The 72,089-nt window shown below is 29.8% G+C and overlaps 1 protein-coding gene across 3 annotated transcripts; it reads right to left on the bottom strand.

Moving 5' to 3' along the window:
* Nucleotides 1-23,689: 23,689 nt before the first annotated feature.
* Nucleotides 23,690-65,212, bottom strand: LOC129977481 (cytokine-like nuclear factor N-PAC). 3 transcript variants are annotated; one of them, XM_056090565.1, is made up of 4 exons: nt 65,117-65,212; nt 58,291-58,347; nt 46,558-46,620; nt 42,345-46,020 (listed from the first exon to the last, which is right to left on the bottom strand). In XM_056090565.1, exon 4 carries the CDS (start codon nt 45,989-45,991, stop codon nt 44,384-44,386), a length of 1,608 nt encoding a protein of 535 aa, XP_055946540.1. In that variant the 5' UTR covers nt 45,992-46,020; nt 46,558-46,620; nt 58,291-58,347; nt 65,117-65,212; the 3' UTR covers nt 42,345-44,383. The 3 variants fall into 3 exon arrangements, with proteins under 3 accessions (XP_055946556.1, XP_055946540.1, XP_055946547.1); XM_056090581.1 differs by lacking the exons at nt 42,345-46,020; nt 46,558-46,620 and adding an exon at nt 23,690-25,420; XM_056090572.1 differs by lacking the exon at nt 46,558-46,620.
* Nucleotides 65,213-72,089: the final 6,877 nt, after the last annotated feature.

The raw sequence follows: 72,089 nt of genomic DNA, 5'->3' as shown, positions 1-72,089 counted from the left end.
ATTAATCAAAGAGTTATAATATATGATTATTATAAAAATCGTTATCGAGTAAAAAACATTATTCCGAATAGTTTATTTTAAATTATCTTATATCACTGATGAATAAAAAATTAATCTATTAAAATCCGTAAATATTCTTAAATCTATTTGATAACAAATGCTTTATTATATTTTCAGATGTAAAATAACTAATATAACCAAACCAAATAAATGTAAAATAACCAATTATACTCCAGAAATATTTGGATTCATTATTATAAATTTATATAATATGAATCTGCTGAAAACTCCCTAGCGATCTAGCTTTTTGTTCTCTAAGACATTTCAGATTATTTTAAAGAAATGGATTATGAAATTTGATAATGAAAAAATAAATAAATAAAAGGCAAAAGTTAAATAATGCCTTAATGGGTGAATGTTTAATCACTACATTATAACAGAATTTTTTTTAAAAAAGTGTAAACTTTATTTTAAGATTCTATATAGAATTTTTCCAACGACAGAATCATCGCCTATTTTTTCCGTTTTGGGGAAATCTGATTATGAACAAACTTTGTGATCGAGAGAGTATGGGGCAAAGTTATTTATTCAAATCAAAATAATTATGAGCCTGATTTTTAAATACAGTTTTCCTTATCAATTATTTTGGATTTTCTCAGTAATTTTAAGACAAGATAATGAAAAAAAAATCTGTATAAATGTATAACATTAATATAAGTAGCACAGAAATCACTTTTATTATTTACTGCCGAATAGCAACAATTAAATGTAAACAAAGCTATACGAATGTTTCTTGAATGCTTTTACAGTTGCCCTTAATTTAGCTAATTAATGAAGCTCTAAAATATTATTAGAAATGTTTGGAAGAGAGCTCGCCGAAACCTCCATTCAGTTAGAAAAAAGATGTATAATAAATTTAGACAGTAAAAATAAGCAACAGACAAGGTCCAATTAAACGTAGAAATAGGTTTAACATGTAGTTTGCCGTGTGACTCACTTTGGTTCATGCCTGCTATCTAAGTGTACGGTACCATGCATCTAATTAGATTACATTTTCTCTATTTTAGTTAAGAGATAGTGAAGAAGATCTCATCCTATTCGATGGCCAGATTATCAGGCTTGAGTTGTGACAATGAACGTGTTTAATGTCACTAGATAGGCAATCGCTATGATTTGCTTATGGGAATTAATGGTCATATCTTCAAAAATATTTCTCACAAAAATAATTTTTGCGTTGTTTTAAAATTTTAAAAAATAAATTTTTAATCATAATCAATTTCATTTCCACGAAATTTCTTTCTCCATTTTCGGTATTTTTTTAAAAATTTATTTACAATTTGAAACAATGTTTTTAATTCTATGATGAAATTCAGACTCATCCATTAAAAGTCCAAACTTGCGCTTTTGACAGTGTTAAAATTAGGATATAAAAAGAATTATTTTTTTCAGACATTAATTCAACGCAAGCAGAATTCCACTTTTAATTTGTACTACATACACTTTTCATTTGCGCGCCTATAATTTGTAATAGACTGATTCATTTAAAATCACGTTTTTCAATCTCATTAATTAACAAGTTGAAATTTTAAAAAATGCATTCCATATTAAAAGTTTAAAAACCTAAAAATTCATTAAACTAGGCAACATGCTAGTTCGCTAAATGCAGTTAGTAAAGTATAAAACATCATTGTTTTATAATGCAGTTAAAATTCATTGATTTAAAATTCTAGATTTAAAAAAAATGTTTAAAAAAAAACTGAGAAAATAAAACACAAAAAGGAAAAAATCGTTTTTCTATTTCAGACAAATTTTTGTCAGTGTCTGAGCTTTAAAGGGATGAATTAGGTAGGGGAAAAAAATGGCTGTTTTAATGGGTAGGATATAATACATACACACATAAAAAAAATTCTTCGTGAACATTTCCTTAGGTACAAATTATTTTTAACCTCACTATGTATAATTTAAATAAAATTTGTTCTTCAGATGTGAAAAAAGTAAAAGTTCTGAAAATATACATTTATATAATTAAACAAAATCTAATTTCGAAACACAGAATTCGTAAACAATCACTAGCTTTCATAAAATAATTTCTATGAACAAAAAGGAAATCGTATTTGAAACGAACGAGTAACAAAGGAGGAACGTAATGAGCTAGGAACGAATGGTTGCCATGGAAATGCTTTATTGATTGGTTCCAAACATAGAAGTGATCCAGGGTAGACTACGTGGAAAAAGTAAGACAGTCATATTTTCTGAACTACGCTTTGTATTTTGATCCTGTTGATCTAAATTTCGTTTTTACGTTGTTTGACTATTTTTTCTTTTGTTTTAATTAAATAAATTTTATCAACCATTAATAAAAATTAAGAAAGAAATGCTTAACAAGTTTTGGTGTGTGAAAAAAAATGAAAGGCTATATATATATATATACTGAAACAACTGTTTTGGAAGCTATTGTAAACCTTAAAAGTGAATGCTTCATTCCTTTTAACTGGTCTTGTTAAGAAAAATATTATATTGTAATGAAAACAATCATTTTTATCTTTTTTAGAATACCTAGGAAAAAAACCTTTAAATGACTTTATAAAAGGGTAAATTGTTTCTAATAAAAATGATGGCAAAGATGTGAGAGAGATTGACACTATCTATATATATATATATCAATCCATGTATTGTTTTGAACGTCATAAGAAATTCTAGTAGTCAGGCGACCAAAAAAAGAAGACTGGTAGACCTAAAAAACTAATATAACTCGAACTAAAAAAATCATTCGGAGACTAATAAAAAAAAAGATAGAAGTGTTTCAAAAACATAAAATAATTTCAAAAACTATATGCAACTATATAAAAAGCTTCAAAAGTTCGTATTCAGAAAAAGAAAGCATCAACCTAAATGGACTGAAAGGTATATTGAATACTGATTGCAGTGGCCTAAAAACCACATGTCCTGGAATTCAGAATGATCCTTTATTTTATTTTCTGATTAGAAAAAAAAAATTATTTAAATGGCCCTGATAGTTATCAATGCTATTGTCATTGTCTCAGTAACAAAAAAAAAAAAAAAAAAAAAAAAATACTTATTCTACCAGACAAAATGTTTGAGGTGGGTTAATAATTTGGTTGGCAGCCGGGTATAGAAAAAGAACACGCCTAGTGTTCCTGAATGACAGCCAGAAACACACAGACTAAATCCAAGTCTTGAATTTATATCTCCTTCCCTATGGATTTGAAGAGGCAGAAATGACTTTTTCAAGATGGCGGAGCATCAATCCACACAACTTAATGCGAGTAAAAATTGATTTGCTGCAAATAATGTTCGAATTCTGCCCTGGCTTACTAAAAGCCCGGCCCTCAACAATGTAGAGAGAATATAGGTAAGGATTGTTCATCGCATTTATGGACAAGATAATCAGTTTAAATCTATAGCTGAGCTTCGAAAAGCTTTGAATGGTATATGGGAAAATTTTTGCCAAACACAAATTCAAATTTTATATGATTCGATGCCAAACCGAATCTGTAATTATCAAAGATAATTATGTTAGAATTCCCTATTGAATAATAATTTTATTTGCACTATTTAGAAACATTCCTCTACTTTTTTCACAGAGTATGAACTAATAAAACCTAATTTTTTTATTGTAATTAACTTGTATTTTTTTTTTCAAGTTTCGGATATTTGTTTATTTGTAAATGAGCTTTTAAAATGCTGCCCTTTAAATTGTTCTGAAAAATTCAGTATTATTCATTTATATATAAAAAAAAAATCTTTCTACTTTTTTTTTTCAGGCAGTGTAATATAATAATTATGATGTTGAAAGAAAATTTTTAATACTTGATTTGGAGTAGCCCGTAATATTTACGAAAACACATAAAAATGTCAAGAATCCCCAGCTTGAGTTTTCAAAGAAGCTCTTCTACTTTTTTTTTTTCTTATTGGTACTTTTAACTAACTATCCTCCAAACAACATACGGATCTTCCTCATAAATCAGGCAGCACTCGCTAAAAGATGAACTTCCTCCCTGCGATCTCACCGCCTTCCCCCCTTCCTATTTCTAAACTGTTGGAGGTCATTGAAATGTTTGGGAGCCACTCGGAGATATCGGCTTTCGTCACGGTCGAATAACCCTAATGGAACCCCACGAACTGCGCGAATAACAACTGAAGCCGGTATGGAGGATACGTTCCCATGTTGTACATAAACGTTTGGTACGGTGCCAGATTTATTTTGAGGTCATGAGGGAACTTAGGGGATTGAGATTCGCAGGTGGGTTTAGTTGCAGCTTTAATTTGTCGCTCGAATTTATTTGTGTCGTTAGAGCTACTGAGTTCTGGCAAGCAAGCATACGTAACCAGCTTTAAAGTGATTTGAAAATAATGAAATGAAAAATTAGAGATAATAATATAATTAATAATTAAAAAAATTAGAAAAAGCAGGAAGGTTTTAAAAAGTTAAATAATATATTTTGATGTTATTGTTCGTATCGAAAGCCCGATGCTATCACTTTCGGACGATTTCATTCCCGCTGAGGGTGGGTGATACGCAGTGAATAGGATGAGCACGTTTCCAGAATATTTTGTTAGTTTCGAATTTCGCCTCGTTGTAAGCCTTGTCTTTTATTTTTTCACCCCATTTTTTTTTGTTACTTTGAACCATTTTATTTTAATTTAAATTCAAAACGTGTATTTATTCTTCATATCGCTAGTCCAATTTTATAGACTATCCGCAACTGCAACGCCCTCTTCCGCTGCTAATTTTTGTAGGAATTTACTTTATTTCCAAACAAATGCAAATATTTCCTCCTCCTTCTTTCATCTCACCCCCATTTCGGTGAAATGAACCTCTCCCAAAGCGTCTATCCAACAGCGCTGATATTCCATTCCGTATCTGAACGTAGAATGTATCATTGCTATTTCTCTTTCAACCTGTTGCATGTATATTAATCATATATGAGTGATTATATCCTGTGTGTTCTAAAAGTTGAGAAAGAGGATTTTTCAAAAGCTAACAAAAAAATTGAATTAATTTATTTGGAAAGGGAAATAGAAACTGAACAAATTAATTCAAAATGTCTGGTCACTTTAGGCCTATAATCGATGTATCCAGCTTAAAATTTCAGTAAATGTTGGATTAAATAGCTGCTTATTTCTCATAAAGTATTTAATTTCTAAAAGTAATAATTAAAATGAGGAGCCAGAGGTACTATAAAATATTTCAGTGCGTTGAGAAAGAAACAAAAACGGGAAGGAATAATTTTAAAATACTCGAAAACCGTTAGAGAATAAAATGTGCTTGGAAAAGACTAATACATTTCTCATCACACAAAAATGTTAGGAATGTTATTACTTACAAAGTGAAAATTTTAGTGAAACATTTTTCAATTAAAATGAGATTTAAAAAAATTCCAGCGCAATTTCAATCAAAAATTTAATCACAAATAATTCTAAAGAAAACATTTCATTAATTTTTACAATACATAGCTAATATATTTAACTGTGCAATGTACTAAAAGATCTACAGTATCTCAAAAAACAGCAAAGTTTATTATTAAATTATCGTAAGTTTTGCAAAATTTGGAATTATTTCAAGCTAGAAAGAAAAATTAATATATTTACTTTTTTCATCAAAAAGTTGTTCAAATAAACAAATATATGCAAAAGTTATAGTAGAAATTTAATTAATAATATAGATAAAAACAAATAATACATTCTTGAAAATTTCATCTGATTATTTTCACAATTATATGAATTATCTGAATGCACATTCATACATACAGGTATAAATTTATAATTTCTCAAAAAAAAAAAAAACATATTTAAAGAAATTCTAATACAGCACAAAACAAAATTATAATCACACACTTTAAAATTTGAAAACTCATCATATTTTTAAGTCAAGCTCTGTTTAGCTTGATTTTAAACTAATTCTTTCTTTCCACATTTTTTTAAAATAATTTTGTTGTAGTTAGTGACTGACATCTTAAATATTTGAATTTGTTCATTCTCAATGCTCATGTAATTTTTAAAGAATCAGAACATCATATGGTTTCTAAATACTTGGGAGCTGGCAATAATTTTAAGTAGCCAGAACTAAATAATAACACTTCCAATACTTGAATTTAAAAACACATTTTTTTTTCAATAGAACAAATTTCTTTTGGCAAAATAATACTGCAATGTTGGCTAATACTTTCGTTAATGCTTTATCAAATCATGTAAACACTTTAAAAAAAAAAATAGAATGTAGTTTTTTTTTTTTTTTTTTTTTTTTAACTTTTATAACTGAAAGGAATTTTTAGAAATTGTTTTCAGCTCGCCTTACTCCAGCTGTTTTAACTTGACAGGTGAGATTTCGATTGCAAGGTCAACAACGGAAATTTTTATTATAACAAACTGTATACTTTCTAGACTTCGAAAATTATTATGGTTAGCTATCCCATAATAATTCCGCAACTTGTTTGTAAATTATCGCTGAGGGTGCAATATCTCTTCAAGTATTCTTAATTATTTTTTATAACTTTATGTTTACTTTCTTTGTTTTCTTTTTCTATTATATCCTACAATACATTGTAACCTTGCGATTGTGGTTTCCATATAAACATCTTTCACATTCATAATAATATTCTCCGATATACTGCATTGCAGTTCTTTTATAACTGATCTTCCGATGCTCGATAGTGCAATCGAATTGTACTTAGACAAATACATAACAAGTTTAATAGTTTATGTTGTTGAGTTGGCGATTCAAAAATCTTTCTAAATTTGCCCAGGATGTATTGCAGGATAATGGAAAGGGAAGGAACAACAACAGTTTTTCTTTTAAACAATTATAGATGTTTAAAAACTTGTGAAACGAGATCCCAAACGTTATGATGTTTTAATTAGGTCATGAGTAAATTTTAAAAATGCAAATTTGAAAAATATTATTGATTTTTTTAAAAATCTGACCGAAATGTTTGGAATTTAATTTAAGTAAGTGTTTCATAGAATGAATTAGCAGGTAAAAATTTCCATTCGATATATGCCTTATTTTTGAAATTTTCGATTTTATCGAAAAAAGGGACTAAGGGAGATAAGTCGTCAAAAAATACCTCTAAGTACTGTTCCATCAATCAGAACTACCGAGACAAAAAAAAAAAAAAAAAAAAAAAAAGTTTTATTCCAAGAGCGTTATCCTACAATTTTACATCATATTATAATAGTCGAATCTCAGGGGGGGGGGGGTAGCAGAAGAAAATTAAATTTACAGCTGATAAAATACTAAATCATTTGCTTTTATATACTTTTTCCATACATTTTGATACTTTTTATGATAATTCAATTGGCCTACAATAGCTTTCCTGATTATCGATTATTTTGTAGTTTAAATATAAATTAGCTCTTTTTTTTCCACGCATTTTGCAGCATCGTATAGTTTCTCAATTTAAATTTTTTGTAGTATCAATTGAAACAACACGAGGCAGCTACTTAGTGACTATTTAATTAATTAAAACAATAAAAACACTAACAAACAAATAAAGCAATAAAAAATAAGTGAAACTTGAAACTATATATTTAAACATATTGCTTACGAATACAAATATAGTTTGCTAAAATTATTGCGTTTTTCGGCGCTGTAAATGCCACCTCCGGTTAATTTATATTACAATTTCGATTCTAATTATCATAAAAAAAGAAAGTGCATGCTTAATAAAATGAACAAATAAGAACAAATCATGAAAATTTTTACCAAAACCAGTATTTTCAGATAATCGCATTACCTTAACGACCAAGATTGCATTAATTTGAAAATTTTTACCGAAACCAGGATTTTTAGATAACTGCATTACTTAACGCCTAAGACTGCATAGATTTGAAAAACGCTGTTGATAAATTTTTTTAAAAAAATTATAAGTTAATTGGGTTATTTTTCGCTAAAATTACGCACCCGATGCCATTTCAATAAATTTATAAACTGAAATTTTCTTTGCATAAATCTTGTCCCCAAATTGTGGATTCAATACAATTCTTACAAAAATTAAGAACGTTATTTTGGGGTCTATTATGGTTGGCTTTCGTCACCAGGAGACCGAAAACGTCTGCTGGGAAATCGATTTGTCTGATTATCTACTTCCACCGCTCAATGAAAATCGAGCCACTGACAGGCGCTTCAATTTTGCGTCGGCTTTAAATGAATAATAGGAATAGTGGGCGTTTGCAGTTAAAGGGAATAAATACATCATTCCTCCTACAACACTTTTATGCTTTGATTATCTATATATTTATATAAAACGCTGACGTCGCTCGCCAATCGTTTTACTATTATTACCAAATGGGAATAATGAAATGTAAACAAATAAATATATGAACATCTCAGTGAACGTTTTTACAGCTGCACTGAATCCAACGTTTCGGTAATGAATACAAAATGTTATTAGAAATGCTCTAGGAGGGGCTCGCAGTGCCATGAAAAATTTCATTCAGTCGAGGAGAGAGAAGATGTAAAAGAATTTAAGAAATATGCGTTCAAACAGGAAATTCAATCAAGGGCCAAAATAGGCTTAATTGTCCCCAGATAGATAAGCGCTATGACTTATCAATTAAGTTGATGACCATATATTTCACACTTTCTCAAAAAAATGTTTTTTACAGTATCTTAATATATATAAAAAAATCACTGTTTTAATGATATTTTCATTTTTGAAAAATATTTCTTTATTTTTAATATATTTTTAAAATTTAATTTAAACACTATTTGTAATAATGGTTTTAATTTATGTTTAAATTTAAACACATTCATCGCGTGCAGTTTTTCACGTTCATTAACCCGCAAATAGCTTGAGTTGCTTCAGAATTTAGGAGAAATAACAATTCGGTGTGTGTGTCAAACTTCATTTCTTTTTACTTTTATTTTCCCTTTAAGATTTTTTTTAAAAAAAATCTTTTTAGATCTTACTCTTTTCTCCCTTATCCATTTTTTATTATATCGCCATGTTCTTTTTCCATTGCTCTTTTTTCAAGTGATAAGTTAGTAAAGGATATTTTTAAAAATTATTCTCATTAAATGAACCTTTATTAGACTCATTCCGAGGTAAATCCTTAGTGAGGAATTTGATCTTTTGACGGCACTGATAGATTACAGATTAAAGCATATAGTCGAACTACGTTATTCAAACATAAACCAAAATAAATCTCTCAATTGTAATATACTACAACTTTTCCCAAAGCATAATGTCGGACATTTTTGCTGATTAATAATAATAAAAAACATATTATAATAAAAAAATAAAGCAGTTTTTAAAACTTAATAAATAAGCAAAACAAATACATAAATAAAAATATATTTTTTTAAAAATCATTTAATTTGCCTTAAAAGTTAGGATTTTTTTCTCTCTCTCCCCATAGCTAATTAAAGTACAGCACGTGTTCACAACCCATTTCGGTTGGGCAAGAACGGTGCTGATGCAATACGTTCTTTCATATGCAGAGATGATGTCAGTAGGGGGCAACTGCCCCCCTGCTGATAACAGCTTGCCCTCCCCCCCGTTGGTTGGATTGAAGGTTTCGTCTTCTCTGCTTTGGAATGTTTATGGGCAACTCGGCATTAACGAATATGGTAATTTAAAAACCATCTTAAAGTATATATTATAAACAGTCGAAATATGCAAGTAACGCTTTAAATCAGCAGAATGACTGCAAATGGCAAAATGATCGACAAGGTACAAAGTCAATACAGTGTAATATTTTGCCGATAATTCTTGGTTCGCCGATTTAGAAATCAATGCGATGGATGTCAATGATGTTATGTCCCCAAATCATTCGACATCTGTTAGAAATGTCGTCCATGCAGCTAATAATGTGTATTATTTTTGGTAGAAAAACGGACAAGGTGGCAAGTGAATTAAATGTCGAATACATGAATAAGACGATAGGGTTGCTGGGCTAGATTAAGAATTCTATAATAATTGGCAAAGAATCGTCATTTTATTCATTTAATTGTTACTTACTCAGTAATGAATGCAAGTTTTTAAATCTATTATGCTTATTTTATTATGATAATTTTCGGTTTAAATCTGGCTAATGGTTAAATAAAATTAGACAATTATTGTCGACACTCTTTTGAGATATGCATGCTAAAGAGAGTTTCTTTGCTGTTGCCACATTATGTATATTCACATAAGTAAATTGTGTAAATGAAAATTACATTTATTTAACAATAAAATATTTTTCTTGTAATTTAATTTATTAGGCTACAATTATTTCATTAATGAAATAATACAGTTTGCAAATGGAGATAAAAGATAAACTTAATGTGATATGGTAGATTTTTTTAGTTGCACTAAAACAGCTTTTCCAATTATTTGCACTAAACTTGTTAAATAAATTTATACCTAAATTTTCAGATACTATATTCAATATTATAACAATGCAATTAGGGACCGTACTTTTTTTCTTCTTCAATTTTTCTTACAATTACCGTTCATGATAAAAATTATATAATACAAAGTGTTTTTTAATTTTTAATAGACTTTGGATGAAGGTGTTTTTACAAAACGGTGATTAAAATAGTTATTCATGGAATATTTATATGTAACAGAAATAACGATAAGAACATGTATCCAAAATTGAATTAAGCTCAAGGAAGTTCAAATTCCAGATTTAATTGCTTTTCAATAAATTGGTTTTTAAGTCTACGTATACGCATACACATATATAAATTTAGGCATAATATGGGGAATCTAATGTCAGTCGTAAAATTTTAATTCTATTACTAAGCATTACATAAAAGAATAAGTTTATATGTATATTTACAAAATTTTTATTCTAATCTTTAAAAAACAAACAAATGCATCATCGTATCTTTTCCGCATAATTCTATTATTACATATATCGCTATATTATTCGAGCCCGAACACAGTAAATTGTTGCTTGTGCACATAAACTTATTCGCCTCAGACTCGAAACACATTTGAATTACCATTAATTGTTGCAATTCTTATTAAAAAAAGTTAAATAAATAACTATACTGGAAAATTGATTATTAACGAAAAAAGTGAATTTTTTAAATTAATTATTCTGGATTTCTCAGAAGATTCTTTTACAAAACTGTTTGATTTGACTTCTACATTAATTCCTCAATTATGAGAACATACATTCGTTTATTTAGCATGAAGGGTGCAATCGATACAAAGTTGATAACATTCTTTATCAAGAATGCTTTGATACTGATTACGCTAAAAGACACACGAGTGTTAAATATGGTTGCTCCAGTCTTAAAAGTCGGTGTGAAGAAAAGGAAGAATCAGCGTGAAAATATTTCATCAAAAGTTCAACACTGGATGACGATGGAAGTTTTAATATTTTTCAGTATACGTTGTTAAAGATAAATACATTTTTCCCTTTTCTTTCTGAATTGGAAGACAATTATAAAAATAAATATACGACTTTTTCTCATGTGCTGACAATAACTTATGCATTAATTCTTTCCATATAATTAAATATAATTATTATATTTATAAAAATAAACATAAAATTTAATATATCTTATGCATCAATTTATATATTTAATCAATATATTACGTATAATTTTTATATTTATAAAAATAAATATACGATTTTTTTTGTCATTTTTTGTGTTGTGCTGATAACATCTTATGCATCAATTCTTTCCGTATAATTATAAATTGTAGAAGCGTTGTTCACTTTCAAGAAAATTAATTAATCAAAAAAACTTTTTATAAATTTCTTGATTTCGTTATTTCATTTTATTAAGTACTAGCCGCCTTTGGATACCAGCCGGTTAGCCAATCTTAATGCTCGTTAAAATTTTAATAATTAACTATTTTATGTAATTCCTACTTTAATAGCTTTTTCATTAAAATATTTTAAAACTTCAAATTTCAATTCACTGAGAATATTATAAAGGCCTTCAGTCTTAACGTAATCTGTATCTCTCCAATTTTCTGTTAGCTCCCGTAGAATTTATGCTTTAAATTAAAGTGGAAATGATTAATCTGCAATTAATATAATAATATTTTTTACTGAAACAAAGCATTTTTTTTTGTAATATGATTACTGAAAACAGAGTCTCTGAGCATTTAAACCTCATGGGCACTAAAGAATATCTTTCTTAATTTATCTAATATCTCAAGAATTTGTCAACAAAATTTTTTCAGATTCATCTTGAGCAGGTATATTAATTAACAATTTTTAATTTTAAATGCATCAAACACTAAGAAAATAAACAGAACCGTTTAAAATAATCGGTCGAAAACAGGTTAAAAAAATTACTTAAAAAACGATGAACTTAAACTAACAAAAATACAATTTAATTACAAACGCATACAACTAACCTAAAAATAATTTAAATCGAGTCCGCTTCCGTTGAAATGTAAACAACCAGAATACAATGAGCATGCGTGAATTTTCAACGCCAGTTACGGTAAGGCAAATGCGTGAATTTTTCTACGCCAGTTGGGGTGACGCTATGTAGATTAGAAATTTTTAATTTGATTTAATCTGTTTTATTTTAATTCAAAAGTACTTCAGAATGCATCTGAAAGATCGATTAATTAAAAATGTTTAATTTTAAATGCATAAAACATTAAGAAAATAAACAGAAACGTTTGAAATAATCGGCCGAAAAATGTTAGCCCTAGCCTCATTGCTGTTGGGAAAAAAAAAAAAAAAAAAAAAAAAGAAGAAGAAAAACTGAAGCCTTACTCATTTGGCGGTAGGGAAAATGAAAGGATTTTCTTGGCGGGAAAGTTAGTTTTTAATTAATAATTAAAATTCTAATTAAAATTTCAAAAAAAGGGACCCCAGGTGCACATTCCCGACCTCCAAGGTATACACGTACTAAATTTGGTAGCTGTAGGTCAAATGGTCTTTTCTGTAGAGCGCCAACACACACACACACACACATTGAGCTTTATATATAAGTATAGATTATTTTGCATATGCTATCATTACCCAACATTAGGCATTTATAAATTATTATAACTTTATTAGATTCATTCATTTTTGCTGTAATCGAAATGTTTTAAAAGTTATTTAATAAAAAAGATATAGAAAATTAAGAATTTGTTAAATTAGAACAAATTCAAAATAATGAAAATCTATATCCTAAAATCTAGAAAGAATTATAGATAAGCTTTTCTAGAATTAGCTATTGATGCAATTAAATCTAAAGGACGTCATAAAACAGGCTCAACCACTGACAATTTTTTGATGTAAAAGAAATTGAAAACATTTTTTTTAACAAATATCTTAACAATTTTTTAAAAATGAAAGAAAATTAAGGGTGAGTATCTGAATAAAAAAGGAGCTTAAGAGGATGAATAATTTTACTGAGCTAATTAACATTTGGTCTAGGTCTGCCCCACGACGAACCGCCTACTCAACAGGTGCAAGACCTTGAAGATCGCTGGGGAGAGAACTAATTAACGCTTGATTCAGGGCCGCCGCGTGGGTATTAGGCGCCCTGGTGCAAATGGAAATTTGGCGCCCCTTTATGGGGTTCTATTGCACTGCTGCAAATTATATGTGCTGCATCATATGATTTTCTCTCAATATACTATTTGAAAGTCGAAAGCCCATTTATGTCCTTTGCTACTAAATAAAGATTCAGATAACGAAACTAATTTAACTAAAAATTTTAGAAATTTTTTTTTGCGGAAAATAATTTATTTCTGAGAATTTAATGTGAAATTTTTTCTTCTTTCTGCTAATTCAAAATATTAAAGTAAATTAAACCAATATTAATACAAATTACTAAAAAGCATTTGTTATAAGAATTGAAATATTGAAAACATCTCAGGTACATTATAAACTTTTAATGAAAAAAAGCTATAATTATTAGTAATTTTTTTTTCCGATTATTTGGAAATTGTAATTGTATATCAGAAATAGATAAATCAAATTCTGCCCAATTAAGGGTAAGATTTATCTCGGTTTTATAGAGATAAATAAAAAGTTGCTTTTTGAATTATTTTGTTAATTTCAGAGATAAAAGTTTTTCTTAATGAATTGTTTCTTTTTATGAATTTTTACAGCTATGAAAATAATACTAATAATATATTTAGATTGTTCATTTACCTCTAAATAATAATCCTATTTTTTTGAGCAATTATAAACAAAAAACGATTTGAAAACAATTAATCACAGTACTTTGCATCCGAAGCAATTCACAGAATGTACGCACTTTATGAGCAGCGACTATGCATATGATTAAAAATAAAGGTATTCCCTGTTCATTCAAGGGCACACACGCACAGTGGCGCCGTCACCATCATAAAAAAAAAAAAGGCAAACTAAACAACGACGTTGAGCCACAACAGCTTCACAGCACATAAAGAATAAATATATGCCGATACAAAACATTCCCAATTCCTGTTGTTACATGTTACAAATTCTTAGATTTTTAACACGTTCCGTGTGGTAGCGCGAACTCCACACGGAAAGAGTTTTTATTGTTCGTATCGGCAATCAAATTTTGTTTTACACAAACGAAAACAAACCACAGAAAGGAAAACGAAAGTAAAATAATATTAAAATATAAAATAAAATCTCATTTTATTGCTTAGAAAATATAAAACATGTAAAATTGCAAGCGTATAATTAACAACTTTATTTTAAGTAACATTAAATTAAAAAACTATAAGTACTATAAATTTTGGCGCCCCCCTGGCCCAGACGCCCTTGTGCGGTGAACAATTTTGCCACCCCCACGCGGCGGCCCTGGCATGATTAATTAAATGTAAAATCAGTTTTTATTTTGAAGCTAAATTAAAGAAATTGTGCTTGCCCGCATCAGTAAACTTCTTCCGCCGCCTCTCTTCAGACGAATCATATTTAGTGAAATTTCGGATTAAAAAAAGTCTGCTTAAAATGCGTGGTGTGCAACTCGTCTTACCTTTTGAAGAGGTCTAGGCAACGGCAACGTCGCTAGGTTTTGGAGTTCCTCAATGTGACGAAGTGATCACGAGAGAGGTCTAGCACCATTTCCGAAACTAATACTTTTTTTAGTTCGACCACCACAGAGGAGTAGTAAACAATATATAGCCTAGACATTTTGAGAAAAGATAATCTTTCAATTGGATGTTTTGGATTTTCACTGTCTGCACAGAAAAACTGCGTAGCTAAAATAGTACTGAGCCTCCACAGGAATGTTAGAAACGTCCTTAGAATACAAAACTTATCACTATAAATAATTATTGAACCACTTCATTTTTAAGACATTCAATTTCTCATTATAGTACTAATTGATTTTAATGGATATTATTATTCAGAAGAAGTAATAAATAACGCAGAATTCTTAGCATTTCGTTCGACACAATTGTTATTTTACAATTGCGTTTGATAATATTTCAATTCAAATGCCCGCATTGTGACAGGGTCTATGCTTTTATATAAGAACTTGGCAATTCAGTCCTCAGAACTATATTCAGTGCTTTCTCTCAATAATTTCACTACAGACATGCGAATTTTAATAAAATGCTCATGATTTTCTCATATTTTAGAGACAGATTATTTGTTTAAAAAAGATAAAAAAAGATTTAATTTTTCAATCCTTGCTACATATTTGTTATATATAAAATGATCTAATGTCTGAACATAATTGGGATGCTCTTGATTTCCGACTAAAGAAAAACACCTAAATTTGAATTAAATGTCTCATTTCTACCCTTTTTTTTATGTATCTATAAATATTTCATATTAAAAAGAAAAGATAAACATAATTCTTCTGAAAATGCTTTATACTCCCCACCTTTTCTAAATATGGAATATAACCAAATTATTATGGTAAATAAGTATAAATCGGTAGGGGAAAAAAAAAAAAGCAATGGAATTGTAAAATAGATGTGCTTTTTTAATATCTTCTTTGTTTTTCAAATTTTTAAAGCGTTAAATAAATGATTATTTCTAAATTTGTTTTTTCATTTACTGGATTTTATGAATACTACTATTAATCTTTTTTGCCAAGATCCCGAACTGCGCATCAAAACTCAGGAATTCCATGGCTGAAAATTCATCTCGGGTTAGCAATAATTTTTCTTAACCCTTTCTAGAGCCGTAGGAAGTATGCTTCCCACCAAATTTATCAATATTTGTATAAAATTATGTAGGTTGGCATAAGTTCTGACAAATTTTTTCAGAAAGATAGAAACTTATATGTTTTAGTTCTTTATCTCACACAAAATGTTGTCTTGATTTGTTACTTAGTTATTAATTAACCAAATTAATTAATCAAATAAGCTAAATGAATCCCTTTTCTTATTCTAATTTCAAGCTTAAAAACATTTTAACATAATATGACTAGAAAAAAATGGCCCTTTAAAGGGTTAAATTAGAATAAACTAGCCGCCTTTGCGACCAGCTTATTCGCCTAGATTATTAAATTTTTAAGCTGTTAAGTATTAATGTGGAATATATATTTTAAAAAAATATATTGTTATTTGATAAGACTGAAAAATATGAATTTAATTAAATAAATCGAAATAAATTATATCACGTGTAAATTAAAAAAGTGTGTATATTACGAAATGAAAGCGGAAGTGAAAATCTTACTACGGAATCAATATTTAAAACATTTATTTAAGCTTCATTTTAACATTGACAAAGGCACACGATTGAAAGAATATGATGGAAGAGTTTGAATTTCATCCTAGCAATAGAAATTAATTCTTAAAAATTGTATATTACATTAAATTTTTTTTTAAAATAAAGAAAATATTGTACATAGATGAAATTGATATCATTTAAAAAAGGTAATGTTTTGAATTAAAATAATACAAAAACATTTTTCTTAGACAATAGTTTTGGAATCAATAAATGATAATAAATCACAGCAATTACACATCAATTAATGGTTAAGCATTTTTTTCGGGCCCAGTTAAACTTTGTTTTACACCTATTTCTTGATTTCTTTTATATCTTCTTTCCTCTAAATGAATAGTTTTTGGTGAATCATATCCAGAGTATTTTAATAATGTTTTGCAGCTCCATCAATTAGCGAAGCACTGAATTAAGTGCAGCAGTGAAAACGTTCAATAAAGCAATCTTAAAACATTCAGTGTTTTGTTTACATTTCACTTTTGTCATTCGACAATTTGGAATAAAAGCGATTTCTGTGCCATGCACGTTAGCGTTTTATATACGAGGCATATTCGGAAAGTACCATTTTGGGGGGGGGGGGGGGGGAAAAAAAAAAAAAAAACCCTAATATTTTTTTTTAAGCCAATTTTATTTTAACATAAAAAAAAGCATACCTTCAACTATTTTTCTACTTAGTTCCGCCAATGCTCAAACGCTTGTCGTAGCGGGCTACTAGATTTCCGATGCCTTCTTCACAGAAACTTTCCGCCAATGACGAACCCATCGGGTACACGCTTTGTGATAACCTAAGAGGTCTGTAACAATTTCGTACAAAATAGTACGTGAAATTCGTCTGAAAGCGTCATCATAGTGAAATGGATTTTTTCATCAACTTTCTTTACCAAATCATCATTGACAACAGAAGGCCGATCACTCCGATTCTCATCGTGGACATTTGTTCGACCTTCATTAAACATTCTAACCCACTTTCTCACCATTCCATCACTCATCGAATCTTCACAGTAAACATCTTTAACTTGACGACAGATTTCAACCGGTTTCAGATTTTTTGCGCTCAAAAATCGAATTACAGCACGAATTTCAGTCGGCGGGATTGTATTAAACATTTTTAATGTGTACAGCAAACTGAAAATACAACGTAGAGCAACCAAAATGGCGTCAGCAGAGACAGTGAACAAGGAAGACTAGTGCGCATGCGTGGAACACCACCCGCAGTGTTGTGGCGACGCTACAATGAAATGGTGCTTACTTTCCGAATATGCCCCGTAGATAGATAATATTTAAAGAATAAAAAATATTTAATCTTCAAAAAAGTTAGTTTCTAAAAAATTCTTTTCCCCAGATTTTATAATACGTTCACTTATAGACATATATAAAAGAGTAAAACGACCCCCCCTCCCCTCTTTATCTAACATCCAGGATGAGTCGCGACAGTTCTGCATTTTTGAAGGCTTATTATCTATTTTTATTTATATGTAAATAGTTATTTTTTTTAAACCACTGAGGTTCAATAAGATAGCTTCTGACGGAAGTTGCTTGCATTATCAATATCATTTTTCATCGATTTAAAAATAATAGTAAACTAGGCACGACCGGAGTTTAACTCCCTGCTTGGCGTAATTTTTAAAACTCGCCAACAACGGTCTTGCGAAATGTTCAAAAGCAAGGGAATAGATGTCCAATCATAGTGCATAATAAAGATTGTCAGCTTTGGCGCGTTATTGCAACTTGGCGAAGACGGAGGTTAAACTCCGGTTCAACCGTAAAATATATTGGCACATAGATGCCAACACACATTAAAAAAACATTATTTCATTGCAATATACAAATGTATCTCTGTTGAAATTTTATTCAAACAAAAACAATGCATGAAAATTTATATGGCAGTTTCGAAGAAAATTCATTAACGTCAGAATATTCTAATCTTAACCAGTGAAAACAAGTACCGATTGTCTTATTTATTAGATTCCTTTAATTAATTTTTGTTGCGATAGAAATTTTTCACATGCCGAATTTCGTTATTAACTGGTTTACCGGGATTACAATTGCTAAAATTATCAATTAAATATTTTTATTGATGAATCAATCATCTTGATCACTTATTCAAAAGAGAATTTTTAAACTTCAAATCAGATAAACATATAAGAAGTATTTTAAAAGCCTTGCAAATTTGTTCACCTTGCAATGCGTCTCTCTAACTTTCTATCATCTCACATAAATTAAATAATGTAGAAAAAGGAAGTGTTTTAAACTTTAGTTAATACAAAAAACTTTTTTGATTAAACTAAACATTTTTATTTAAATATGAGAGCAAGAAGTAGATTCGTTCCGCAGTGAAGTTTTATGTGTACTACATAATATTTTTCATTTTGTACAATAACTCGACAGTAATTTTCAAATGACAAGAGAAAAAAAAAAGATATTTTAATAATTCCAATAATTTATTAAATTAAAGAGTAACAAGGGTTTAAAATTGGCGCATTTTAGAAAAATTTCATTATTGCATACTTGCTTTCAGCCTTAATTGGAAATAAAACAAAATTCAGAAAGCCTATTAAAAAAGTACTTTAAAAATAGAAGTATAACTTCACATCTTCATAATTAACAATGATAAAAAAAAAACCATTAGTAATAATAAAACAAATTTGAGTTTCACTTCAACAATGAAATATATTGTGGTAAACCATATTTAAATATTTTTTGATAACCGATTAAAAATAAGGAAAAAATTCGCATTATTAAAAAGATGTTTTTTCCTGTGCTATAATATTTTATTATTGCTTAAAACCCGCGCTATAATATTTTGATAGTTATCGCCAAAATTTCTATAACTATCAAAATAAACTGATTTTCAATTAACTAAAATTTTTAAAAAATCGCTTCGAGGTGCACATTTACAGTATATATTTGCATTTTGTACAGTACAAACATTTACAGTATATATTTGCCTTTTGTACAGTACAAACATTTACAGTATATATTTGCCTTTTGTACAGTACAAACATTTACAGTATATATTTGCATATATACATTTTCTCTTTTATTATTAGTTGAGATAAAGAGAAGTAATACAAGGCGATTCCAAATTCACGGTACAAACTTGGAGGAGAAGTAGAGAAGAATAGGATTAATATTTACATAGGAAATCCATGTCGAAATCCAATTTTTTTTAAATAAAAAGTACAGGGTGTCTCAAATGTACTAAAGCAAGATGTTTTGTTTACAATTTCTACACTAGTAAAGATATTTTAATGAAATTTTCAACAGGAGTATATTTATTTAAAACAATTATTTATTATACAGGAACGTATATTAATTTATCGTTAAACGACGGATTTAACGTGCATCATACCCACTAACACGACGGTTCTTCGGTGGAATTAGGTCTCGAACCTGAAACTCTCCGGTTCCGGAGCCCAGACCTTACCACCAGGCCATCGCGGCCCTACAACTAGAGCCGGATTAAGCTTTCAAGGTTCTTTTAATGCAACCATTTTTTTCTCCCTAACCTTCAAACGAGATATCTTGTATTGATTTTAATATGATTTCTATTAAAAGTTTTACATAGCAAATTTTGACAAACAGAAATAATAAATAAAAACTGGAATTGGTTTCAATATATATTTTGAATAGTTTTATACACGATAACTTTTTAACGTATTTTTATGCATAATTGTAAACAAAATAAAAAAAAACATTTTTCATTTAATCTAAATTATATTTAATTTTTATATATATAATTTATTTTTTATAATAAAACGTAGTATAAAACTTGCAAGAAATGATTAAATATTATTCGAATTGAGCTCCGAAATTTAAACAGTTTTTGATTTTAATTTGAATAAGTTTAAGAATGTGGCCCTTGTAATTTAAAAGAACATATCATATTAAATTACTTTTAAAATACCACAAAAATATTTTGAGGCCTGCAGGTGATTGACGAGTTTACTTATTGAATAATATTTAATGTTACGGTCTGGCATACAATTGTTTAAAACATATAATGACGTAGCATGAAATATAATATTATAAGATTTCATGATTTAAAATAATCTGAAAAAAATGTCCTTTAATAAACAAAAATTTATATTCTGGATTGTTTCATAAGAAGCAATTTTCTTTAAATCAAGCATTATTTGCAAGAAAAACATTTTTTTTTTCTTTGAATAACTTATCACATTCTTTTTCATCATAAAACTGATAAAGCATTTCTTGATTTGCAGTTCAGTTAAGCTTTAGAATCTTGTTTTTTATTTAGTTTTCAATTTACTGACCATAAAAGAAAAAAAAAAAAAAAAAAATTTCACCCAAGCAAGAAAATTTAATTGCTGGTTATACTATTTTTTAGTGCAAAATGAAAATATGTTTCAATTCAAAACTCTCGCAAAGATTATACACATACAGTACAGTGCGAATTAATTGGGACAAACATATTTTTTAAGAAAATTGTGCCTTCTCGTTGATTTTCTGCCTAAAACCGTTTTCAACTGCATTTTCTTAGAACGCGCGAAAGCCCTTGACTAGTCTGAACCGGTTTGACCACGTGATCATGACATGTCGGAACATTTTTCTGTTCAGTTGCTGTAAGAAGTGTTCGCTTCTGTGAATTGTTTCCTTCTGACGTGTATTTAAAATATGGATAGCACTCCCAGTAACAGGACTAGAATTGTTACCCTTAGTCAGCATACATCTATGACTGTGAGGGATATTACTACAGCAGTTGGAGTTGGAAAATTAGTGTTTCTAGAATTATTAATCAGCAAAAGAATATTGGGACAGTGTCTCCAAAACGAAAGAGTAAATGTGGACGCAAACGCAAGACCACACCTCGAACAAATTTCTTGTACGAAATAGTACAATGCATCCTTACAAAATAAGTAGAGACCTTCAGAGAGAATTATCAGCTACTGGTGTGAGCGTGGATTCATCGACAGTTCGACGAAGGCTTATTGAAACTGGCAGATTTGCAAAACCAGTCGAAAAATAATAACTGTAACTCTATACAATATGTTTCTATAGTAGAAAGTAAAATTGTGCCTATGATGCAAACGTTCGCTGGTGGTGTTGGTATATTTCAACAAAATCTTGCACCATGCCATACTTCTAAGCTAACAACGAATTTTTTTCAAAAATAGAAAATAACGGTTTTGGAGTGGCCTGGTAAATCTCCTGATGTAAATCCCATCGAAAATTTGCCCATCGAGCATTGTAAAGAGACATACGAATAAAATGGATTACTCAATAAAGAAAACAATGATTGAGAATGCTATAAAAGTTTGATTTCGTGATGACGAGATCAAAAATTTATGTTCTAATTTAGTGGAATCCATGCCAAACCTTGTACAAGGTCTCATTCAAGCTAGAGAAGGACATATTTTGTATTAGATTGCTATACCTTGCATGTAAGTTAACCTATACTAATTACACAACATTTGTGAAAATTTTTGTGTTTGTCCCAATTAATCCGCATAGTACTGTAGCTAAATGATTTTAAATAAAACAGCAAATTGTATACAAATCAACTTCAGAAGCGGAAATTAAAGACCTGCAAAAAAAAAAAAAAAAAAAAAATCGATGAAATTTTTTTAAAACGAGCAATAAAAAATTATCATAGCAAATCTTTCGTTTTGGCGTTGCCAGATTGATAGTGTTACTTCTTGCATTCAAGTTTATAATCATATTAAGAGTTGCTTGCCCTGGATAATTCCCTTTAAAAAGTGAATCTACTAAGTTTTCTATAACAAAGCAGAAGCTCAGACTGTCTATAGACTGTTATATTTGGCGTTCCTGGAAAAATGCCAGATGTTTAATCATCGCTAATAAAGCATGTGCATTTATTTGGTTTCGTTCTCTCGACTCGGTCATCAGATTATAGTGTTCTTAATAGCTTCAGATTCCTCTCTCCACATCAATATTTTTTTTTTGGGGGGGGGTCAATGTCCCCCCCTTCTAAACATTGTAATTTCAACATCGGACAGCTGAAACAAAGTTCATTTGTTGACGCTTTTCATGAAACTATCGTTTCGAAGGTACGATCCTTTCTTTGAACTTTCCCAAACTACATCAACAAAGAGTACTTTTGCCCTTGAAATACATATTTAGCAAATTATTTTCTTGTTGTGATGCACTGTTATAATTGTTCAAATATAAACAGCGAAATATTGTCAGTAAATTCATACCTTCTCTGAGCACACAAATTAATAAACTGGAATGTAATGCTGAAATCAACGGCAAGATTATTTATTTTTCCCAATCATATGTTTAGAAAATTTCATTCATTGTATTAAAATACTAAGCAAAAATTGCCACCAGTATTTAAAAAAGGTGAACAAGAAATATTTATTATATACAATTACACATAAAAATAACTAGACCAAATCTTGTTTCGCCTAATGCAATAGCACTTGCAGAAACTAATGAGGATTGTGAATTTTAGCTTGTGATTCTCAGAAATGAGGAATGATCTTAGCTGTGATACTAAAAAACACGCTATATCGGTGATTTTACATGAAACCTAGACTGATAACTATCATAATCAACTAGAGAATAAAAGGAGAGTTATATTTTGTACTCTTGTGCAAAATGGGCGTAATGAATGGAACATAGGGGAAAATGCACATTATTCTTCAAATTATCTTAATTTTTTTTTTTTTTAAATTTGAAACATACATCGGAAGAAGACATCAAAGTGAAAGTTCCTATCATGCTACTATTTTTTTTTTAAGTATGATAAATTTTTTTCTAAAATAGTTTAAATGCCGAAATCTAACTTATACTTCCAGAGGTCGTAAAAAATTTTTTAGGTCAAAACTTGTATTTTAATTCCTTCAACCGATCGTACTTCATTACATTAAAAACAGCAAACGAAAAAAAAAGTATCTTTCTTTATAGGATAACATTATGTTCTGAATTGTAGGTGGCGGTTACTATTCCCCTCCTATAAGGTGGCATCTACCAACAACCTTATAAAGGGGGGGGGCAGTAGTTGCTACTTATTACAACACTGTATATGATACTGTTTAATTAAAAAAAATTTATTTAGAAAGTAATTTTTTTTTTAAAAAATAAACACTGAGAAAAAAATTATTAAACCAAATTTTGCAATTATATATTTAATGAATCTCACAGATTTATAGTGGTCAAGAACAAATAAAGACTGAAATAAAATATTGTCTCTTCAAAACACGTATTCATAACTGACGGACACAATGCCAATGCAATGAAGATTATGCTTAGATGCAATTAAACTGCCAATGATAATTGAAAGTTCTAGTATTTCGCGCCATAGTACACAGCTGCGACGTCATGGTCCCCATAGCCAAGAAGCTTGGCATGTATATAGAGTTCGTTTGCAGCTGATGTTACTGGCATCGGTTGGGAGAATTGATTGCTCATCGTATGAATTAAGGCCAGGTCATTCTGCTGATGTCTCAAAGCAGTACAAGGTGGAGTACTAAATTTATGCTCAATAATAGATTTAGCTTTATCTAAAACTTCAGGACAAGAAAATCCTTTCAAAGTAAGCAGTCTCAAGAAATCTACCTGGGAAATTTTGGTGCGCTCAGAAAGAACCAAACATTCGGCCATTGCAGCAAACGTCGTTCCCATCAAAGATTTAAGGGCAAGACTGTATTTTAAACTCTGACCCACCTCAGTACTGACAAAGTAAACAGTTTCTGACATTGCATGAAAGCATGTATTACATTCCTGAAATAATTCGGCATTTCCGGATGCAAGGATGAGCAGGTTACCTTCCATTGCGTAATTTTTCGATCCAATAAGGGATGCTTCGAGATATCTGCCGCCCCTAAGTTCAACAGCTTCTGATATTTCTCTCGATGTTTCGAAATCCATAGATGTCATTTCTACATATCCTTTCTCACTACTTTCTCCACTTTCCGCATCATTGCTGTCTGTCAGACCTGTCAACACTCCAGTAGGACCAAACAACAGAGATCTGACTGCTAAAGCATCCGAGACGCAACAAAAAGTGATATCCGAGGCCTTAACGACTTCAGCAGGGGTTTCGCTACTAATTGCTCCCGCTTTAATAAGATCCAAGCATTTTCCAGGAGTTCGGTTCCAGACTGTTACATAATGTCCAGAAGTTATTAAATGCTTCGCAATATTATGTCCCATGGTACCTAAACCTAAAAATCCGATCTTTTTCGAAGTGGGTGGAACAAATTTTTTGTATGAATCAAGACTCTCATCATCATCAGGTGAAGAATCACTTGCATTTTTAACACGAGAAATGACGCCTGTAGCAGTAGGCCTTGATGTCGACGATGTATCGTCATCATCCGACATTGATGACGGACCAATGCGTGGAAAACTACCCATATCCCTTAAGGAGTGATCTTTTGAGTTCTCTCCATCAATTACCCTCACTTTAGGGGACTTGCTCAATTTGTCGAATGAGGGCCTCTTTCTACTGATTTTACTTTCAGGGCTACTTTTACTGTCTTCCAGCTTTCCCTTCTTGGGTGATTTCTTTTTTGGTGAAACCTCCAACGAAGCATCATCATCAATTATTTCGTCTACCTTGAAAGGTCTATCTTTACTCAGCTCTATGATTTCGTCGATTGCTGTTTGAAGTAAAGCTGTCTTTTTCTTCGACTCCGGTGGAATTAAGCGTAGTGCATGATGGTTGATGGTTTCATCTTTCATCCAGGCATAGTTTTTGCTTCCCAAAAAGTAAACGTAATGGGATCCTTTCCTTGGTTTCGCAGTTGCAGGAGGCTCGGCTATCTGACCTGGCCAGGGAGGGAAGTTTTTCATTTTTGCCCATACCAGGTCTCCAACTTCAAAATTTTTCGTCACCATCCTGAAAATGATAAACGCAACTATTTAGTACATTTACTGCAAAGCAACATATACTATAAAATTTGCAAAAATATTTTTACTTGATTTCTTTATACAAACATATACTTAATTCAGTATTCATCAGAAATTCTACATCTATATTTATAATAAAGCTCAATGTGTATGTGTGTGATGGCGCTCTACAGGTCAGACCGTTTGACCTACAGCTATCAGATTTGACACATGTATACCTTGGAGGTCGGAAATGTGCCATTTTTTTAATTGCAAACTAGAATTTTAATTAATTAAAAATTAAGCGAAATTTTGGAGTTTTTCCGATATAACTTCAGAAAATGTTATAGCCCAAAATGAAGTTCAAAAAATAATTTTTCCAATGATACTAATATTTTGAACTATAAATTAAATTTCTATTTTTAACGAATTTTTTTCTAAAAATAATTTAATTATATTTTTCAACAATTTATTTTGCAAAAAATAAAATTTAAGCTGCACGAGCAAGTTACGCGTGCATGTGAAAAAAAAAATTTTTTTATCAATGCATTGCCATCACATTGCAAAAATTCAAATTAAAAAAAAAGTTAACTATCATTGCATAAAAGTGTGATTTTCAGTACGTGTCTGTATGAAATGAAATATGATAGTAAGTGTAAAGAAATTTTTTTATGAATTTATACAATATCTATATTATAATCCAATAAATCAGCTTTACTTAAGACAAATATGGTTTAATATATATCTTTTCGATTCAAGGCCCAACAGCTAACTTGTAAATAATAAAAAGTATCTCTTTGGGAGTAATATTAAATGAGTTGAAAGTAATTATAAAAAATCCACTTTTATACAGCATGAGCACTGAAATAAATAATGTTAAAAATCACACCGAAACTACGGATTTTATCTGAATTGTGCTTTTACAAAATTTTTTGTCATTCCAAAACTCTGCACGCTTTGAAAATTATATTATTTGTTGTATTTATTACAAAACATACAATTCGTGCAGGTATATTATAATGCCGCATTGAAAAGAGGCAGTCGACTCTATATGGCCGAATGGTCATAGCACTGATCTCATAATCAAGGGATTGAGAGTTCGAATCCCGCTAGAGACAATGCGATTCACAGTTTGTGTAAATATTTAATTCCTTGATTTTATGTTTCTCTTTATTTCATGTTCCAGAAGATTCTGGACATTTCTTTAGTTTACCAGACAACTGTTTTGGACTTTTCTTACTGTCTCCAGAAAAGTATTCTGGAACTTTCCCTGCTACTATAAAAGCAGAAGATTTCTCAGTCACTGTGTTCAGAGTTGAGTTAATAAATTAGCTCTACTTCTTGTGTGTGTCATTGAGTTCCACACTAGAGTACCTACGTGACAATAAAATACTTATAATTTCTAAGAGTTACAAGTAATAACAAAATATTATGGTATCGGGTAACTAGCAAAGATTTAATACTCATCAAAAATAAAAAATTTGGGAAGTAAAATGCATTATTTATGCTTTTAACTTTTTTAATTGATTTGTGGAAGGAACAGCAAATAGAAACTGAAGCAGTTTCAGTATCGGAAAACAAATAACCTACAAAGAATATTAACAATTATTTTTCAAAATGGAAAGTTTCAGCTGAACTCAGTTATGTTAGACCAAAACTATAAACATTGTGAATCTCAATATTAACATGTTAAGCACCACGTCTCGCTAGTGACTGACAGTATAAAATATGCTAAAAAAACTTTATAGTTTTTAAAAAAATGTTTTATTAACCTGTTAGTGAGCACGCATAAATGAGATACACTACAGTAGAATTCCATTTTATATCATTTTACTTATGAAAGCATGTTTACGGCTGTTCTTGCAACTCCTTTCAACGAATTGTATCATCAAAGTTTGGAATGCGAAGAGTTAATAGAGTTCTGTGAAACTGCTATTTGTATTTTAGAGATACGTGCGTTTACGTTTATCTTCTTTTCTTTGTTTTAAAAAATAATGTAGCTGCAATCAACAGCGGTATTATTCATTTGACAAACGCTCATATAAGAGCCAACTTCTTTTACAAAGCGAATTAAAACAAAGAATGATAATTTTTTTTTTTTTTTTTTTTTTTGTGATATTAATGTCCCGTTTTAAAGCAACATTAAGGCTATTTCGGACGGACCTCGTAATTTTGAATCGCGGTCAGATGACGTGGACGACACCTAAGCTGGCAGCCCCCTCCCCAAACTTCCACAACACACCAGCGGGAGGGCGTTTCGCTCCGACGGATTTAACGGGCACCAGACCCGCTTATACAACGGTTCTCGGTGGAATCGGCTCTCCAACCTGAAACCCTCCGATTCCGAAGCCGAGACCTACCCAACAAAAAGAAAACAGAATTAGGTTTTAAAGAAATGAACGATGTATCATCAGATATAAAGAAGATGTGAACCAGTCAAAATGACAAACACACCAATATCGTAAGGTTTAGCTGCGAGATATTCCAGAGATGTATCCGTGAGGGACATTCTAAGTACAGTAGACTCCCGATTATCTACGCCTGCCGCACAAAGTTTTTTTTTTTTTTTTGACTGATTTTTTCAAAAAGTTGTAGTTTTACAGTTATGCTTTTGTAATTACATAATACATTACAGTATTAAAACAGTACATATGTATTAATTTTTCTGTGTATCCTTGACGTCTCTCGTAAGTACAAAGCACTTTTCTGTTTTCATTAACAAAATGCAATTTAGGTTAGTTTTGAGTGATATACTAAAATATTAAGCGTTAGTTAAACATTTCCTGCTATTTATTTTACGTTTTATTGTACATAAAACGATTTTTCAAAGTAGGAATAACTATTTTCTCTTTTGCTATACCCGTTTTTAGCTTTTCTTGGATTATCCGCGATTTTTGTTATCCGCGGCGGCCGCGCCACCCAATTCCACGGATAATCGGGAGTGTACTGTATATTTTTTCAAACTGCAATGAAGTAAGATTCTTGTTTTTTATGTGTAAATTTCAATTCCCCCCTCAATATATTTTTTAGTTTTGTATTAGAAATGTAAATATTTCTAATACAAATATTCATAATTTCATTTCTTGTATTTTCAAGTCATTCAGCTAATTCCTTTGTCATTTTATATTGTTTTGGATTTTATGATTTTGTTTCCGTCCTTTTCTTAAATAAATTGCTTAAAATAATTATATTCATTCATGTTTATAACCAGTTACAACCTAATTTTAATAATTATCATTTTAAAAATTCTTTTGAAAAATTTAGCTTAGAAGCTGAAAAAGATCAACAGTTTTAGCGCAATGACAACAAACTAAATTCCATTTATCTACTTCAGTGTTTCCCTATCCTTTTCCTCTCATACTCTTCGATTGATTTTTTTTCTTCTTCATTTATTTAGAACATACAATGCCCCCCCCTCCCCGAGAAGCGTTTTTACCACACGAAGAATTATTAATTAATGACATTAAAACCTTTGCTTAGTATTAAGAATTAAACAACTCGAATTTAATATTTAAGAATTTATTTTTGTTTTAAAAATTCTATTTTTATTATCTCGCATAAAAAGTATATAGAACAAAAGTATTAACCCTTAACTGGGGACGTGAGGTCTGTGAGACCGCTAGCGATGGATTTTCTGTCACCCCTATTCTATTTTACGCTCAATTGAATGGATTGACCCTGTAGCTTCCAGTTTTGAGACCGTGCACTTTTTCAACCGATTTCAGCAGATGCTTTAAAAAATATTCCAGTTATTTCTTCGAGCGCGGTCTCTAAGACCGCATTTCCCTGTTAGTGTGCCAACGATAAACAAGGCTTAGCAGATGGCGCTAAAACTTGGGTCCCGAAATATCATCCTGTTTACTAATCCTATTATGGAGCAGTGCTCCAAACACTTTTAAATGAAGCAGAAGGGGATTTTAGTGATAAGGATAATTGTACTGAAGAGTTTTTCGAAGAAAGCTCGCATTCAACTGATTTTGATATATATGTTCAAACATACATATCAAAAAATTAATTAATTTACCAAGATATGTATACAGAATTTATAGGTAGATTTTTATACTAGTTCTTATCCTGTATGTTTCAAATGCCCTAGAAAACCGTGCTATGAAGATCACACAAGCCGATAAAAATGAACCAATTTTACCCATTGCCATTTTTTTTTTAAATTTTTAATATAATTGTTGAATTTTACATTATATTGTCTTCTACATACCTTCATATACTGTAGAAATAAATATGATTTAAAAAGTAATATGCTTTTTCAAGAATATTATTTAACATGTAATTTCAGAAGAAAATTATGTTCCAACGAATTTACTTTTTTCAATGATAATATATTTTGAAAAATTTCTAAAACGTATCTATATATCAAGAAAAATATATACAAAATATATTGGCAATTTTTCATAATAATACATTTATTAGAAAGTTTAATTTGAGTGTAAATGAAATGCGGTCTCGTACCTCCCCAGTTAAGGGTTAAAATTGCCACACAAAATTCGACTTCGAAGTCTACTTGAATCTCCACGTTTCAGATCCCTATGCGCCCTAAAAATAAATTTTTTCATATTACTTAGGCTTATTACCTTCTTACAAAGCGAGCAGTGTGTAACAAATTGATGTTTTGGAATTTCTCGATTGATATTTTTGTATCCGTTCAACTCGTATGAGATACGAATTTTGAACAGCTCATTGGTTTATAAGTATTCTCTAATGTACATAGAACAAGCTCACAGTTACTCAAATAATAAACAAACCATTCAATAAATTCAAGTATAGTAGACTAAACACCCCGCACAGCATCCGCAGAAATGTATTCTATTCTTTCGAGCAGTTTTAGAAGTTCCGCGCATGCCCATTAGCTCCAATTCGGAAATAGCATGAAGAAAGAATTAATGTCTCGCAAATCGGAACTGGAATTATCTGTACAGAAAAACAGCGAGTTTCGCATTATACAATCGCGAATAGTATTGTTCCATTTTTGGAAGCAGTGACTACGATCCTCTACTCTTGCAATCTTTAGAAATCTGTTTTTGGATGAGGGGGGGGGGGAATTAAAATGCTCAGTATTTTCCCTGTTTTTATAAAAATGTTCAAATTTCCCTGCATTTTTAAAGCTTTTTTAAGACAATTTTTAAATTTCTTGCGTTTTTCTGGTTTTCCCGGTGGCGTTGCAACCTTGCTTAATGTCTTCAGTGTAGATCCGCACAAATTTTGAACCAAATGCGCCAACGAAATGATGAGCAGCTTCGCACTCAGATTTCGTAATTAAAATTGTAGTTCAGTGCCAAATTTTGGATACCTGAAAATAAAAATCTGAGCGCTTGTTGCGTTCTCGATCGAAGAATACACGCTTTTTTTCTATGGGGGGGGCAGTGGGGGAACAATACTTTTATTAGGGAAGAAGTCGCTAGGAATCCTCGTCTCTATGAGTTCACATTCCGACAGATGAATACAGTATTGAAATAACTATCCATCATGAAAATCTATTATTCAAATAGAAAATAAGTTAAATTCGATCCTTTGAGTTTTACAAAATTAGGTTTGAACTCAGACAGTTATAAACTCATGTTGGAAGCTATTTTGTATGGCGCATTATTTATTATTAATACAAACATATGAAGAGATTTCCCCCTCTGCACGATGTGTATTGATGAAATATATTAAACTGACAGTGTTTGACGACCAGTTTCTTTGCACAGATTACTGGCTTTTTAACCTGTTATATAATTAAAATAGAAAGCGTTTTTTTTTTTTTTTTTTTTTTTTTTTTTTTTTTTTGAAAATTCACCTAGTTATTTGATGTAACTGAAAATCAAATTCAATAGCATTACTTTATAGAAATTTTTTAAAAAAAGTGTACGTATTATGAAATAAAAGAAGTGAAAATACTACTACGATGTTAATGATTGGCAAAAGCACGTAAATTGAAAGTTTTCATGGATAAACTTGAATTAAATGTTCTGTTTGAAGCCTTTCGTGGTATATGTTCTTTCCTCCGATTAAATCGACTTTTTGGTAACACGACGAACCTTTCCCAGAACATTTTAAATAATATTTTATTACTCTATTCGGAACGTTGAGTTCATTGCAACTGTAAAGCGTTCAATGAAGCAGTCGGGTGATGCATTATTTACTGATTGTTGCCATTCAATAATCTATCTATACTTATAATAAAGCTCAATGTGTGTGTGTGTGTGTGTGTGTGTGTGTGTTGGCGCTCTACAGGCCAGGTCATTTGACATACAGCTATCAAATTTGGTACATGTATACCTTAGAGGTCGGGAATGTGCACCTGGGGTCCCTTTTTTTGAAATTTTAATTAGAATTTTAATTATTAATTAAAAACTAACTTTCCCGCCAAAAAAATCTTCCATTTTCCCCCACCGCCAACTTCAATTTTTTTTTCTCCCAACAGAAATGAGGCTAGGGTTAACATTTTTCGGCGGATTATTTCAAACGATTCTGTTTATTTTCTTAATGTTTTATGCATTCAAAATTACACATTGTTAATTAATCCATGTTTCACATTCATTCTGAAGTACTTTTGAATTAAAATAACACAGAATAAAGGAAATTAAAAATGTATAATCTGCATAGCGTTACCCCAACTGGCGTAGAAAAATTCACGCACTTGCGTTACCGGAGCTGGCGAAGAAAATTCACGCATGCGCATTCTGACTGTTACCATGACAACCGTTATCAAAGGTTGATTTAAATTATTTTTAGGTTAGTTGCATGCTTTTGTAAGTAAATTGTATTTATGTTATATATTTTTTGTATATGCTTATAGTTTTAAGTACATCGTTTTTTAATTAGATTTTTTTAATCTGTTTTCAATGATTTAAATTATTTTTAGGTTAGTTGCATGCTTTTGTAATTAAATTGTATTTATGTTAGTTATATATTTTTTTCTATATACTTATAGTTTTAAGTACATCGTTTTTAAAGTAGTTTTTTAAACCTGTTTTCGACTGATTATTTTAAACGATTCATTTTATTTTCTTAAAGTTTGATGCATTTAAAATTAAACATTGTTAATAAATCGATCTGTTCATGATGAATCTGAGAAAATTTTGTTGACAAATTCTTGAGATATTACATAACTTAAGAAAGATATTCTTTAGTGCCCATAAAGTTTAAACGCTCAGTGACTCTATTATCAGTAATCATATTATTAAAAAAATGCTTTGTTTCAGTAAAAAATATTGTATTAATTGCAGTTTAGTCATTTCCATTTTAATTTTAAGCATAAATTCTTCCGGAACTAACAGAAAATTAGAGAGATACATATTATGTTATGGCTGAAGGACTTTATATTATTATGAGTGAATTACATGACTATCAAAATTTGAAGCTTTAAAATATTTGATGAAGAAGCTATTAAAGTAGGAATTACATAAAATATTTAATTATTAAAATTTTAACGAGCATTAAGATTGGCGAACCGGCTGGTCGCCAAAGGCGGCTAGTACTTATATAACGCTCAATGTGTGTGTGTGCTGGCGCTCCACAGGCCAGACCGTTTGACTTACAGCTACAGAATTTGGTACATGTATACCTTAGAGGTCGAGAATGTGCACCTGGGCTCCCTTTCTAAAATTTTTAATCATTAATTAAAAACTAATTTTCCCGCCAAAAAAATCTTCATTTCCCTACCGGCAAATAAATAAGGCTTGTTCCCCCCCCCCACGCTAATGAGGCTAGGCTTCACATGTTTTCGACCGATTATTTCACACGATTCTGTTTATTTTCTTAATGTTTGATGCATTTAAATTTAAACATTGTAATTAATCGATCTTTCAGATTCATTCTGAAATACTTTTGAATTAAAATAAAACAGAATAAAGGAAATTAAAAATTTCTAATCTGCATAGCGTTACCCCAACTGGCGTTGAAAATTCACGTATGCGCATTGTGTTCTGATTGTTTACATTTATTTTCAACGGAAGCGGAATTATTTTTAGGTTAGTTGTATGCTTTTGTAATTAAATTGTATTTATGTTAGTTTAAGTTCATCGTTTTTTAAGTAATTTTTTTTACCTGTTTTCGACCGATTATTTTAAACGATTCGGTTTATTTTCTTAATGTTTGATGCATTTAAAATTAAACATTGTTAATTAATAGACCTGCTCATGATGAATCTGAGAAAATTTTGTTGACAAATTCTTGAGATATTATATAAATTAAGAAAGATATTCTTTAGTGCCCATAAAGTTTAAATGCTCAGTGACTTTGTTTTCAGTAATCATATTATAAAAAAATGCTTTGTTTCAGTAAAAATTATTATTATATTAATTGCAGTTTAATCATTTCCACTTTAATTTAAAGCATAAATTCTACGGGAGATAACAGAAAATTAGAGATATACATATTACGTTACGGCTGAAGGCCTTTATAATATTATGAATAAATTATATCATTATCAAAATTTGAAGTTTTAAAATATTTCGACGAAAAAGCTATTAAAATAGGAGTTACATAAAATATTTAATTATTAAAATTTTAATGAGCATTAAGAAAGGCGAACCGGCTGGTAGCCAAAGGCGGCTAGTAAGTAATAACGAGCGATTTCTGTGCCACGTACAACATCTGTCCATCAGTAACTGAAAGGACTCATTCTTTGAGGCTGCCCTGCATATCGCGTCTTAATTAAAAACGAACCATCTCGAGAACTCACACGCACATTAAATGGAGAAGTTATTTGTTAAAATGTGAAAAAATAATACATTAACTGAGTAATTATTTTACATTAAGCAATTACAATTTTCCGATTATTAAATTTTTTTTGCAAGACATCGATAATAAAGATTTTCATGGTTAAAATACTTAAGTTATTCGCCTTACTGGGAATGCACCTGCTTTTTTTTAAATTTTCTTTTTTAAAGAATTAGCAAGGGGAAAAAATATATATAACAAACTTTTTCACGAAATAAATACCTGACGCATGCGCTAAAGGATGGAGGGATTCCGAAACCGAGAATCAAAAATACTAATGTCCCCCTGTCAGAAAATGAATTCTCCGCATCCCCCTTTTGTTTATTTATTATTATTATTTTTAATTTTTACAGTATGAAGTACGAAATGTGTTGTGTTAAGATGAAATACCTCAAAGAGAAAATAACATTAAATGAAATCGACAAGTCAATAATTTAGCTTTCAATAAGTAAAGAGTAAAGAAAATACGTGAAAATGTTATTTTTAATAATTTTCTTCTGAGGATAAAAACGGATTTTCTACTTTAACATTTTATATTATTAAGAGATCGTGAGAATAGTTTAACTTCTTATACTGATTTATAAGCAAGCAGGGGAAAAAAAAAAAAAAAAAAAAAAGAAAAAAAAAAAAAAAAGAAGTTAAATACTAACAACACCCGCAAGGCGTTGTCGTTAACATGATGGACGTTTGTGATACCAAAAAACAATAAAATTATGGGAATATCAGAAATAAATAAATAAAACTAAATAGTGGTATTCAAAATTTGGTTGCAGAAGATATAAATGTTTTTTTTGGAGTATCAAGAACAATGCACTTAGTATTTCTCAGGACTTTATAAAATTGTACAAATAATAAGCAGTAAGAAATACATGTCAGCTAATGTCGCAACACAAGAGCAGGAATTCCCCCCTTCGATCATTTTACATTACTATGACATTTTGATAGGGATTTCTTTGATACGTGTAGATTTAGGATAGGAAATCTTAGGTACCCTTAAAAGAATGTAGTAAACATTAGGGAATTTTCCTTTGTTGTATCCTTTCAATCGAAGCGTGACAACCTGCTGAAATTAGCAATTTTTCTAGAGAGAGTGTAGAATTAATTAAATAAAAAATTGATTGGATCAGGAAATAAGAATATAGTTAATACAGGTTAAATTAAGATAAATATTATTAACAATTTAAATTAGATTAAGAAATATCATTATATATATATATATATATTCTAAAACACAGTTATTGATTGACACAAAATAAAATATTCTTTACGTAATTTATCTCCTTTTCAATGTAAAACAAAACCGAATTTTATGATGAATTCGAGAAATTTTTATTGAATGATTCCTTGGGATATTGCAGAAATTATTTTTAAAAAAAATTCTATAGTGCATTAAGATTTCGATATTGAAAGATTCTGTTTTCCATATACATATTTGGTTTCAGGAAAAAGGTTTTTAAATTAACTAGTTTAATCACTGCTTTCTTACTACAATGCTCACAGATCGGCCATTTTTCAGATGGAATAAAAAAGAAACTAAAAAACTTAAAATTCCCTACATTTTCCCAGTTCACCAGGGGCCGTGGCAACTCTGATTTAAGGCTAGATATCTACGAGAGGTCTCAAGCTGGAAGCTGTTTCCCAGCTAAATCTCCCCCCCCCCCAACCTTCATGCATTTATATCATGAAAGATTTAGTTATTCTTCAAATTATCAAAATTTATATCTGGCTTACCAGATGTAAAAACCTAACCGAAATGGACTCGATAATTTATTGGTTCCATATGGACAGATACTCGCATTCCTAGGCTTAAGGCAGAAATTATCATCATAAAAACAACATTTTCTCAAGGTGTTACTTCAAAGTACGGAATAAAGAGCATTTTCCATCACTATAAAATACCTCATTAGTAGCACTGGATAAACAATCATTTAGAAACGTTAGGTAAAATTAATTTCCTTTTAACCAAATCAGGAAATTTCAATACGTTAATATTAATTTCTACACAAAACTACTTTTAATAAGCATTCTTGAATATATTCTCGCTTTGCTCATACATTTTTTCGCACACTCCAATTAAAAACTTAACTCATTGCAACTTGATTAACTTTTTTCAACTGTATCTGTTATTTCTTATGAGAATCTATCGAGGAACATTATTACTAGGGTGCCTAAACTAATTTTATCTTAAAAAATGAGTACTTTAGAGAAAAATTAATCAATCTTAATATAGTATGTATATATATTTATAACAGAACTTTGAGTTCGATGAAATAAATTAAGTTGGGTATTAACTATGCATGTGTGCAATTTTATACAAACAATAAAACAAAATTTCAAATATTTTTTAATGCAAGTTTTTTTTTTTTGAAAAATCTTAGACTTTCATCGCATATTTTACATTATACTACAGACAATAGTATTATTACATAAGGGGGACAAAAAAAAAGTTATATTGCTACTTCAGAAATCCAATTTCCCCGAAAAAAGATTTGAGATAAACAAATCTAGCAATATAAAAAATCATGCTAATTTTTATTGAATATGCAAATAAAAGGTTGTTTCTTAAAAAAATTTTTTTTTTCCAAACACTTTCAATTCGTTCAAATTTTCTACTAATAACTTTATTAAATTCATTAGATTTTATTACTAATGAAAAATTTCTTGTTAGTCGAACAAGTGCATTAGCTTTATATTCAATTTCAGCAATTTCTTTTCCCATACAGATCAAGAAATCAAACTTACAATTACTAATTTCGCCATCTCCCCCCCCCATAGCTAATATTTTGAATTGGCTGATGCTACTAACTTTCTCACTTCTTTAGTAATGGTTACTCAATAATTAAAGGATGTAATCATAGACTACATGTTGTCAAACATATAACATTTTACATTCCCTATTTTAACTAATGTTGAATCCTCAATCAAAAATTGCTTGTTCATAATTTTCAAACTCTCCACAATTTTTAAAAATTTATGATCTTTAAACAAATAAAATTCATCCTGACATGAAAATTATAGAAATCGAGTAAAGATGATCCGACTAGGAAATCTTGTATACTCCAAGAGAATAGCATCTGATGAAAGTGCAATTAGTTTAGTTAAATTAACGTCCCATTTTAAAGCAACACTAGGGCTACTTTGGGGATGGACCTCGTAATTCTGAACCGCGGTCAGATGACAAGGACGGCACCCCTTCACCCGACTTCCACACCAGCGGGAGGAGTTCGGCCCTGACGGATTTAGCGTGCACCAGACCCGCTTACACGACACTTCTTGGGTGGAATCGGGTCTCGAACCTGAAACCCACAGGTTTCGAATCCGAGATCTTATCACCGAGCTACCGCAGTCTCGATAAAAGTGCAAAATAAGCACACGTTTTCTTGTTTTTTTAGTTCACATCTACTAGTTCTTACCCAGAAACATGTTTTCATTGATGCAAAGTATTATGCATTCTAGTATTTTAAAAATAAACTGCTGAAAAGTATGCTTCAAAAACATACAATTTTATCCGATACTGATTTTATGGAATGTTAAGTCTTTCAATAATTTCTCGCTTCTGTATTCACTTTATCCATTGCAGAACAAGATACACTGCTAGAAAAATTATACTGGCATTAGCAACTTACCAAAATAATTTCAACTGAGAAATTCTTTCAAAACTTTTTTAAAAAAATAATACAATAATTGTTTACAATTACAATAATTGCCGTGAATGCCACAAATACACAGATTTTTATTTTCAGAGTTTCAATATAATAAGAGGGAAAAAATCAATTATGCCTCGAAACTTTTTGGTCGGCCAATTGAATAATTTATGACAGAGCCAATTTTTAGAAACTTTACCAAATTTCATTTATCAAAGTTACTGCGTCCGTCCCCCTTCTTTAAACATTGTTCGTATACATGTGAAAATACAAACCAACAAATGATCAATTAATTGATGGATTTGGTTCAAAATTTTTATATGGATCTATACTTTAGATGCTAAAATTCTGTGCTAAATTTAACCGATGTAGCAATATGCGTTTTGAAATTATACCACTTGCGCTCGGACAAACCAACAGCAGGAAAACTTCCTGAAAATGAATTCTATTCAAAATCTGGCACAAATCTTCAAAATTGGTATTAAGCATTTTTCAGCAATCGCGTTCAAAAACAGACATTTTCAAAAATGTGTTATTTAAAGGTTTGAATCATGGAAAAATCAAGGGCAAAAATCTCCACTTCGAATATATATTTTTTTTGCATCAAAATTCTTTATTTTTGAATAATTCGTATAAAAAGGAATTTTATAGGCATTAATTTATTTCTGGCATCTTTTTGAAAGAGTAACTAATGACTTACAAGTAACTCTGGAGCATCAAACATTTTGCTTTACTTTTATATTTGGAAGCTTTGAATCATTCAGAGTATTCACTTATCGAAGTTCATAACAAATTCCCGACATAAGTTTTCACCTTTGCATAAATATTAATTGAAGTAAAATTACTTAAATAATTCACTAATGGCGAGCTACTAAATGATGTTGAGATATAATTAATAAATGCTCGTCAAGCGAGTAATTACGTGTAGAAATACAATGATGCGCTGAGGTTACGGTTAAAACAACACTCCTTGTTTTATATAAATACATAAAATTTCCCTCTCCCACTAAAAGGAATTTTTCTTCCTATCAAAAATAAGCTAAAGGAGGTCAAAGAGTAATGAAATGGCTATTATATATATATGCAAGCATTATTTTATGTGAAGCAGAATTCAGGTGTGACAAGCACTGAAGAGACTTCGTATTTTTAAGTTCGTTTTATTTTCTCGCGGGAGGCAGACATGCTTATTTACAAGAAGGCGCGGTCAAGGCACGTCCGCCACAGCACGTTGCAAAAGCAGAAGTCGGGAAGAAGCGCGAAATAAATTATCCCTCGTCTTATATAACATGAAATATGAATAGGAAATTTATATATTTTTTTTACAATGCTAATATATTATGATTCTGATGGTGATTTCTGACGCATGTCAATCATAAGTAAGGGAATCACAGGGATCTTTTAAAAAAATTGGCTTACTGGGCATTTTTCTAGCCCTTCACGCGGAGTGTGGGAAAGTGTCGGCGTATAGCCGATTCAGCAATTTTATAAAGCTTCTCTTGAATTAATTAAGTAGAGAAAATGGGATTGGATCAAGAAATAAGAGAATGAACTTACTATGGGCTAAATTAAGATAAAACTTTGTAAATTAATTAAAATTGAAATCAGTTTAAAACATAATTGCATATTATTATAAGGATAAGTAAATGAAAAGGATATATTTTCCCCATTCTATCAACATTTACCTAACCAGAATTTGATTTTATTAAATCCTTTAAAGACTGACAGATCCGAAACTGCAAAGAAAATAAAACCTGTAATCGTTGTTTTATTAATATTTTTTTAATCTCTTCATCAGAAGGAAAATATAAGCCTTAAAGGCCTTTATTTATCAAAAATAGGCAATTTTTAAGATTTTAATGACACTACAAATCCGACTGCTGAATTAAGATATTTTGTAAAAGATGAAATACACAATTAGATTATATAAACATCTGAAAGTATGCTGAAGTAATATATTATTTCAGAAAACATGTTGTTCAAAGTTTGCAATGCAGTAATTTGAATAAAAATTTTAAGATTTCTTAGTTTTAACTTTTGTTCTTTTTAAATCTTGTACAGTAAATGGTCACTATTCTATCCATCACAAAGCTTATATTAAAAAAAAATGCTGTTGAATAATATTTGACAAAACTTAACAGTAAACAGTTCACCAGACGAAAATTAATAAATTTACTTTGTTCCAAAAAGAAAATGTATAAATTTTACAAAAGTTCGACATTACACTCATAGTTTTATCAAATAAAATGTAGCAACTCTGTCAAAAATATTTTTAAATTGGTATTCTAATTTATTTATTAATATAAATTAAGATTTTAATACTAATGTATAAAAGTATTTAAACTTTAACAATATTTCACTAATATATATACAATTTACACAAATTAAATATTGAATCCTTAGCATATACTTTAAGAATATTATCTAAAATGAGGATATGAAATCTTCAACATGACTCTTAAATAATTAAAAAAAAGTTTAAATTTTTATATTTCCATTAACATGCTATATTTGATGAAAATATTTTTAAAGTTAATTATTATATACTCAGCTAGATTTTTCAGCTCTTTATATTTTCAAAAATAAAACCAATTGAGAAACCTGTTTTAAAAAATTAAATATTTAATAATTCGTACTTCTTAAACATTTTATCCTTGGTAACATTTAAAACAAATTGCACCAAAAAATGGATAAACATGTTCTTTTAATATCAAATGTATTCTTTTATTCTGATTTTAATTTATTTACAATATTAAGGTTGTAAATTTTAAAAAAAAATATATTGCTGTTGAATAATATTTCACAGTAAATATTTCATCAGACAGCTTTTTTGGTTCTATATTCCATTATTTTATTCAAGAAAAAACATCAACTGTGAAAATATTTTTTATATATTCGAATTTATTCATAAGCATAAATTAAAGATTTTAAACGGATTTGTTGTCCATGCATACGTTTTAATAATGATATATAAAAACATTACATTTAAACATGTAATGTTCAACTCTTAGTTTTCAATTTAATTATGCAAAATGTTTTCAAAAAAAATAAACATTTTATCTTTGGTTGCATTTAAAGTTAATTGCCAAAAATGGATAAACATGCAAATAAAGGCATGCCTATCCATACATGTTTTTACTGCAAAATAAAATATTCTTTGATTCTGATTGCCCACATTTTATATAATTGACAAGATACTTATAAAGTAAATATCCTATCAAACAATATTTTGGACTTAGACTTAATTATTAAGTTATATATCTTTAATACTACAAAAATAGATTAATGCTGTCTTGAAAAGAGAGGAAGCTATTAAAAAATTACACTTTCATAAAGCAAGTTAAATAATGCTAATAAATAGAGAATGTTTAAATAATACCGATACCTCAAAATTAATTTTTTTATCTCACACTTCACAAAATCACATTTTAAAATTTTTTTAACAAATTAAAATATTGGCTCTATTTTATAATATAAAAAAGTAATCTAAAAATTTGCATTGTTTAAGAAAAATTATTCAGACCCTCATTCCCTCCTTTTTTCAAATATTAATTCATGCCCTTAAATAAAAAATATAATAATAAATCAAGGAAAGACGACAAAGTGTTCTTTCAAATAGACAGAATTAACATAAAAAAGGCGAAACTAATTATGTTAATATTTAATATCACATTTTTTTATATTTGCCATTCATGTTTTATTATATTGTAATATTTAGTATATAATGAAAATAAGTACAAACTTAAGAAGTACAGTTATGATTTGAAAGAAGTAAAAAAATTCAAAGCATAATGACAGCAAATAGATGTACTTTAAGGAACTCCAAGAACATAAACACAAATGTCTCCCACAAATTAATTGTGTCCCATTATTGGCTATATTAAAAGGAAAGTCAGAGTGAATATAATTTAACTAATTAAAAAGAAATTAAATACTGCAATTTTCAATTCCATGTTCAATGATCAATTTCATTCAATGTTTTTATGTACAAAATTATAATCTAATCTATTCTTCTAGAAATGATTGATAATAATGAACTATTTTAATTACATCAAGTTGGGGATGAAGAAGTAAACAATTGTTTAAGTGTACAGGTTTCATATAAAAAATGTTTAAACAGGAGGTGTTACATTACAGCACCTTTGATTCCATTGGTTGTTGTATATTATGAATTGAATTAATTTTCGTCATGCCTGGAAAAGCATTTAACATTGTGTCAAACTAGATATTAAGAGTTAAAAAAAATCTTTAAAAGATAAATGAGCACGAAGAATTACGTCTGCAAAATATTACAAAAAATATTTCAAAATATGAAGCATTATTTCAATCGTTAAAAATAAATGTTTATATTGGGATATATACTAAAATAGATATATTTCAAATAAAACAAATTTTATAAAGTGAGACTCAATTATTTTACTATTCAAATAGAAAAATGCACATATGATATAAAGGTAAAAAAAGTACAAATGGTATATTGTACTCTTTGGGGAGGGGGGAAGTGGTACTTTTTTATGGTATTCATATGAAAAGTTTTTCTTACAGAGAAGAGAAGAGAAGAATACACAGAACTTCACAACTTAAAATGTTTTATTAAATTCATAAAGTTAGCTGATTACAAGATGTCAGTTTTTAACAAATGTTCATCTTATCTAAAAATTACAATATAAATTTATGTGTATATATCAATTCAACTCTACATTTTAGTATGCTTTCATTCACTTGATTTTGCAGGAATTTAATTTATTATAAAAATATTAATTTGTTATCATTTTTATAGAAATAGGTAGATAAATTTCGAAATAAGTAAAAACAGAATATGAAAACATGAAATAGTTTAGGATTTTCAGAAATTTAAAATTGAACCGATTTGCATATATACAGGAAAACCTGCAAATAAAATAAACATGTATCTAATTTCTTCTTTTCCTTAATTTTATTTTACAAGTATCTATTTCTGTAAATGCATTAATATGACATGAGTAACAAAACTAATGACCTACAGGATGATCAATAATGTATTAAAATACACATGGTCCAAACATTACTTTGGATTTAAAAAAAAAAAAATCAACTGAGAAATGAATAATATAATAGACAAACATTCAAGATGAAAACAAGGCATTTTAAAATGGAGCATAAACATCAATGGGAATGCAAACAAAAATAAATATCAATAATCTACAGGAGCAATTAATAGGCATACTTTTCATCATGTCATGCCATTGCAAGTGGAAACACCATTTTTTAATGAGCATTTTCCCTATCTTCTACACTGTTGAGTGCCTGACAGCAATTTGTCAACCAATGTATTCTGGGAACTTTTCTATGTAGGTTTTATAATTAATTCAAAAAATATCTTAAAATCTCTGCAAATTCTGACTTGCACGAAAGAACATTATTGTAAACAAATAAGTTTGGTCCAACTGCTTCTCAAAAAAATCACCACATACTACTAACTACATTATATACTACTAACTACATTATATACTACTCGCTACTAAAATACTACTAACTTTTCCTATAAAAAAAAAGGGAGTAAAATCGTATACATCGATGAATGGCTATTTATTGTTGTTTATGACTTAAGAGATTTTCAGAAAAGAAATGTCATTACATGTCATTGATCCTATGTTTTCAGTTTCTCTTAAATCAAAAACTCACTTCTTTAGATATATCATGAATTGTCTGTAAAAAGAATGCCAGCTCAATCATCATGGCTCAAGTGTTGATGACAGAATCCAAAACAAGATGAATCACATTAATATGTAACAAAAAGGCCAATCAAAGATCTTATATGAGCCAATTTACCAAGCTTTCAATATACAATTTGAGATAATAAATATATTGTGATCAGAAACTATATTGCAAGAAGATTGCAAATATATTTAATCTTTTCAAATTATGAAACATAAAGATCAATTATGGCAACTGTAGATATTAAATAGCCATTAGATTCACGGGAAATCCAAATGAATACATTATCAATTTCAATTTTGAAAGTCTAGAAAATCTTTTAATTCTTCACATATTGGTTTTGCAACTGTATAGCTTCCAAACTGCATGCAGTGCCAAAATTCTTGCATTTCATAAGGAAAATATACAAAAACTTCCATAATTCATTAATAGCAAGTATATGAATAATATAAGCAAATTTTGTGCTACAATTTTATTCTTTCTTTACCTGCATCAGTGGGAAAAAAGGGGGCGGATTTATATACAACAGGATAATTTATTACTTGAGAATTAAATGCCTTTTTCTAAGTCCAGAAAAACGTATGGACTAATTTTGAAAACCGTGAATTTAAATTCTCAATCAAAATTCAATAAACATTAAATTTTAAGAAATAAGAAGCTGAATTATTATTATTCAATATATTTAATAATTAAACTGCTCTGGTTTCAGAATATAAAACGAGCAATGGCAATAAAACGAAAATATAAAAGTTTAAGACTAAACAATAAAAAAAAACTAAATTGAAATTAAAATTGTATGAATGATGGCTTTAATGGATTATGAAATCTTTTGTAACATTTTACAATGAATTGGGATAAAAAGCATATTTGCTCTTCAGGAATATAATATAGCACAGCAAAACAATGAACCAATGCTAATACTTAGCTCCCAAGTAAACAGCAGATACATCATGATCAGAATAACGGAGAAGTTTAGCATGTTTGAACAACTCATTTGCTGCAGCTGTGATTAACATTGGCTGCGAAACGCTATTACCCAGTGAAAGAGCCAAGTTCAAATCTTTTTGCTGATACTTAAGAGAAGAATTGGTTGTAAAGAGACGTGACAGCATAGCTTGCCCTTTGTCTGTAAGAAGAGGTGAATTTAACGGTGAAAGTTCTAGGATTTCCAAGAAGTTGGTCTGAGAAAGACCGCTACGCTCAACAAGAGCCATGGCTTCTGCCAAGGCAGCATGTGATACGCCCACTAACATGCTGAGAATTAGATTCATCTTGGAACCACTGCCAACATCACAGCTAAGATAATATGCATTTTTTGATAAAGCAAAAAAGCAACTCTCGCAATAGGTAAAAAGCTCCCGATCACCTGCACCCAAAATTAACAGAGTTCCATCTTCTGCCATTTTCCTTGATCCACTGATTGGAGCTTCAAGATATCTTCCACCTTTATGGGTGATGGCTTCTGCAATTTCTATTGATGTAGTTGGATCCATTGTAGTCATTTCAACATAACCTTTTGATCCAGGCGATGACCTTTCAAGACCTGACAGAATACCACAATTTCCAAAAACAAGACTTTTTGAGGCCTCAGGACCAGACACGCAACAGAAAATTATGTCACATTTTTCAACCACATCACCTGGTGTCTGTGCAATCACAGCTCCAACTTTAGCAAACTCAACACATTTCTCAGGGGTTCGATTCCAAATTGTGACTTTGTGATTTGAAGTGAGCAGATTCTTAACAAGCCTTTGACCCATCATTCCAAGACCAATAAATCCTATCTTCTTATCCGAAGGTCTGACATTTTTTGCTTTTATGGCTTCACTGGGTTCACTTAAATCAAGAGTAGGACCTGGCTGAAGTTCAAAGTAATCACGCCTGGTAATTGCAGAAGAAGTATGAGTAGTAGTAGAAGAAGGTGGAGGACGAGGACGATGCTGCTGCTCATCCAATGGTCTGATAATAGCTATACGGTTATGGTTTACATTAGGAGGTGCATTGTTAATCGATTGAGAGTAATCTTCAGTAGGCCTTTCAGAAAACTGCAGAGGAGGAGATCTTCTATTTGGAGATTCATCCATAACACGTCTTTTGGGGGCAACCTTCTTTCGAACTTTCGGGCTCTCAGTTTTCATTTTCATTCTTTGTACTTTTGCAACTTTCTTTTCAGTACCACTTGTTGATGCTTCAGGAGATTTTTTAAGAGATTCCTTTTCTTTGACTAGCGATTTAGCCTTTTTGGGAGCTTCTTCAGTGATTTGTTTTATTGCCAATTTTAAAAGGGTTGATTTTTTCTTATTGGCTGACTGTAACATTTCTTCAGAATGATATACAATATTTTCATCCTGTATCCATGCATAATTTTCACTTCCAAAAAAGAATACATAATGCTGTGCCTTTTTAGGAGTAGAAGATTTTGCATCTGTAGGAGGTTTTGCTATTTTTGCTGGCCAAAAAGGAAAACACTTCATCTTTGCCCAAACTAAATCTCCAATATCAAAATCTTTTTTGGCCACCATCTTCGGTTAGAAGCCTGTGGTCTTTATATCTATGATTGAACAAATGAAACAAGCCAAGTCAGTAATTTTTTTTTTTTTTTTAACTTTAAGTGAAAAGTTTTAGGCATACTTCCAGTTTAAGGAACTCACAAGACTCTCGTTTTCTATATTTAGTTTATAAACTGAACTCCACCGCTTGTGTAAATTCGTTTATGTTAAAAATATGAACTAACATTTGGAAAATAAGAGAAACTGGCATTCAAAAGAGCCAATGCAATTTTTTTTTTTAAATTAGCTTCATATAAATTAAATTTATTCCTTTTAGAATAAAATATAAATTTCTATTAAATAAAAGCAAATAATTTAAATAAAAAAAATTCAGATGCATTCTACACCTACCAATTATAAATTTAATTGTATATGTAGATTATACAGTTGCAAAATAATGAATCGCCCCCCCCCCTTTATTAAGGAGACAGTCTAAATTTTAAAAAGGAATTACTTCATTTAAGACTTAACTCATATGAAAACAAAAAATAGGCTCAGTCCCTTTTACTGCAAGTATGCCAATTGAAAAATCAGTTTACCTTTTGTAAATATCAGTCTATATCTTCTATTTCTTAAGTTTCTTTTCAAGGCAATAGACTTCCCTGAAAAGAGAATCTTATTGATTACAATGAAATTTTCAGTGATTATTAAAAACTATTAACAAAGCAATTATTAAAGTCAATAAACTTTTTAAAAAGACTATTGCTTTTCAAGATTTAATGGACACTATAAATTCAGTCAAAGTAAAATATTTATTAGGTATTTCAATTTTATAAAATGCAGAATTTATACAAATTGTGACATAGTATAACATGGATGAATTCAGTTTGATATACTTGCAGTAACATAGGGTATAAATACTGAAAACTATTTAATTTGATAATATAAACTTAGAAAATTCAATTATAGTCCAAATAATCCAATGATTTCATGGATCAATAGTTAAAATATGCTGCCAGTAAAGTCCGAAATGCAAGAACTCTAAAACAACAGCAAAAAGAAATTATGCAATTTTTAAAACTTGCCTTCAACTGAGCACTCTGAACACTTCAGCTACTCACACTACTGCCATTTTTAAAGCAATACAGATCTTTAAAAGCAAAAATTAGGTAGCCATTATTGTGGCAAAAATTAAACATTTTGCTATAGAGAGGGGGAGATAAATGGAAGAATGCCTGATTAAAGCATTTCTTATTAAAAGTTATGACTCAGAAAAATTGGAGTTTATGATGTCACAAACGAAACAAATTCACCAAGAAAAGCTTGATAATATTCTGGCAAATTCCAAAATTAAAAATAATCTATGAAGAACTTCAATGTCATGAACCTGATAATATAATTATGCAATACAAATTACAAATATACTATATAAAAATTGCAAGAAAAATCCCTATTAGTTTACTTATACAGAATGGATCATTTTTTAATTTTTTATTTTAAAAGAATACATTATGAAGCCTTTATTTAATTCCAAAGCTCTAAGAGATTTCCCATTATTATATCATTGAAATGTTTTGTAAAACAAAGGTAGCAAATAGGAAAAAAATTGAAAAATTTAAGCAAAAAAACAGAGATTGGGCTAAGAGAAATATCATTGCATACAACATGAACAAAACAAGGTCGAACAAAAAAAATTAGTAGCAATTCATAATGTTTAAAATATAGTTATTAATTTTACTTCATTATTTATTAAAAGGAGGACACAAATCCAACAATCCTGCATAGTTTTTTCCCCCATCATAATTAAATGAGAAAAGCAAAACGTTTCATTAGCAATATTGGCCAAGGCATCGGAAGCTGGTGTCTGCTATGATCCTCCCACATGTCGTGTGCAAAATACAAGCTGTAACAGGAAAAGAACGGCATTCTGTTCATTAATTGTTTTATTAGAATGTAATGGACATAATGGATCTGTTGTTGCTGTTCCCGATTGTAACAGAACAGTATTCGTAAATTGTTCTTGAATGCCCAATTTTTTTTTTCTTTTTCAGTGTACTACAGTAAACAATTTCAAAATAGGTGATAAATGGGGTGTGTGTGTGTGATTGTGGAGGAGAAATTACACGTTATACAGTGATGTAACAGTAAGAAATAATGCTTCAGAGTTAGGAGTATGCAAAAAAACTCGAGTGAAGAAATAGGGGGAAAAAAAAAAAAAAAAAAAAAAATCAAGCAGAAATTGAAAAGTGAGTGCACAAGCTAGTGGAAGTGAGGTAAAATTAATAAAAACCATGCTCAAAGTATATAAGGATGTTGAGGAAGCTTTATTTTTGTGACATGAACATTTAAGAGGGAGGAAGGGGGATTATGCAATGTATACTTAAACTTAAATAAATTACCATTATAGAGTCTTTCATTTTAACTCGACACATTACTGGAGACTATTTCTATGGTTTACTAAGCCGCTTTCACATTCTACTTCAGATAAATGGATGGCTTAGTATTCAAAAAGAAGTGAGAAAATACTTATTTTATAACAGTGAATTTTGATATAAAAACTTTGTCTTCTATGAGTTTAAAGAAATCCGGCCGATCAGATGTTTTTGTTATATGGCCCACCCAGCCGCTACATTAGGTTAGATACTCTGGAATGTACTGTATACATACACAAAGAGAATCCTTGATGAGACAAAATATAATATAAAAATTTCAAAATGTATTTATAGAACCACCAAACATTCATATATTATTGAAAGATAAAGGGAATTTTAGAGTAATTGCTAAGCGATTTAGTCTACTTAAAAAAAAAATGCGATAGTGGTGTTTCAGGTCTTTTACACAATGCAGAACTTTTATACTTTAATAAAAAAGCTTTATAACAGGGTGATCAGCATTTCTACTATTTGCATTTCCCTGACATTTTCAGGTTTTAACTTTTCCAAAACTATCCGTTTTACTCATGAATAATGCAGTGTAAAAATATGTACACATTGGGGTGTGTTTAAGAATGAAATGATTTCCTTTCAGTGGGATCGCCCTTATCCATACTGTTTACCAACACACCAATCAGAAATGAATAAAAACTATTTACAAAATGAAATTTCTGCATCAAAATAAGAAAAATTCTTGACTAAAATCAACAAACAAATTAACTTTTCATGTTTAGTATTATTTTACAATTATAGAGCATTTTGTTGAATGTATGTGGAATTTTAAACGAAGAGGGGAAAAAAATAAAAAAATAGTAGCAACTATGTCCATAGTATCCATTCATATGAATAATTTAAATAATCCAAATTCATAATGCTTATAAATAAATAATAGAAATTATTTTATAGAAATATTAGTAGTAATGTCCAACTTTCTAATTATATATATAAAAAAAACTCCAAGATAGAAAAAAAATTATTATTGTAAAACACTTTATTTAATTCAAATAAATTTCTTTGGTTTAAAAATAATGGGTCAATATTTTACAACCAGTTTTGAATATTATTATCCAAAATTCATATTTTCACTCTCATAATATGTGGTATGATCGATTTGATGTTTGAGAAAGAGTGGAAAGGGTCAACTCAATACGTACGTTTTTAAACACCAGAAACCCACTTAAAGTTTAAAATCGCAATAGTAACCAAGAGTTGGGCTTTATTTAGGCTGCCTTTTACCACAGTACATAAAAACAATTCTTGCTAATTATGTCAATAACTCGCCATTCTGAAAACCAGCAAAAAAAAAAAAAAAAAAAAAAAAACCCGAAATATTATATATTTAAACACATGCGCAATAAATTGGATATGGTGATCAGTTCCAAAGTCTGTTTTAGACTATCAGTAAGCGTTTGATCTTCATTAGTTACCAACGATGTTTAATTTGACTTAAGAAAAAACATTAATTATCTCGTTAAACTAATTATCTGATAAAAAAATTACAGATTTATAATAAATTTCCCCGACATCTCAGAATTCCCTGACAATTCCTAGTTTACCGAGTTGGCTGGCAAACTCTGTATTAGCTATTACCATTTCATACGAGTATGCAATATAGATAGAATAAATCAATTTTAATATCTTAAACATTACTGGAAATTATCTCTATATTGGACTTCATCACCCAAGAAAATCTGAAAGGGGTGTAAAATTTCATAGCCCTTCATTTTCTACATCCAATTCAAAAGCAAACTGTTTGCTTAAAATTCCGTATGTAAAATTCTCAAGACAGCGTAGATCAGATCAAATACAAAAACTTTTTTTATTCATTTTCAAAGCTAATTTAAGATCTTAAAAAGTGTTAAACCTGGAAAATTGTATGTTTACAAGGTTAAGATATTTTTGCTCATTTTTAGTAGATTCTATAATTATGTCTAAAACCAAAAATACCAGATGCATGGTGCATAATGAGTAAGTGTATTTTCTCCATCGCCATTACATAAGTCTTGTTAAAAAGTTCATTATTTTCCAATCCAAAACTACATATAAAAGGAATTGTGAGATTAAATAGTAATTAACTATCAGGTTCCTTAATTTTAATTAAGTACATTTAATTAGAATAAATTGCCATTCAGCAGATCATAAAGTATTATTTTCAAGAACAAAAAATTATTTTATTAATGTTATTAATAATGTAACAAAATAAAAAAAGAAGAAATATTTTAATACTTTTAAGTACTAACATCTTAATATATAGCTAGGAACTATTATCTTTACAATTTTATTGCTACAATTACAGAGCATGAAATTTATCTAAAAAATATAAAATCCTATTGCTGCAATAAAAACTGCTAAAATAGAAAATATCTCGGAGAATAATTTTTAAATTCTGATTAGAAGTTTTCCAGCTTTTAGGTAAAATATGCACAGTATGTTCAAACACTATTTATTAAAAATATTGCTTTGCAAAATTATATTCAAATTTTTTTTCTTCTTTACATTTTTTTTAAATTATAAAATTTTTGCTAGAAAGAATGTAAAAAGTGCTATGGATTCTAAGTTTAAAAATTTGTTAGAGTAAATAAAAAGTAATTGTGTAAGTGTTCCAAATTAGATACTGTACTAAAGCATACGAGTCGAGAGCTTTTAATAGATTTCATAGAATTCAGATCCGCTAGAACTAAAATATATAGTACAATATAGGCAGCCTCAAAATGTCAGCTTTTATACCCATAATACTCTTTGGCTAAAGGGATAAGACTCCAAAATAATGTTTAATTTTTTAAAGCTATGGGGATAAACCTTTATTCTAGCAATGTTTAAAAAGACCAGCATTTTTTAAATGAATAAACAAATAAAATAAAATTCCCTTTATTTTCCTGATTTTAAAGAAAAATCTCTAAATTCACTGTATTTTTTTGTTTGTTTTACAGACGATTCTTTTAATTTCCTATGTTTTCCCAGTTCTCCTGGTGCCTTGGGATTGCCGATAGTTCAATTCGCAGGAAAAAAAAAAAAAAAAAAAAAAAATTAAAGTCCAATCGACTTTTATATTCATTTTAAAATATTTATAAAAATAAGAAATCAACACCATAAGATTTTATCAAAGACAGTTAAAGAAGCATATTGTCAGAACAAATTTAAATGTGCAGGGTTAGCAAGAAACAATTCCCAATTCAAAGGACTCCAGAATGTATTTTATATGTCCAAAATAAGATAAAATTTAGGTTAAATAATTCAAATAAAATGCTTAAATTTATTAAACACAAAATGTTAATATCAAAATTCCCAAGCAGATGGCATATCATAAATGGTATTTGCTAGCATATAACAAAAATACGAAATATTTACATTACAGCACATGCATATCACCATTATTCTTTTTTTTAAAAATTTTTTTTAAAAAAGAAAGATTTTACATGAATATTAATTATTTCTCTGCACAGCATGCCAACATTGAAAAAAAGCACTTCTGGTAAAATTATTTTACCAGAACAGCTGTAAAAGAATTCCGTCATACGAAGTGGATACGATGAGGCCCAATAATTTTAAATGTAATACGCAAGATAGTAACAGAACTTTAAAACTGCCTAATTTGCCGTTCTTCTAGGTAGATGATGAAAGCAAATTCTACCTTCTAATGTCAAAAATGTAGCAGTTACTTTGGTAATTAAAGGAAGCAATGAATTGCAACATGGTAATGTGAATGCAAGTTTCATATCACTGAATATGTCATATTCTACTATACCAAAAAAAAAAAAAAGCAGTTTGTGAACTTTATAAATTAAGCCTGTGCACCTATTGAAGAAAAAGGACTCGGTGGTTCATAAAACTTTGGATTTCAGTTCCTTGATGCAATGGCAGCTGATGTCACTTGGCCATAGAACATTCAGTGGAATGACAAAGTCCACTTTTGTCTGAACGGAAAAGCAGAAAACTCTCATTCTACTTAGGAATAATTCTTGCATCCTAAAAAAGCAACAGTATGGTATGGTTTAACTGATTACTTTATTATTGAACCATATTTTTTTTAATGAGATAACTGCAAATGGAAGCCAAATCTGTTTCCTCACAGGAAAAACACTGTTGTACTATGGAAGGAAGAGGGATTTTGCAATTAATTTCAACAATAGATACTTTCAGGACATTTTTATATAGGATAATGCACTTTCTCAGATCATCAGGTAATGCAATTGCTAGGACAGCATTTCATAGATTCACAAGTGATTAGTCGTTATTTTCCAATTACAAGGTTTCCTTGTTCAATGGATATCATTTACTGCGACTTATGGTTTTGAGACTTCCTGAAAGACCATGATGGACCAAATTTGGCACTATGTTCTTGAAATTCTGATAATTGTATCATAGTCAGATGTGGCAAATATAGTTTTGTGATTAGAGCACATTGTTAACTAAGAAGGACATATCGAGTAGTTTATACTATATTTTTGTGTTATTTAATATTTATAAGGCATATTAAATGTTTTAAAGTGTATTTGCATGTTACTTATTGGCAGATTTTCATGTTAAAAGTTTTTTTGTTTAATAAATGTTAAGCACATCATTTGAATAATCTGTAGCTCAAATTTTATCTCATTTGGACTAACGGAATACATTCTACTGCCTCCTGAAGTGGGGAAAGATTTCTCGTAGAGTATGAAAGAGAAAAAATATGAGAAAAACCCAGTTAATTATTATAAATATACCACACTAGCATATATAAGTAAACAACATTTCTTTAATATTAATGAGCCTTTGCGGCATATTTCAGATACATTGTTAACAAATCTTTTATTGGTATGATATGACTACAGACATTTCATAGTTTGCTTTTGAACTAAGTCATAATGTTACAAACATTTTGATTTTGCGTACTAAGAGTTTGATGAGGAAGAAATTTGGGATAAGGGCTCTTTTATCTGAGACACATTTTATCTGCAATTTAACAGTTTTGCCAGAAAGTGTGGAAAGTCATACAGCAAGAAATAACTTCCTATTTTCTTTTCACAATGGAAAATTCTCACCAAGAGAAAAATTGCAAAAACTTATTTATAAAACTAGTTATTTCATACTTTTTTTTTTTTTTGCTCAGAAAATTAGCATATTGTAGAAAAAAAGGTTAACTTTTTACACTTTAATTTTGAACATTCAAAATATATCAAACTTTTTCTAGAAAATAAAATAATTTGCAATACTTCAAATTTTGGCACATTCATTTAACCAAACAATGAAACGTTTATATGTTTTAGTCAAGGTCCTGCATCTTTCAAATTTAAAAGTAGAAAAATATAATAAATTAAAAAATAATAAATTCGGCAATGTTCTTTAATTGCTCATACCTAAATATACTGATTATATCAATTTTGCTATTGATATTGACTAAAGATTGCTAGTTCAAAACAACTGAAAAATATGAGCACAATGGGGTAGCCAAAAATTACTAGGTTCCTTTTCATACATTTATGAACTTTCACACCCATTAAGACAGAAAGCAAACCAATGAATGAAGCAACTTAGTTTAATTGATGAAGAAATTCAATGAAAAAGCTTAAAATCAAAAATAAATTAGTTTAGTACTTTTTAAAAGTATACAAAATCTAAAATAATTACATCCATCACAATATTACATTAATCCTATAATTTGTAACAGGATGTCTAATGAGAAATTGCTTCAAAAATTAAGCACCTTTAACAAGCATCTTTGTACATGCATGAATACATACATAAACCTGCATGTTTTTATTGATAACTTTAATTTTAAACATGTATTCTTTAAATTTTCACAATGTCTTCTGTCTAAAACTAAAGATTTTTATTGCTTTTGTTTCAACAAAAATGCATAAAAATGGAAAAATTATCAATACTAAAAAATTAAGTGAACTTTTATAAGACTAATAAGGAAGGAACTTTTAAAATTACCAGCTCATTTAGATGGACATGTTTCTGAAAATACCAAAATTGATGTAAAAGCACAGCATGACCAATAATTTTATTTTATTTTTATATGAGCAGCAATACACAAGATGTAACACAGCTGGGATGGAAAGTGTAAATTTCTGGGGATTTCACCAAAACAACATAATAAATGTGATGACTGAACGTGTAATATACAAAATGAAGCTCCAATGTAAGCATTTTTAGAGTAGTATCCCCCACATTCAATATATCTCTTTTGTTCACAAAATTCATCCTGCTGCATTCTTATTTTCAACTAATACCTATTTTCTACCAATTTTTCTTTAATCTATACTTATAATAAAGCTCAATGTGTGTGTGTGTGTGTGTGTATATTGGCGCTCTACAGGCCAGGTCATTTGACATACAGCTATCAAATTTGGTACATGTATACCTTAGAGGTCGGGAATGTGCACCTGGGTCCCTTTTTTTTGAAATTTTAATTATTAATTAAAAACTAACTTTTCCGCCAAAAAAATCTTCTATTTTCCCCGCCGCCAACTTTTCCGCCAAAATAATCTTCCATTTTCCCCACTGCCAAATGAGTAAGGCTTCAGTTGTTTTTCCCCCAACAGTAATGAGGCTAGGGTTAATATTTTTCGGCGGATTATTTCAAACGATTCTGTTTATTTTCTTAATGTTTGATGCATTTAAAATTAAACATTGTTAATGAATCAATCTTTCAGATTCATTCTGATGTACTTTTGAATTAAAATAACACAGAATAAAGGAAATTAAAAATTTCTAATCTGCATAGCATTACCCCAACTGGCGTAGAAAAATTCACGCATTTGCGTTACCTTAACTGGCGAAGAAAATACATGCATGCACATTGTGTTCCGATTGTTGCCATGACAACCGTTATCAACGGATGATTTAAATTATTTTTAGGTTAGTTGCATGCTTTTGTAAGTAAATTGTATTTATATAAGTTATATATATTTTTTGTATATGCTTACAGTTTTAAGTACATCGTTTTTTAAGTAGTTTTTTTAAACCTGTTTTCAACTGATTATTTTAAACGATTCATTTTATTTTCTTAGTGTTTGATGCATTTAAAATTGAACATTGTTAATGAATCGATCTGTTCATGATGAATCTGAGAAAATTTTGTTGACAAATTCTTGAGATATTACATAACTTAAGAAAGATATTCTTTAGTACCCATAAAGTTTAAACGCTCAGTGACTCTATTATCAGTAATATTATTAAAAAAATGCTTTGTTTCAGTAAAAAATATTATATTAATTGCAGTTTAGTCATTTCCATTTTAATTTTAAGCATAAATTCTACCGGAACTAACAGAAAATTAGAGAGATACATATTATGTTATGGCTGAAGGACTTTATATTATTATGAGTGAATTACATGACTATCAAAATTTGAAGCTTTAAAATATTTGATGAAGAAGCTATTAAAGTAGGAATTACATAAAATATTTAATTATTAAAATTTTAACGAGCATTAAGATTAGCGAACTGGCTGGTCGCCAAAGGTGGCTAGTAACAAATAAAATGCTAAACAGACTTCCCAAACATAACTTAAATTTACTCTTCAACCACAAAAACATTAAAAATTAAAGTATGAATGTTTTATGAAATGCAACAAGTAAGATAAGTGTAGTGTGTATTCCATACTGCCCTTTCCAGATAACTATTCTAGATAAATGCCATGTAAAAAACTTGCCATTGTTAGCTTTATTTCAGGATTAAGTTATTAAAGTTATTTTTCTTTTATAATTTTTTTTCATGTTATAAGATTTTTAAATTAAGTAGTTTTCATCGATAATATTATATGTTTTAGTATTTCTATAAATAAATAACAAACAATTATGTTGCATTACATAAAAAAGTATTATTCATACGAAGAATATGTCGTAAGTGCGCCGTGGTACACCAGTGAAACCACCATCCCGTGTTTCAGTTCACTATTCATTTTTTTTCTCTTCCCCTAGACCCTAAACATGCAAATTAATTACATAATTTTTAAAAATTCAGAAATTTTTTTGTTTGTGCACTTTAAAGGGTTAAGGTGTTTACAAGTAGGTTTCTTATTTAAGCACTTTTCATGATGCTAAATTATTTCAACTCCTTGAATACCATACGCATTATGCGCTTTTTCTACGTTATCAGACCAGCGTAACGCACGAGACTTCGAAATGGAACGTTTTATTAGAACTTCTTAATGATAATAGGTGGCGCAAAAAGCCAAAGGTTTTTACAACAGTGGAGTCATATACCACATGGCCTCCAAGTAGGAATATTAGTTTTTGTTTTGCACTTTTTGGATGCGATAGATTTATTGGTGTAAACAAACGGCTCTTTAAAAGTACATGCAAGATTTAAAGGAATTTCTACATTCTTTTTGATTGCTTTGGTTTTATTATTATTAGGGAAGTGCATTCAGCTTACTGTTACAGAGGTCAAAATGAAATATTTCTCGGCATATTTTGGAGATGTCTTGATACATGTGTGCGGGGATTATCTTGAGCTTTTTTTTAGCCAGGTATAGACCATGTTACCTTCCTAATTTAATGAAGGGATTGGGATTTTAGTAATAACAGCAAATAAAAAGGTTTATTTTTTTCATGCACAGTGGAATATAATTATAATATGCCATTAGGTGCTTTCTATGAGCCTGCAGTTGGTCTTCAGAAATATAACACAACCAAAGATAAACTTGTCAGCGAGAACTCGCAAGACTGGAATTATTTAAATTGGAATTTCATTTGTTATAAATTATTATTGCTCAATCACCTTTTTTAAAATTTTGTTTGGATAGTATCAGGGGTGTTTGTGGGACCCCAAAAAATCCCCTGAAACTTTTACGGACTTACTACCGACATTTTGGAGTTTCGAGAAGAGGGGGGGGGGGAGAGAAATGAAAAATTACAATTATGAAGTATTGAATGACCTAATTATAAAAGTTCAATGAATTACTTTTTTTACAAAATTAAGACCTTTGAACCCAGGTCACGTGATCGCACATCTGGTCGAACGAAGTCTCTCCCTTTTTTTTCTGCCGTGCCTACTTGCCGAAAAGAATCCAGAAGAGAATGTCCGAGAACCGGGGGAATGAGTCATAACTCGGAATAAGGAGGGAACAAAAAAGAAGTTTTTTCCCCCTTTTCACGCATTATCACTGCCTTTGGAGAAAGAAAGGAAAAGTTTTCACAACACACACTGACCTTGCGTTTTCTGCTTTCAAAGCAAACAAAATTACCCAGATCAAAATAAATAATTCATTATTATTCCTACTTCCTTTTGAACGATGATCCCCGGAATTTCCGGGTATCGAAGTTCAAAATCCCCGGAATTCCGGCGTTTCCCCGGAGCACAAACACCCCTGTAGTATTTATTGCTTAATTACCATGCATGTAGTATGTTACTTAATTTCCGTGGGCATAGTATTTATTTTCATGGGTATAATTAAAATTAGAGTATTTTACTTGTCTTGTGTCTTATTCATTTCTATAAAGTTATGTACTATGCATTAATACAGAATAAGTACTAGTATACTGCTTATATATTACTTGTAAATTGAAGCTATTATATTAAAATGCTTATATATATATATTATATATATAATTGGCCTTAACTGCAAAAAATGCTTGGGCTTGTGACAGCACTCCATTTCTGAAAGCACTGACTTTGAAGGGGTTTAGAACTAGAGATATTCCAATGATTTAAAAATCAATAAATATTTCAAGATGATGCATAACAAAATATATTAGTTGCAAATTTGTTATCAGATATAAAATTCGGAAAACTACAGAATATACATAGCACATATTTCTTTTAGAAATAATGATACAGATGGCAAATAGTTTAAAAAGAAAAATTGAGAAAAATGGTTCAAGGTAGAGTTTAAAAAATTACAAACTAAAAGGTTACAATCAAATACAATCAAAAATTAATCATTAAAAAACAAAAAGACATCATAACTTACCTTTAATACAGGAAACAAGATCCTAACAGGGACAAAAATTTTTTTTCTACTTGCTATCTGCAAAATATATAAAAAATCTTACAATTTAATATTTTGCTTTTCTAGGTGTTATCTTTTAAAAACATAGACAAATCAATGAAATAGTAACATATCAAACAGAAATAACATATCATTTACAAAATTAATACTTGTTTACATCTTACTTCCTGCATGTTATATTCAAAACATCAACAGAAGATGCTGTTTATGTTTATTTACAATTTTCTTCATTCTTCTATTTTATTATTAATAAATTAGAATTCAAGATGTTAACAAGTGTAGTGGTTGAGGAGAGTATATTTTCTTTTTGTTATTGCTGTTGAGCTATAGTGTTGCATTGTATAGACATTCTGCAATTTTCTTACTAATTATTTCAATATCATTTTGGATTATTTTTGACCTATCTAAATTGTTATAAAACCTCTGGCATCCTGTTTATATGAATAATTTGTTAGCATACATGAATTAATTTTAAAATAACTTTTTTTGATATCTGAATTTTAAAAACATAGGTAAAAATCATTTGTTCTGTTTATTGAGGATTAAACTTTTAGAACACAAGATATTTTTTTTAAGTGCTATATAAAAGAGTATTTATCAACATTAAGTCATTTGAAAATTAAACAATTCAAAAGGTTTTAATAACAATAATACAACTTTAATTCTCTACATTAAATATTGTTTTAATGAGTTTTATACAATTACAAAGGTACAACAAATTAGGATATAAAAATCTTCACAAAACACAGCAATTCTTATATATAGCAAAACATCTTATATAAATCAAGAATAAGATTTTTTTTAAAAAGTAATTTTTAATGCAATCAGCGTACAATAAATTCTCAATGTACAAGTTTTTCAGTCTAAAGTACTAATTTGGAAGAAAAGATATCTGGAAAATCAGAGTCCATTTATTGGTTAATTATGTCACGAAACCATTCCATGAACATTTACAAAAGTCTCTAACGTAACAAAGTAGAAGAATGCACCCCCTTCCAAAATTACTTATTATTCAATTACAATTATTTTTCAATCTTCCTATAAATCTATACATTTCTTCCAGAAATGGTCCCTAACTTCTGCCCCACCCATATAGGGAATCTTTCTCAGTAAATCAGTCATTAATGAAGTTCATAATATCCTCATTTGATAAAACTTCTTTGTACTTCAAATGCTGTCATATTTTTAACAGTTTAGAGAACTAAAAAGTTACTTAGGGTATTTATATCTAGCAAGTGGTCCAGCAGTTCAAACCTTAATTCACCATTGCAGATGCTGAGGTGCAAGACAGAGCATTGTCTTGCCGAAACATTTTTTCCTTTTATAAATGTGACTATCTTTATGAAAATTCTGCTTTCAGCTTATTAAGTAATAAACTGATAACCTAAGTTTACACAGTATGCTCTGGTGACACTAAGATAAACCATTTGGCACAAATATTATTGGAAGATGTGAATAAGCACACTAAAATTTTTAACTGAATTAAGCCAATTTTAGCATTTTTTAAAAAAAAACTTCCAAAGAGATTGTATAAAACTAATTTTAATGTCATTTTAAAAGATTATCTTTAAAATCATACTACTTAAATATCAAATAACTTTATACCTTAAAACTTTTTATACCCTTTACCTTCATTTTAAAAATTTCTTAATATTAGAATTTTTTAAAATAATTTTCTATAATAGACATCATTGTTCCATTAATAACCACAACATTTTCAGTATTTTCCCAAATATTTAAACAGCATCTCTATTTTAACTTCATTCATAAAATGTGCATTTTTATAAGAAAGAATGAAAGATCGAAATTTTCAAACAAATATGGACATAAAAAAGAGGCCTTAAAACATATCCAATTAGTTGTCAGTAGTTTTCTAAAGTCCAGTATAATCAGAATTGACAGCCCAGCAATATATATCTTTGTACTTATCGTGTATTAAAATATAAGGCTATAATTAGAATCTTCACTAGCTTTTCTAAACAGTGTAATCAATTTTTGTAAAAGAAATTGTTTGCAATGATTTTGAAAACCTCGAGCTCTACAGAAAATTTGTCGAAAAGTCTTAATGAAGTTGTACCTAAAATCTCAAGTTTCATATAAACAATTGAGAAAAGAGCAGAATTATTGCAGGAAACAAAAATGATTCTTTGAATAATGTTAGATTTATTACAGAAATGACTTGCATATTTCCTATAGTTCGATAGACCACATTTTTTATAAATTTATAAAAAAATCTGCCATAAGGGAAATCTTTCAACTCAAGCTGATTTTAATAAAAAATATTTTCACATCATAGTGGAATTCATATTGCACACTGCAGGGCTACCACCCATACATGAAAATGTGCGAATAACATGCATTGCTAGTTATAATTGAATATGGTTTTAAGAAATGGAAAAAGCAAGGAAAGAAAGCAACATTTAACATTATTCGAAATAATAACATATTAAAAGAATTTTGATATTTACATACAAAAAAAATTATCTATGTATTATCAAGAATTTAAAAAGACAATATTTATATATTAATAGGGGGGATATATTACCTTTCGTGCTCATTAATTGGAAGTTACACAAAATCAAAGATTCGGGTAAAATAAAGCAAAGCAAGAGCATTACTAATCAAGATTACTTTTATTCCTTTCTGCCTCATTCATTCAAGTATTTAGGCATCTATTTTGACAACTTCTGTAGATTTTTCACCCACCAGTTTTGTACATTTTCAGCTATTTCACTTTCAGTGTGCATATGTGGAAATATTTCGGTTATATCATTGAATGAATTAAAGGAAGAATGTGAAGCAACTAATTTTAATGCCCATAAAACTTCAGCTTTTATTATTGTTCTTGAACTAAAAAGCTCAAAATCCATTTATTTTCAGATATTAAATCTGATGTGCGAGATTCAAGCCCAGCATTAATGACGACTCTTTTGAAATATCATGCAGTCTTGCATGTTTTCTTCTTTTGATATGACTAGAAAGTACCTGTTTTTCATTATTATTTTCGCTTATTTTTAATAAGCTTAAATAATATGAGAAAACAGGGATTCTTACAAAGGGTACAAAGCAGCATGCAACAAATTGATTTTCTGGATGTTCGTCAGACCATTCCAGGAAAATCAGGATTGATTTCTTTTTTTTTTATCCGTCCAATTTGTATCACATACAGTATTTGAGCAGTTCATTGATTAAAAAAATATTCTCTAATCTATTTTCAATAAGTTCACTTCTCAAATAACAAACAAACCATTCAATAAACTTAAATATGGTATAAAAAATACCACCAAACCGCTTCTGCAAATTGAATGTTGCTAATCTGACCAGAGAAATTTATTCTATTCCTTCATCTAGCTGTAAATGCCCCACACATGCCCATTAGCTGCAATCTTATTGAAAAAGAAAAACTGCCCTGAAGATTGAAACTAGAATGATCTATACAGGGGGGGAAGTTCGTTTCGGAAGTTATGACTAAGACCTTTTATTCTTGCAATCTTAAGGAATAATAAACATTTCTTGGGGGGGGGGGGGGAGTGGACAGACAAAAAAAAAAAAAAAAAAAAAAAAAAACCCTAGTAAACTTAAAATTTCTTGTATTTCATCTGTTTTTAAAATAATATTCAAATGTTCCAAAATTTTCCAGACTTCTTATTAGACTTTTTTTTTTAATTTCATGTTTTTTCCTATGGCATGACAACCCTTCATTGGGAGAATACATCTTCTAAATTATATTCAACCATGTTTTATTATTGTTATAACGCTATTATTACTGATGTAAGTTTGAATCTTATGTTGTGATTGATCACTTACTATAACTACTCTGACAAGTATGTAGTAATTATACTTTAATAAATTTTTCTATAAAAATATTCAAGCATACAATCAGAATTAGAAGTGCAATAGATAAGATTACAGTTAGATGGAACTATGCAGCACTTTAAACAAACAAAAAAATATCTTTCTACAACCTTCCATTTCTCAGCCACATCTCATGACAAAAGCTGTAATAATATAAGTGGAACCAGAAACTGATGTGTTTTAGTTAATTCAGTAAGAAAGACTGAACCAAGAACATTGCTTGCATTTACAAATAAGATAACATGCACAGGAATAAATATTCTATATGAATCAGAAGAACAAATAGATATTGTAGAAGTAAAATGGGAGAGATGTGTATGAGACCAATGTATAAGGGGGATGGGGTGAAAAAATGTTATAAACAAGAAAAGACTGCTGTTTTTGCTCGTATTCATTTTGCATTGCAATTTCTTCCAAAATATGAAAAAGTTACATTAATTTCAGATATGATAACTGTGTTGAAAACATCATGTTTGGTCAAATTTGCTAAGTTAGAAGCCAAAATAAAAACAAAAGATTTGAAGCCGCAGTGGGTTAATTGTACAGAATGATAGTGCAGAATTCAACCCAGAATTCTACAGCCTAATAACAGAAACAGCAGATGAGAAATACCAAATGAAGTGCTTAGTTCCAATTAAAATAAAAATTTAATTTGTATCCAATGAGTATGCAGTTTGATATAAAAGAAAAAATTATAACAAATGCTGTAGCTACTACATTTGTTCAATTTTCAAGGATTTAATGAAATTTTAGAATTTCTTTGAATAATATAATGCACAATCTATAAACAATATCACCGTACATCATTAATGAAAAAACAAATTTTTAAACATATCATTTTTATCACAAATCCGTATCTGTTATACTTAATTTTTTAAATTAAATTTTCTAAATATTTTTAAATACATATCACATAAATTTTTTCTATTAATGTAAGCTAAAATTTCTGGACTTCAGATGCATCAGAATTTACAGTATTGAATGACAATAAAAGGTCAATAAATCATGTCCAATGCATTTTTACCTTCTAAATTTAAATTATTTTTTCTTGCATTAAATGCTTTGCATGACTTATAATTAAAAAACACTAATGCAACAGCATACCAATTTTTATTTAGATGCATTAATATTTGAAACTATGCAAGAAGTCCAAATCATATGTCAAAAATGGAATTAATTTTTTTTTTAAATGAAAGCAGAAACTTCTGGCTATAGGAAATGTGTAGAAATTAAGATACTAATATGTTGATCACATGCCAGTGATTAATGGCTACAGATTGCAGGCTAATGGTCCTTTTCATAAGTAAGCCAATGACATGCAATTAATAAACAATGATTATAAATATACAAAATGGTTTCAATGACAGTAACAATAGAAAAATACAATCACCAAGAGATAAAGTCTCTATAAACAATCTTAAAATGTAATCAAGAAGAATGAAATACTGATTTAATATTACATTCTAATAAATTATCAATCACAAGTAGTTATAGTCAACAGTTATTTTGAACAGATTGTAAAAGAATTTAAAAAGTAATATCCAAGATGTGCAAAACAGAAATTGGTATTCTTTCAAGTTTTTTCAAAAATGTAAAAAAGGTCACTTTCTAGGGAAAAAAAAAAAAAAAAAATGGCAATATTGAATAAAGTACATTAAGAACAAAGCTATCAAATGCTTTTAACCAAATTTTAATAGAAAGCCCCTTAAATTTAATAATTAAATAGTATTATATTGTAATTTAATTGAAACTACACATTTATCTGTTCTTCATATTTCATTCATATATGTGATAATTGGATTTGATAGATATTTCCTACGACTCCTTTTTCGTATAAATAAATTATATAATAGTTCCAAAAAAAAGTTTTTAATGCATATTTAATATTATACCTACTTTCACCCGTCCTTAGAATAAACAGAATAAAATTAACGAATCACTCAATACTATGGAAGCAATAAAAGATAAATATTTATTAACCTTTTATTAAATTACCCACAAGTCAGGATCACTAAATTTTTTTAAAATCATGGATAATATTATATATTCAAATAACTCCGCATATACAATGCAATTCAGAAAATTTGGCTCTAGTGTAGATTTGGGTGCCCCTTCGAATGGCGACAAATTTCAGCGATGAAGCACTACTACTGTTTTTCATTATGTTTTGTTTTCATTGACCTAACTGTTCGAGTTACCGACCGAAAATCCCCATGGCGTCGATCTGGGCGTCAAAAAAAAAAAAAAATCAAGAGGCACCCAATTGTAAACTTTTACCAAAAAAAGAAAAAAAAATCCAAACCAAATAAATTATCGCTAAACATTACAATTTAAAATGTTTGAAAGGGGTGGGGGAAAGCTTAAATCTGAAATATACAAGGAAGCTAATCATATATAAAAAGTAAAAATAAATAATGTTGTCAAACTTATACATAAAATGAATGAAAATTAAAAAATGCTTACAAAACAATTCATTTAAACGGCTGGATACCAATGAACGATGGGAGACATACGAAATGTCAAGGAGTGAAAAATGGAGTTTTGTTTCCCGGCGTATGCTCCTGAACGGAATCTTGCGAATGTCAAGATAAAAGTTTCCTTATTCAATATTTACAAACAATGCTCATGCATTAAAGTTCATACTGTATACCGAATTCATATTTTAAAACATTTAGAAGATTCCTGCATTTCTACTTTAAATGGACAATCGGTTTATAACCACAGTATGGTTTACTTCAATGAATTTCGGAGCCTAGTGACGCTACTTGAAGGTGGGCGCGCCATTTTGGAAAAGTAAGTTGAACTGAACATCCAACACAAAAGATGAAAGGCTTTGCATTGAATTTAAAGATTTGCAAATCAGAAGCAATTAATATTGTTATCACAGAATAAACAGTAAACAAACCTTGTGATTAATAAAATATATTCTTACCAGAAAAACTTCAACATTTACAAAGTATTCGTAGTCTCAACGTCAATTTTGCTTCCGACAGACGCAGCTATCAACAACTAACTGATTGGTCGACAAGAGAAGTACAACTACTTCTTCCAGCCGTTAGGAAATAATCGATTTTTAGCCGACGGTTGCAAATAAAAAAAAATTTAAAAAACTTTTTTGATAGATTTTTTTAAAAATGATATAGCGCTAGAACCTAATTTTTAAATCTATAATGACATAATCTGAAGTATTGTTATCGTCTTTATCAAATTGGATTACGATTACATCACAATTTATGAAATAATAACGGGTAAAAATTAATTAATGGTGAAGGATTAGCGATTCGTAGGCGATATATAATATATATATATATATATATATATATATATATATATATATATATATATATATATATATATGGGGAATGATATTTTAAAATCTAATTTAAACTTTAGTTATTTCCTAATTTTTAGTTCAATTCAGCACATATTAACTTCATTCTAAAATATTCTCTTATTTACTGATCCCATTCCACTTTTTCTATTGAATTAATGCAACAGAATATACTCTGAAAAAATACTTTCGTCAGCGGTTCCCACGCTCCGAGTGAAGGGATAAAAAATTGCTGACCTGAACAAATTCCTCTAAAAGATCCCTATGATTCCCTTGCCTGGGTCGACGCTTATAGAGAAATACCTATCAAAATCTGGTAGTATATAAGCCCTGGGAAAAATATTCTCCCTCTCTTTACGCTCCTCTGCTCTCATATTGCGATGTAAACTGACGTGTTTTGTCGGCGCTTCTTTGTACATAAATCATGCCTCCCGGGATGCAATAAATGCGAATTTCAAAATTCAAAGTGTCATTTCTGACTTCGGTCACGACTCTGCCTCAAAAATTATGTTTACATTTAAGCGCCAGCAGGATCACAGTATATTCAGATGGGTAAAATTTTCTTTAGGTTTTCCTCATTTCGCTCTGTGTCGTTCTGTGTGTGTGTGTGTGTGTGTGTGTGCTCGTCACTTCTGCTTATTCATAAATCATGCCTCCGGGATGAAATAAAACGAAGTTAAAAATTCAAAGTGTTCTCTGATTTCAACCACGATGCTGCTTCAATTATATATATATATATATATATATATATATATATATATATATATACAGGGTGGTCAAAAAAAAACTTCCCCTATATATGAAACCCTAGCGGCCTATCCGCTCAACCAATCGAACCAAAATTTCAGACATGGTTGTTTGAAGGTATGCGCTGGAGATTGTGTTGATTCTAAACAACACAGGGTTCACAGTTACGGTTACAGTGAGAGAATTTTGAAATTTTCGAATGGCAACACCCATTTTTTCATTGCGCAAATTGATCAGCGTATTGGAAAAACCACAAATGGCATTGGAACGATTAGCGTGTGACGGAAATTGCCGCCGTAAAGCATATGCAAAGAAGAGCATTATAAAGGACTAATGACAACACAGAGAGGAAAGAGAAAAAAAGTTTTTATTAGAATGGAAAGTTATAATTACAGGTTTTCAACGTGTTCATCTTCGCTGGCGACAACGCATTGCATTCGGGAGATTGTGGACAACAATGCCGAACGTAACATGAAAGGAGGAATCTGCATAATTTTACGTGTTATCGCATCTTGCAATTCTGACACAGTTGCGGAATTCCGTTATTCCTGAATTGCAGCAACGAAATGTCATTAGGGACATTGTATGAATGCAAGATGGGGATCCTCTACACGACGCCCAATGTGTTCGACCAGTGTTGCAACAACACTTTGCTGATAGAGTCATCTCTAGTAACTTTGCAGTTTCGTGGCCACCGCGATCCCCCGATTCACTCCTATGGATTTCTGGTTCTGGGGTTATCTGAAATCTAAGGTGTACACGCCTGGTCCACGAGATGTGTCAGAATTGCAAGATGCCATAACACTTGAAGTTATGCAGATTCCTCCTTTCATGTTACGTTCGGCATTGTTGTCCACAATCTCCCGAATACAATGCGTTGTCGCCTGCGAGGATGAAAACCTTGAAAACCTGTAATTATAACTTTCCATTCCAATAAAAACTTTTTTTCTCTTTCCTCTCTGTGTTGTCATTAGTCCTTTATAATGCTCTTCTTTGAATATGCTTTACGGCGGCAATTTTCGTCACACGCTAATCGTTCCAACGTCATTTGTGGTTTTTCAATACGCTGATCAATTTGCGCAATGAAAAAGTGGGTGTTGCCATTCGAAAATTTCAAAATTCTCTCACTGTAACCGTAACTGTGAACCCTGTGTTGTTTAGAATCATTACAATCTCCAGCGCATACCTTCAAACAACCATGTCTGAAATTTTGGTTCGATTGGTTGAGCGGATAGGCCACTAGGGTTTCATATATAGGGGAAGTTTTTTTTTTTGACCACCCTGTATATATATATATATCATTAATAATAATATATATATTATATCATATAATAATATATATTATGATTTTCTTCCTGTAAACTTTGTATAAAAGCTTAAATAAATGCTTGTTTTCTCCTTTAAGTTAGATGCGTGCTCATAGGGTTGCAATGCCAATTTGATTTTGGTGCTACATTTGGTGAGTTTTGGCTCTTTGATTTCCTCAGACTTTAGACTTAGAATAAACTGGAATAATTAGACTTAGAATAAAAATGTCTTGATAAAAAGATGATTAAAATAGTTATTCATAGAATATTCATAAATAATGAGCCCTTGACATACGAATTTACTTAATTTCCTAATTAGATGGCAAATCTTATTTGGGACAATTATTTTAATCCCTAGAATAATATAAGGGCATTCCAGGTAATGATGTGTTTTCAAGTGTTTTTTGCCTTTTAAATTACTTAATACTTTCCCTTAATTGTAGATTTAAAATTAAAAATTAAATAATTCCATAAGCGAGTTAGACTCGCCATTGTATAGGAAGGGATTAAGAAAAGCCAATGCATGCAATTGAGAAGATAAAACTACCTTTTGGGAAGAATATAGGCTTGAAATAACTTCGAATTAAGAAAGTACTTAACCATAAGAACGCATGCCTAAAAATGATGATAGGTGAATTCATGTTCAAGATCTAATTGTTTTTTTAATGAAATACATTGGTTTGTAAGCCTAAATATATATGGAAAAATAAATACAAGAGGGATCTAACGTTTAAGCAGTCCATTTTTCATATCTTACATAAAATAGTAAGTTTATACATATATTTACAAAATATTTTCTCCTGCCTTCTTAAAAACAACATCATTGTATCTTTTCTGTATTCTATATTGTTCGTGTCCAAAATATAGTAAATTTTTGTTAAGTACGCGTACTTATTCTCCTCGGATTCCATTTTTTCAAATCCATTTATTTAATTAATTTGTTTAGAGTAAAGTATTTTCTGAAAACAAATTGAAATAAAAAAAGGGTCATTTCTTTAAAATTTTCAATTTACTTATATATTCTGCCAATAGATGCGCCTCCAAAATGAATGCTAATAGAAAGTCACTTCATACGCAGTTAAAGACTATCTTTATGGGATTCTCATATTGTCAAGTGAAAAGTCAATGAAGTCAAGAAATCACTGATACCATTGAGCAGCAATGACATCACTCTTACAAACACTTCCTGTGAATAGCACCAATTACAGTGATATGCGAATTCGAATGACTTCAATGATTCTGAAATTCTAAGAATAACTGGTCTGTCCACTTTTCAACCCATTCACAGATTTCTGCCTCTCCCTTTATGACCTCAATTAAGGGGATAGTAGAATAGTTTCCCTCATATTGAAAGTTCTATTTCTGGAATTTCCTCTCTTCTTGTGGGGGAAACCCTTTCTTTTCGTTCTTTACACCTTTTCTTTCGGAGGTATTGGTCTGATGCTATTTCTAACGGCAGATGTTCTCTGTGGGGATCTTAGTTCCCTGATATTGATTGATACATAGTTTCGTCAATTAATTCTATGGGAACTTAGAAGGATTGAACTCAAGTGAAAACGTTTAGCGACCAGATAAAACAATTGTCAGAAAAAAATGCGATTTTTAATGCGTTTTATTACGATTGACATCAGAAACATTTTAACTCATTTTATGCAAAAGATATATAAAGAAATCTTTTTTCTTAGTAAATGGTTGAAGAAAAATTTTTCTATTTATCATTTATTGATATTGATAAAATCTGATATTTCGGGAATAGAAATCTCTTAAATGGTATACCTTTTCTGTCATTAAATTCAACTGAATTAAATTATTAACCGATTTAAATTTTATAGTTTGAATAGCTTTCAATTTTTAGAAATCTGTATGGGAGCAATAAATATAGATAAGATTATCGTATTTAACTCATCAGATTTATTAAAGTTTTCTTTATACTTTGCAAAAACCAAACTTGGGAATTATGAAACATATATATTAAATTTGTGTAAATTAATTTTATGTGCTACATGGAGTGTTCAAATTAAAAGGTACGAAACGTCGTAACTTTGCCTATGCTGATAGGGAAGAACGTAGCGAGACATCTAGAGATGCGATTGAAGTTTCCGGTGTAGATCGGAGCATGCGCAGGAGAGAGCAGAGGCTTTGATAAAGAGCGCAGTCCAATTGACATGTCAGTGCAAGTGAAGGCAGGATGGCGTTGACATTTCAAAATTCGACGATTGATGAGCAGCACGGCGTTATCCGATTTCTGACAGCGAAAGGTGTTACACCGGCCTCATTCATCTCCGAATGGTCACCGTATACGGGGAAAACTGTGTATCAGACAAGTCAGTGAGAAAATGTAGTGCCCGTTTTCGTGCATGCTTTGAGAGTTTGATTGATGATCCGAGACCTGGTCAAGCAAACGGAGTCATCACGGCCGATTTCATCCACAAGGTGGACTATCTAGTGAGAAGTGATCGGCGTGTCACACTGCGAATGCTGATGATCACGAGAGATTGCGTTAGTAGAAAGTGTGCTTGCAGTAGGTTCCGAAATAGCTGACCGACCAGCACAAGGAACTGCGTATGTGGCTAGCACTTCAACATCTGTTTCGGTAAAATGAAGATCCCGCTTTCCTGGAGCGGATAGTCATAGGTGATGAGAGCTGGTGCCATCACTAGGAACCAGAGACAAAGCGGGACAGCATGCAGTGGAAGCATATGTCGTCACCTCCCCCTAAAAAGCTCAAAGCCATGGCGTCAGCAGGCAAGGTGTTGCTCACGATCTTTTTCAGCGTCCAAGGTCCGCTACTTGTTGAATTCCTCGATCACAGAAGAACAATTAACTCCGATGTGTACTGTGAGACACTCCGAAGACTACGCAGATCCACCTAGAACAAAAGACCGGGGCTGCTCACGAAGGCTGTGGTTCTGCTTCATGATAAAGCGCGTCCACACGTCTCCAAGATCACATAAGTGGAACTGGCCAAGTTCAAGGGGGAGCAGCTCGACGATCCGCTCTACAGCTCAGACATGTCGCCTTGCTATTTTCATGAGTTTGGTCCCCTGAAAAGACATCTAAAAGAGAAGCGCTTCAACTCGGACGGTGAATTCAAGGATGCTGTGAAGGACTGGGTCTCGTCACGGCCACAGGAATTCTGGGAACAAGGAATCCTTCGGCTCGTTAATCAATGGGATCGTTGTGCCCAAACCTATGGTGTATACTTTGAATAAAGTCTTAATTTATACCCACAGTGTCGTTTCATACCTTTTCATTTGAACACCCCTCGTACATAAGAGTATCTTACAGACTCAGTTTGATTTTTACACTCTTAATGAATAAACATGCCATAGATAGTACCATTTTTACTAGCACTGCTATAATGTGTTTTTATTTACAAATTGAATATTTGAATCGTTAAGCAACAGAAGACAGATTTTTTAGAAAATTATGTAAATAGAATAAATTCAAGCGGACTTCTATTGAATTACCTTGTTAAAAGATAAAATACGCAAAGGGAAGAGGAGATTTTTTAAAAATTCGATCTTTAAGATCTTTTATGATTTTGTTGAACAGTATTTTGAATTTCTAGGGTTGTTTTTAAATATGAAATCATTAATTATATATAATTATTATTTATATTATCGAATATAATATTAACTTTAGTGTTAAGTTTTTTAACTCCTAAAACTATATAGCTTTGAGAGCCACAAACACGGCATTTTGCTGTCCTTATTTATACACGATGCCAATTTGTAAAAAAAGTATTATGAGACATAGCTAAGATCCTTAAAAAAGAATTTTTTTTTTAAATGTAGCATTTATTTTAACAATTAAAACTGCTAATTTGAAGATACAAAATATTTCTTAGCAAAATAAAAGTAATTAATGAAATTTTATGATTTTTTTACTATACTCAGTTTTTTTTCTCTTATAAAAATTTCTCCGAATATATAAAATAAAGTTCCAATAAAAATAACGTATAGATATTAAATACACTGGAATACAAATGATTGAGAATCAAAAGGTGGGTTACAACCCTTTTTCATCAATTTCATAATTTTTAGAAATTTCGATTTTTTAAGACACTAATACTTAGCAAGTATTATCGGCATTTTTTTAAAAAAAATTCATTGCAAATTTATGAGTTATTATATTTTCGAGTCTACGAAAACAGTGATTTCATTTCTCTTTTATGTATCTCTCAAATAGTTTTTAGCTAAAAAAACAACAACAATAAACTTTATGTTAAAGTGGCAATTTATTTATTTGCATTGCAATTAAAAATATTTTTCTAAAAATTAATTTATTGAAGAAAAAGAGCAAGAAGTAGTTAAAATAAATAATTTTAATGCGAACATCGTACTTTTTTCCGCTAAGGAAGAGCACGCGTTTCATTGAAAATGAATATTATAATAGAATTATTTTTAAAAGCGAAACTGTTTTCTTTACCCCACTACAAACCACATTACTACTGATGTATAAAAATCATTGAGATATACCTTATGCCAACATTTACATTTTCTGTTACACATTTAAAA

Source organism: Argiope bruennichi, chromosome 1 (assembly GCF_947563725.1).
Source record: "Argiope bruennichi chromosome 1, qqArgBrue1.1, whole genome shotgun sequence".
NCBI classification, from domain to species: Eukaryota; Metazoa; Arthropoda; class Arachnida; order Araneae; family Araneidae; genus Argiope; species Argiope bruennichi.
This window is presented reverse-complemented; position numbering and strand designations above follow the sequence as displayed.

What these genes read in the sequence shown, in the direction of transcription:
- LOC129977481 (XM_056090565.1), bottom strand. Translation starts at nt 45,991, where the DNA reads ATGGTGGCCAAAAAAGATTTTGATATTGGAGATTTAGTTTGGGCAAAG.